General features: G+C 38.3%; 1 protein-coding gene, 2 long non-coding RNA genes and 1 pseudogene across 5 annotated transcripts; 1 reads left to right on the top strand and 3 right to left on the bottom strand.

Moving 5' to 3' along the window:
- Nucleotides 1–4,245: 4,245 nt before the first annotated feature.
- On the bottom strand, nt 4,246–6,912 carry LOC108171837 (uncharacterized). 3 transcript variants are annotated; one of them, XR_011583453.1, is made up of 6 exons: nt 6,583–6,912; nt 6,180–6,313; nt 5,954–6,081; nt 5,747–5,867; nt 5,120–5,180; nt 4,620–4,843 (listed from the first exon to the last, which is right to left on the bottom strand). It is a non-coding gene; the product is annotated as an uncharacterized lncRNA (long non-coding RNA). The 3 variants fall into 3 exon arrangements; XR_011583451.1 differs by lacking the exons at nt 4,620–4,843; nt 5,747–5,867 and adding an exon at nt 4,246–4,474; XR_011583452.1 differs by lacking the exon at nt 5,747–5,867 and having other exon boundaries at nt 4,750–4,843.
- Nucleotides 6,913–10,459: 3,547 nt separating this feature from the next.
- Nucleotides 10,460–17,864, bottom strand: LOC139198028 (uncharacterized; annotated as a pseudogene).
- A 15,814-nt stretch (nt 17,865–33,678) lies between these two features.
- On the top strand, nt 33,679–37,236 carry LOC139198029 (putative disease resistance RPP13-like protein 1). The gene has a single exon (XM_070826267.1). The coding sequence runs from the start codon at nt 33,679–33,681 to the stop codon at nt 37,234–37,236; it is 3,558 nt and encodes a 1,185-aa protein (XP_070682368.1).
- A 698-nt stretch (nt 37,237–37,934) lies between these two features.
- Nucleotides 37,935–38,986, bottom strand: LOC139198184 (uncharacterized). Its single transcript, XR_011583454.1, has 2 exons — nt 38,373–38,986; nt 37,935–38,274 (listed from the first exon to the last, which is right to left on the bottom strand). It is a non-coding gene; the product is annotated as an uncharacterized lncRNA (long non-coding RNA).
- Nucleotides 38,987–72,089: the final 33,103 nt, after the last annotated feature.

Raw genomic sequence — 72,089 nt, forward strand, 5'->3', positions numbered from 1 at the left:
ATTTTTATTTTATTACTTGTTTATTTGACTATTCTTTCAATTTTTGTAGAACAAACTAAGTAATAATATTACAAGATCAAAAATAAAGAAAAAAATTTATTATTTAGTTTTATGAACACTAATACTGTCACTATTTCTTAAACAGAACATTGACTACTTCTTAAATTTGAAAATTGAACACTATTTCTTAAACTGAACATTGACTACTTTTTAAACTGAATAGTATTTCTTAAATTAAACACTAACTGTTTCTTAAACGTAACACTAATACTATCACTACTTCTTAAACTAAACACTGACTATTTCGTAAACTGGACACTAACTATTTCTTAAACTAAACACTAGTACCATTACTATTTCGTAAACTAAACACTGATTATTTCTTAAACTTAACACTAGTACTATCACTATTTTGTAAACTAAATAGACTATTTATTAAACCAAATAATAGTACTATCACTATTTCGTAAACTAAGCACATATTATTTCTTAAACCAAACACTAGTATTATCACTATTTTGTAAACTAGTACTGTCACTATTTCGTAAACTAAACACTGACTATTTCTTAAACCAAAAACTAACTATTTTGTAAACTAAATACTAACTATTTCTTAAAATCGAACACTAGCACTATCACTGTTTTTTAAATTGAACACCAACTATTTTATAAACTGAACACAGAAGGTTCAAAATTTGAAGCTCTCTTCTCATTATCATATGAATCACTGGCAATAATATTTATATTCTTACAGAGTTAGGATAATGATATTCACATTCCTATTTGTTCTTTAACATTTCTTCGAACAATTTATTTTACTTTCCTTTAATTTATTCAATGCAAAATTAACAACAAAAACATAAATGAAAGATCAAAAAAGCTAATGTGCTTTCATTGAGGATCATAATCTAATATTTTTTATTTTTAGGTTTTAGTTGGTTAGGGTTAAAATTAATAAAGAATTCCATGATTTGAACATAGGGTGATGATGAGATGCTACCCCACGTGTAAGGCTAAGTGGTAGTCATGTATTGATGTTAGCAATATATTTTTTTATCTTAAATTTTTCTCTCTCTAAAATTTTTTGGGGTTTGTTGATGTCAGTTTGAATAAACTTGATTGACATTTTCTTCTCTCTACCCTCACAATCTCTCTCTGAACCTTTTTCCTTCCCGATGAAATATTTAAAAAGTAATTTGTATGTTGCTTTTGCACTGTTGGTTTTCTATTGAACTGCTTGCTTTCGCACTGCTCGTCGCGCTTTGGGTTGAACAAGTTTTTGTATTTTTTGTTTTTTATCTCTTGTCCTTATCATTAAATAAAAGTTATTAGGTGACTTTTGGTTAAAACTCAAATTTTTGAAGTCATTTTTATTAGTTTTCCTTTAAATAAACAGGAGAAGGTGCTGCCATCAGGGTAAAATCGGAAACTCATTGTTTGAGCCAGTTTTGATTGGGCTAATTTAATGTTGGTTTGTCCTAATCATTAAATAAAGTTAGTATGTGGTTTTTGGTTAAGATTCAAAGTTGTGAAGCCCTTTTAATTAGTTTTCCTTATATTCAAAGCTATTTTATCCAATTTTTCGTCAACTGAAGTCATTTGACATACTTTAGAGTGTAATATCATCATTTTCTCGTCTATAAGTGCTTAACATTTCATATAGGTTACGAATTTAATATCTAATTTACCCTCAAAAGTTAACTTACACTATTTCTTTATGAAAAACTACCAATTTCTTCTCGAAAGTTAACTTCATACACTATTTCTTTATGAAAAACTACCAATCTACCCTCTAATGTGTATAACATGCAAGTAACGTGACTTATATTGATGGAAAATTGAATATAGTGGCTTCGAATATAACATTAGGGATGTAATTGGCAATTTTTTATAATTTAGGGACTAATTTTTCTGAAAAAAATAGTTTAGGGACCTAATTTTCACTAAGGTGATAATTCAGAGACTAAATTAGCAATTTTACCTTCATGTTTTAAATAGGAATGCATCTTAATAATCAAGCAGCATAAATAAAATAAAATAAATCTTATAGTTCGACTACAAAACAAAAATAGCACATGAAATTAAAATTACATAGTAGCAATATCCCATACAAGTCGTCTTGTTATTTTTTTTTTATGCAAATCAATTTGGAAATCTTATTATTTTCATTATCATCCTGTAATGTTGCATGATGATTTGAACTGTTTATCTTTAGGTCGTCATTTAAAAACCATCTCTACAAAAATCTAAATGCATTCAAAAGTTTTTGCTCATGTAACGATTATTCAATAATTCTTTTAAACATTGAAATTATGACAATATTATTCTAAAATGGTTTGACGATATCTAGTTTGGTTTTTGTTGCAAAGTTGCTCTTTAAAGAGTGACCTAGATAATATACGGTTTTGATCATTGAATAACATTGCTTGATCATAAAAAAGAAATGAGAAAGTAGAAAGAAAAAAAATTTTACATTAAACTAACCAAAATAAATTAGTTCAAATTTGTCTTTGACGAGAATTGAATCTAAGATTTCTCATATGAAAGCAGTAATACTAGAATGTGAAGTTTTTTGGTAAAATAAATAAAGGAAATAAAATAGCTGGCATTACATCATACTCACCTATCACGATGTATATGTTCCATACATGTGATGTGGGGTCTTGGCCTTTCATTTTAAGCTAGGCTAGGTTCGGGCATTGCTAGCAAGTGGTACATTACATTTTCATGGAAGCATAATCACACGAAGAGGAAAAAGGAAATAAAAAGCTCCAATCATCCAATGGCTTATGAGTTACAGCACAATCACGATTCACTTGTCGCTCTGTTCTAGCAAATCAATTCTTTATACAAGTCACCTTGTTATTTAATTTAATTTTTAATCAAAACAGTCACTTTTATTTTTTTAAATTTACAACAAATTCATATGATTATTGAAAATTATTTTGTAAAGTACTACGGAGTTGTAATTATTTAAACTTTCATCTCACTCTATCAAATTAGCCAAAGTACTAAAGATAAATAAATTTACTTACACTCACCTAGGTTGTGCCTAGGCCCCAGTCTGTCACTCGATAAGTGCCTAGCATATTTTAGAACCATAAGAAAGTGTGTTTTTATTCAATTTCATAAATAGTATATCATTTTGCAATAGTTTCAGCAATAGTGTGCATTATTTTTTGTTCAAATATAGAATTAGTGTGAGTTATTTTGTATTAGTTCCAGAAATAGTGTTTATTTTGTTATTTTTCATAAATAGTGTAAGTTATGTTATTTTTCATAAATAGTGTGAGTTATTTTACTTTCAAAAATAGTACAAGTTATTATGCTGTAGTTCAAGAAATAGTGTGGATTATTTTAGTTCACTTTCCAAAATAGTGTAGGTTATAATGTTGTTTAAGAAATAGTGAGGGTTAGTTTGGTTCACTTTTAGAAACAGCGTGAGTTATTTTTGTTGTAGTTCAAGAAATAGTGGTTCACTGTTAGAAATAGTTCAAAAATAATGTTTATTTTGCTCCCTTGCATAAATAGTATGAGTTATTTTGGTTCGGTTTCGTAAATAGTGAGTTTTTCGTTGTAGTTCCAGAAATAGTATGAATTATTATGGCTCACTTTCATAAATAGTGTTAATTATTTTGGTGTAATTCCAAAAATAATATGTATTATTTTGGTTTACTTTCAGAAATAATATTAGTTATTTTGCTGTAATTTTAAAAATAATGTTTATTTTGTTACCTTCCAAATACAGTGTGGATTATTTTGGTTCATTTCATAAATAGCGTGGGTTTTTACTTGCGGTAGTTCCAGAAATAGTTGTTGTAGTTCATAAAATAGTGTCTTAACCATTTTCATTGTTGCAGATGGGAAACGAAAAATGTTAGCGTGAAGAGTTCCATAAACATGCGTGTTGAACTTCAGCTCGAACAAACTATCAGAAGGTTTACTAGCTTGCTGAAAATACAAGGAATAAGAGGGGGGGGGGGGGGAGTCAACCGGTACTACTACATAAATCCTATACAAATCCTATACACATAGACCATTTCCAGTCTAATCTAGCATAACCAAATTTAATAATAAGATCGTTTTCCAAAAAAAAAAAAAATTAATAATAAGATCCAATCACATTTCCCCAGAATAAAAGAGTTTGATTAGTAGACTTTAATAAATAAAAGAGTACTCTAATCGAATACCATTCAAGGTTATTGGTTATAAGGCATAAGTCACAATATACTTTCAACAGAAGACTTGAAAAACAAGTTTCATTAGACAACTTAAAGCTTCCATACAAGAATCCGATTATATGAATGAAATCTGGTAAATCATTCAATTCATATGTGACAAATTGAACTTCATTGTCAATTCAGCTCTGTGTGAATGACTACCTACTCGTGAAAGCATAGTGTACATAGCCCTCCTAACTGATTAAAGGAAATATCGACCACAATATTTTGCACAAGCACTTTACAAGCTTGACCTACCACAAGAAGACCAAATAGTATTTACATATGAAAATCACCTGTTTTGTTATCTACTATAACTAGAATCAAAATAATGGCTAATGAAATAGACACGCACGTAGCAATTTCATTCAAGGGAAATGCAAGTTACACAACATAAACTCAACACAAAAATTTTACTAGACATAGATGGCAACATCAACATTAAGCTGTAACTTATACCTATCTTCAATCTAATAAAGTGAAGAGGTAAAAGCTAAAAACCTCTGCCCAAATCAACTGGACATCTTTCACCATAAACTCAGCAGCCATATTTTGATATTCCCTTTCAAGGACAGCACAGACGTCACCACCCAATATCTCCATCCGGCAGATAGGTCTTTACTCTTTAGAGGTAAGGTAATTAATTGAATACTGTCATTTATCATTTTTGCTAACTTGAAAGGTCAATAGAAACAGATAAATCGCAGCAAGGAAAGTTTCAGCTCCAGAAAACAAATTAACCTAAACTAACAATTTATATGCAGAATTCAAGCTCACCAAAATAAATTTCCATGCCCAATTCACAAACTATACACACAAATATATCAGAAATTGGTTGTTTTGTAGCTCAATATGCACATCAATTTGTATAAAACAAAGTCGAAGACAAAGATTTATACCTCTGTTTTCTGATATTTGTGCTCGGACCCATGTCGATATAAGATGAAACAAAGAAAAGAGCTGCACAGAGAGAAACAACATACAAAGTAACAACTTCAAACTGAACGATCGAGACGGTGAATTTCAGATCGGAGTTGTAGTCCTAGTCAGAAGATCCATTATCATTGGTCCCTTAATTCTTCAAAACGTGCAGCTATGGTCCTTTTCGTTAACTCCGTCAAAATGAGTTATGTTGGAAGGATCATTGCTACAATTGATATAAAGATGAAAGACCATTGCTCTAATTGAGTTAAAGTTGAGGGACCATTTCTTTAGTTGGGTTAAATTGAGAAATCATTGCTACAATTTTTCTCATTTGGTTTTCCATAATTGCCCCTGATTCAGCCTCATGGCACATGACTCATTTTGACGGAAGTTCTAACGGAGTTGAAGAAAATGACCATAGCCGCACGTTTTGAGAAGTTAAGGGATTAATGGTCTTAGATTTTTAGTTGAGGGACCATTACTCCAATTGAGTTAAAGTTGATAGACCATTGCTACAATTTCCTCTTATTTAGGCATAAATCAATTGACAGCATCTTACATTAGACATCTTAATTGGTCAGACTCATTGTGTAAGGACTTACATGCGCCCCTTCAGATGCCACATTGCCGTTCCAAACCAATAACACAATGTCATGTATAAGTGACATTGTTACTTTGAGTTTGATCTATGTAATTGGTGAATTTTTTTGGGTCCAAACTATGCTACCAAAAGAGAATGACAGAGAATTAGGAATAGAAGCTCCTACAGTCATTTGTGTAATGGGGTAAAAATTTCAAGGTTCACTTACGAAAGCTCGAATCACCATATTTTGATCCTCAGCTGGTCGCACTTTTTCAAGGGGTTTGCTTCTGAAAAACCTAAGCAGGTTCATAAAGGCCTAACATATGCCCATCAAATACATCGCATGGCAGCAACCTGTAACACGAAACTCTTACTAAAATCTCTGCACCCAGTGTAGCAATGATATATGAACAAATGATCACAACGGTTTTGTTTAGAAATTTAGTCATCACCTTGCCATGGACTTCATATTTGATAGGGCCATCAAGTTTCAGCTCCTTATGCCACCAACTTGGTCACTATTTGATTAATGTCTGGCACTGTGAAGGACAAAAGTGAAGAGTTTCCATTCTACAATGCATGTTCCCTGTCAAAATTAGTCATTAGCAGATGCCAATTTCATTCAAAACATAAAGCTTAAATCCAATTACTGCTCAAATAACACCACATTACCAAAAAATACCAAGAATTATAACATCGAAAAAACCCAAGAAATTCTAAGCTTTACTCTTTCAATCGACACAAACTTCACTTGGGTCTCTTTCAATTATACTGTTTTTACGAAAAACACGAGCAAACAGTACAATTTGTGGGAAAGGATGTGTAAAAAACTGGTTTATACAAATCATCAAACACCTGGTGTGCACCGAGCACAGAGTCTCAGAGAATGGAGAGGGAGAGTTCACTTGGGGTATTGCATAAGGGAAAGCTTGAATGGGCTGGACTGTAGATCCGTCTATCGAAGAGTGCAGACATTGACGGTGAAGTCCAACCCTTCGGCGTAGAACCAGGCGGCTTTTGGCACGTCCTTGTGCAGCTGCAGTAGCCTAAACAACGCCTCTGGCATTTTCCCCTCGCTTTCTAAGTTACGTACGTGCTGCTGACTGAAGGATACTGACTCATCGGTTGTCGTTTCAAGTGTGAGTCGTGACTGATATAAGACGACACGTCGTTTTGAAAGTTTCAAAGTTAAATTGGAGATTAGCATATGATGACTGCGTGCCCAGATAGTGGTCGCCTACCTCTTGTGTAAAAGTCTCACCTCTAAACTATGGTGATAATCCTTGTTATACAAAAGAATTTTCTTATTCTAACGTTAATGTTCGAATTTTATTTGAGGTCACTCAATCGACTTGTTACATATTATGATGAAAGTTGTGCCTTTGCTTCACTCCACTCCTAATTTCATCATTTTTTTTCTTTTTCAATTTTGACATAATCCTAGACATGAGTGCTTCTTTTAGGGTATTAAGAGATTCTACAAGCTTAGGGATATATTTGAACTCGCAAGGGAAATTTGGAAAGATAGTCTAAATTTGGATCATGTATAGAATTTTAACCAATTGTTATAATTTTCTGAAGTTTTAATCAAAACATGACATGAAAATACCACAATGCCCCTTATATATATATCATTCTATTGTTAATTACACTCTGGCTTGCTTTCTTTCAAAGTCCAACAAGAATTCACATGTAGAGCTGCTTTAGATCTCTGTGTGGATGGTCAATAATTGAAGGGAATCCGAGGGAAGTGGTAAGTCATTTCCAATCAATGACAGTAATTGTACGGTATTGTCCCTATCCCAGCAAATATAGCTTTTCTAGTCAAGCGGGTCATGATTTAAGTCCAATAGGTAAACTTCTGATGATACAATTACATCACTGGGATTGCTTTCTCGATCATTATCCGAAAATCACATGCTCCACCACTTGTGTGGACTTCGTCAATTTTGTTGAGTTTCATTATTCTCACAAAGAAGATTCGAACAGAATCTTCATTCTTTGCAAATGTACTTTTTAAGCGAGCTACTTAACGCGTTATTAAATTTAAGAGTAATATTAAGGAGACTAAATTTATAAATTAAATGTAAATTAAATGACATGTAAGTTGATGATTGGAATATTACTTAAACATTAATAAACATCCTCATTTTTATTAATGACACATTATTTAGTTTATAATTTTAGTTTATAAATTTAATCACCCTAACATTATTCTAAATTTAAACTCAAAGTTTTTCTTCGATTAAAAAAATCCATTGCTAATAGAAGTGCAGATTACGGTTGGAGGAGTAAAAGTACGTGGGAACACAAGGAAGTTATTGATTAGGTAAAAGTTGCCGAACCCCATACGCGTTGCATTTTCCAACTTTAAGTTTTTGGCATCAAAGCAATAGTCAGTGAAACATCCCATGTGAAAAAAGTTGAGGGATATCTCAGAACTAGTACTCTAGTAGCAAAGCAAAACTAGCTCATCCCCACAATCCAAACTATTTCTTCCTTTTAATTTCTTTTCTGATTTGCAGACTTCTTTCTTAAGGGTTTTGCTATCCCTCACATCTTTTTACTTTTCACAAACTACTCTTAATTTTTATTATTGAATCAAATGAATTAAATATAATAAAATTACATAAATTAACAAAGAGGTGTATGAAAAATAAAATAATATGTGTCGATAGTGCCACTCTTTTGAAAAACAATAATCATATATGAACTAGGTTTACTAGGGATTCGGATTCTCCCCCATCCTCTTTCCATCTCATTCCATTCCATTCTCTCACATTCTCTATTTTATCTTTCTCTTTTTATAAAAAATTAATATAAGATGTCAAGGCTTAACCGTGACCGTTTAAATAAGAGGGGAGGGAAGGGGAGAAAAAAAAGAGGGGAGAGAATCCTATAGAGCCCCAAAAAGAAGCCTAACGGTTGAATTATGTTTCCCTCAAAGACTTAATTGCTTAGCTAAATCATAAAGACCAAACCACACTACAGTCATGGATCACAACAGATTTTTCAGTGTAACCGTCACACGAGACGGAACACCACATGTCCCTATATAAATGGTGGGATATATGTGTTAAAAAATTAATAATTTAAAAATTAAAAATTTCCACCACTTACATAAAAACATGCCGTGTACCATCAATGTTCCCGTCACAACAAAAAATTCTCATGGATCACATTTTCCCTCCCTCGTGGCTCGATTTCAAGGGTGTGGTTGATCCTAGAGAACACAACAGAGTCACCGACGACAGTGAGGAGGTAGGCTGGATCGATGTGGGATATTTTGTTTTTGCAAGGAGTGGTACATCCTTGAGAAAGAAGGGTAAAGTTGAAATTGTTGGGGAAATTTTTGATGGTGGGGTGATTTAACAAATTATGGGGTGTGAACATAATTTTAATATAATATTATGAGAAATTTTATTTGAACTCATATAATATTACTTTACACTCAACTTAAATCTTAAATGTAAATTATTTTTTTACCTTATTGCATAATTACCATCAGTACAAGATAAACTCATAATAAAATAAAAATTTATCAATAAATACAAAATCCATTAAACAAACCCTTAGCATCACACAATCTTTAACTAATGTTCTATTATGGCTAAAGCTGACACACCCCGATCCAGAGGATCCAGGTGTGCTGGCCGTCACGTGAGCGTGACGTAACCATAAGTGCGACACGGAAGCGAAACAACAGCATACATAAGCAGGAATTCAAACCAAACTCTAGCATATCAACCTACGAACGTAACCGGACGAGTTATAAAGTAAACACACAAGTTCAGAGCATAGGTTAACTGCAGTCAAGTAGGACTAAAATAAAAATACATCACCCTCAGGTGAGTCCTACATGTCGAAAGTCTATCAGAACGCCGGAATAAGACCTCGAGAGCCACCAACCGCTAAACTAGAACCTGGAGGGGCGCAAAACAAAATGAGTGGGTCAGTAAAACAAAATAGTTTTCCCAAAACAGTTCATTAAAAACAATTCTATCCCCTCGCCGTAAAAACCTGTATACTTTCCCAGAAAATAGCATATATACATATATATATACGCCACATCATAACTCAGCACATATCCATCATCATAATATCTCAGAAATGATATGCCATGCCCAAAATATAATCAGAATGCATCAATAATAGTCAAGTGAAGTAATAAATCAACCGGAGACCCTACAATGGTCTTGTACGGCTGATTCTAAAGCTCAACATCCAATCCAACTGGAGTCACCTCGGTGACCTGTACGGTTCAACTCTGCACGTCACTCGGAACTACATATAGTAGTTTGTACGATGACAGGTGTATAAATACGCTCTAGTGCTTCTCTCATCAATCATCGGCGCGCATAACTAAGGTCACCCACTAGTTGGAATCACATCTAGTGATCTGTACAACTAGCATGTCGGAACCCTCACATGGTCTGTACGACATCCACCTACTTGGATCCAAGACGAGCGTGCGGTGTGGTGAATAACAATATAAGCACTATCACCTAGGTGCAGGTTATGAGCTTTCAATGCAATTCATAATAAATAACTCAACTGGAAATAAATAAACTCACCTGAGCGTCCATCGCGTTATTTCACGTACATATATATCAATTATCACATTAAATATTTCAATAATTTCATGCATGGCAATTAAATTCATAACTTTCATAAAAACGTATTTTCTGGGAAAATAACTGTATATAGGTAATACGAAATCAAAACTGCCCACTCACTGATAAGTCGAGGGGTCGTAACCCCCGTGGCGTCCCTGGATGCGGTCGTCCTCGGAATACATCTCACCTATATGCGAAACAACTATAAAAACGTTAATTGTAAACACATCACCAATAATTCGAAATAACTTCTCATACGATGCTCAATTTGGGTATATGAATATGCCACCTCGACCTACTCGACGTCACGGACGTCGTACAATTTTTAGAAAAAATTTTGGAGGTCCCACGCGCCCCCCACGCGCATCACCCCCTACCTCGGCTCGCGGAACTGGTTTTTCCAGCGGCCGGTTTCCGGCAAGTTTTCAAACCCTTCGTTCTCCTTCGTTTTTCACCCATTTTCTTCGTATTTTATATCAAATTGAAGCCCCAATCATGAAGAATCACAATAGACTAGTTTAAGGCTCTAAAAACAACCATATCTCACCGGAAAAATTCAAGCAAAACCGGCCAAAGTCGAACTCGACGATCCCGACGTCCAAAACTTCCAAACGAACGTCCCCGAGCTTCCTTAGGACCTCCTAAAGCTCACTGTGAGCTTGGATTGTCCTAAAAATCAACCAACATAAAGTTCATGAATAGTGCCATTTTTGATCCTCGGGTTTTAAACGTGAAAACGAAGGAGATCTTACCTGAAAATGGTGTCTTTGAGTTCGTAGGACACTCACGAACACGATGGTACTAATTTCCACGTCGATCCACGAAGTTTGGGGTGGTTTTGGGTGTCGTCCGTACGTTTTGGGTGAGAGAGAGTGAGAGAGGGTTGAGAGGAAGGAGCAAGAGAGAGGCTACGAGATGAGGAGAGAGAGAGAGGGTAAGTTTGTGATGTCCCAAGCAATCCCTACCATCCATTACATCCCAATCAAACAAATATTCCAAACTTTAAAAATTCTATCCAACTTAATCAATTTCCACAAACTTAGGAACTAATAATGTCACAAGCATACGTACCTTAGTACCCGTCAAGGGTAAAATCGTCATTTCACGTTCTCGATATATAAATCCTGGGACGGGCTGTGACAATCTCCCCTCCTTATAGAATTTCGTCCCCGAAATTCCCATAACCAATTAACGCACTTAATACCCATAGAATAACCTTGGGTACATCTCTCTCTCATTCGATCTTCTGTCTCCCAGGTAGCTTCCTCCACAGAATGGTTCCTCCACAATATAGTGACTGGTTCCTCATCATAAGTCAAATCCGGATTAATCTCTAACGGTTGAGGAGGGATCACATGAGAAGGATCAGAAGTATAATGCCGAAGCATAGAGACATGGAACACATTATGGACCTTAGATAGCTCCGGAGGCAACTCTAGCCGGTAGGCAACTTCACCAATTCTTTCAGTGATTACATAAGGTCCAATGTATCTCGGACTTAGCTTTCCTCTTTTTCCAAATCGTACCACACCTCTCCAAGGTGACAATTTCAAAAACATCCAATCACCCACATCATACACTCGATCAGTAGTATGCCGATCCGCTAAACTCTTCTGTCGATCTTGGGCTGCCTTCAGGTTTGCTTTAATTACTTGAACATTTTGAGTTGTCTCATCTACAATCTCTGGGCCTTTTAACACCCTTTCACCAACCTCAGACCAACATAATGGCGTTCGACACGCCCTACCATAAAGTGCCTCAAATGGTGACATACCAATGCTCGAGTGAAAACTGTTATTGTAAGCAAACTCCATCAAGTCCAGACGATCATGCCAGGAATCACCAAATTGTAATACTGAAGATCTCAACATATCCTCCAACGTCTGAATGGTCCTCTCTGATTGCCCATCAGTTTGAGGATGATAAGTTGTGCTATACAGTAATTGTGTACCAAGAGCTTCCTGAAAAGCCACCCAGAATTTAGAAGTAAATCTTGGGTCTCGATCAGAAATAATATTTACTGGAACTCCATGATACTTTACAATCTTTGTAATGAACAACTTAGCCAATTTATTCAGAGGGTACTTCTCCCTAACTGGAATGAAATGCGCTGATTTGGTAAGTCGATCCACAATCACCCAAATACCATCAAATCCATTTCGTGTACGAGGAAGTTTATACACGAAATCCATGGTTATATTTTCCCATTTCCACTGGGGAACGGGAAGTGGCTGCATTCGCCCAAATGGATTCTTTCTTTCTGCCTTCACTTGCTGGCAAATAATACATCTACTCACATAATCTGCAATTTCTCTTTTCATACCCGGCCAATAATAAAATGGTCGAATGGTATGATACATTTTAGTTCCTCCCGGGTGCATCGCATAAGCTGAACAATGCGCTTCATCTAAAATTTCCTTCTTTAATTCCTCATTATTCGGAACATACATTCTGTTTTCTTGCATGAGCATACCATCTGATTCCCGAATTCTAAGGTCTTTCTTTTTCCCTTCACTTCTTAATTGAACCAACTCCTGAATTTCCTCATCCACCATCTGAGCTTCGAGTATACGATCCACCAAAACTGGCCTGACTTGAAAACTAGCAAGAAAAGCTCCACTCTGATTTTCCCACTCCAATCTTACTCCAGTTGCCCTCAGTTCAGCAAGAAGAGGAACACGACTAGCATATAAGGCATTAAGCCTACCTTGGGGTTTCCTACTCAGTGCATCCGCTACCACATTAGCACGACCTGGATGATACTCAATAGTACAATCATAATCACTTAGCAATTCCATCCACCTTCGCTGACGAAGATTAAGATCATGCTGAGTAAATAAATACTGAAGACTCTTGTGATCAGTGAAGATCTTACACTTCTCACCATACAAATAATGCCTCCAAATCTTCAAGGCAAAAACAATTGCTGCCAATTCAAGATCGTGAGTAGGATAGTTCCTTTCATGATTTTTCAACTGCTGAGAAGCATAGGCAATCACCTTATTATGCTGCATCAAAACACATCCCAAACCATTTAAGAAAGCATCACTGTAAATTTCAAAATTTCCGCTATCATCAGGAAGTACCAACACTGGAGCATGAGTGAGGCAATATTTCAATTGCTGGAAACTCCGCTCACAATTTTCATCCCACTCAAATTTAACATCCTTCCTGGTCAACTTCGTTAACGGCAAAGCAATCATAGAAAAATCCTGAACGAACCGTCGATAATAACCTGCTAAACCAAGAAAACTACGTACCTCAGTGACGGTTTGAGGTTGCTCCCAATTCTCCACCGCTGCTATCTTTTGAGGATCAACTTGAATTCCTTGAGCCGATACAACATGCCCCAAAAATGCCACTTCAGTCAACCAAAACTGACATTTACTGAACTTAGCATACAACTGATGCTCCCTCAATTTCCTTAACACCAAGTTAAGGTGTCAGATATGATCTGCTTGAGATTTAGAGTATACCAGAATATCATCAATAAAAACAATAACAAATTTATCAAGATATTGCTGGAATACCTCATTCATCAACCTCATAAAAGCTGCAGGTGCATTAGTCAACCCAAACGGCATAACCAAAAATTCATAATGTCCGTATCGAGTTCGGAAAGCCGTCTTGGTTACATCATCTTCTTTAATCTTCAATTGATAATACCCGGATCTCAAATCAATCTTAGAAAATACACACACATCTTTCAGCTGATCAAACAAATCATCAATGCGAGGCAATGGATAACGGTTTTTAATCGTTACTCGGTTCAATTGCCTATAATCAATACACAATCGCAGAGTTCCATCTTTCTTCCTCACAAATAATACTGGGGCACCCCAAGGTGACGAACTAGGTTGAATGAAACCTTTATCAAGTAATTCTTGCAACTGGATTTTCAATTCTCTCAACTCAGCAGGAGCCATTCTATAAGGAGTCAAAGATATAGGGTCAGTACCTGGAAGCAAATCAATAGCGAATTCCACCTCTCTGTCTGGCGGCAACCCCGGCAAATCATCAGGGAATACATCCGGATAATGTCTGACCACACCAACTTCTTCTATACTAGTAGGAACAACATCATTTAGCACCACATGTGCTAAATATCCCTGACAACCCTTCGATAATAATTTCCTCGCCCATATGGCAGAAATAACACCATGTCTCACCCCACTTCTCTCGCCCACAAAAGTCACCTTGGGTAGTCCAGTACGATAAAAAGTAACTGATTTACCATAACAATCAATATGGGCACGATTATAATGCAACCAATCAGCCCCTAGAATCACATCAAAATCCACAATATCTAACGGAATAAGATCAGCTGACATAACCACGCCCTCTATCATCACTGGACACCCAAGATACACATTATCAACATAACATTTATCTCCTCTAGGCATGGCAAACTCTAAATCAAATCCCAGAGGTGAAGGGTAAGGTTGGGTCATTTGAGCAAACGTATGAGAAATCACAGAGTGCGTAGCACCACAATCAATCAAAACCTTAGCAAAATGACCAAGAACATTTAACGTACCCATTATCAAGTCTGGATGGTTCTGAGCCTCCTGCAGTGAAATATGATTAACTCGCCCCTGAGCTTGCTGTCGTCCACCTCGGCCTCTACTGCCCTGATTACCTCGTCCCTGAGGATTACGCCCCTGGCCTAGCTGACTAGGCTGCCTGGATGATCCTACACCACTAGTAGCAACTTCCCCCTGACGGGGCTGGCCTCCCTGATGCCACTGCGATCCACCAGCTGGCATAGATGAATAAGAAGAATAACCTCCAAAATCCTGAGAATACCCTGGCTGAGGATAAGGCTCCTGGGGATACTGATAATGTCCGGGAGCATATGGAGCAGCATCCCCCTGGTAGTGGTAGGCACCACCACGACTCGACTGGCCATAACCACCTGGTCTAAAACTCTGCTGAATCGGTGCTGGAGGTGGCATATTAGTCTGCTGAGGTCTCTGCTGACCCTGGGGACACTGAGAAGCCCGATGTCCCATTTGCCCACACGTAAAGCAAGCACCACTACCTCTCCTACACTCACCATGGTGACGGAAGTTACAACGGCGGCACCACGGAGCGCCAGAACCACCAGAATCCCTCTGCCTCTGAAATCTAGGCCCACCAGAAAATCTACCACCACCTCTTCTAGGGCCAGTAACACTGAATCCACCACTAGAAGAACTCGAACTTGCTCCACTCTTCTTAAAATTCTGAGTCTTGCGAGGTCCCGGAATAGTAATACCTTTACCTTTATCATTCTTTTTCTGACCGTCATTCTTATCCTCGTCATCATCACTCTCACTAGAAAGTTTATCAGAGTCCTCCATCCTGACCAAAATCTCGAAAAACTCATGGTAGTCGGCGCAGGGAAGTGCACTGGCAAAGGTACGCCACTTCTTCTTAGATCCCAACTTGAAACGTCGAAGCATCTCTCCCTGATTACCAACTGTATCAGGGTCATAGCGAGATAAATCAGTAAACTTTCTGTAGTACTCATGAGCTGACATATTCTTCTGTTTCAACCGAGTAAATTCCTGTTTCTTACGATCAATATACTCTGAAGGGACAAATCTTTTCTTGAAATTATCTTTAAACACAGCCCAATCAGATGCCATAGCTGGGGTCATAAACTGAGTCTGATTCCTCCACCAACTAGCCGGCTTTAGACCCAAAAACCAGGTAGTGGTCTCCACCCACCTATCAGCCGGAAAATTCCCCTGACTTTGCATTACCTGAAATGTCTTTTCAATGTGATCTAGCCATTTCTCTGCCCCTTTGTGACCTTCATCACCCATAAAACGATCTAACTTCAAATTGTACATGGTCTCCAAATGTGTCCTCTGAGGTGGGGGAGGAGGACGAATCACATTCTGGAAAGCCTGAGCCATTGCTTCCCCCAATTGAGTAATATCCGGAAAACTAGGTTCAGGAGTACGACGGAACTCCCTACGCTCTCTACGAGGCAGCATGATTCTGACAGAAAACATTAAAAGATCATTAAAGCATTAACAATTATACATGACTGCAACCTAAGCTCTGATACCAAACTGACAAACCCTGATCCAGAGGATCTGGTCGTCACGTGAGCGTGACATAACCATAAGTGCGACACGGAAGCGAAACAACAACATACATAAGCAGGAATTCAAACCAAACTCTAGCATATCAACCTACGAACGTAACCGGACGAGTTATAAAGTAAACACACAAGTTCAGAGCATAGGTTAACTGCAGTCAAGTAGGACTAAAATAAAAATACATCACCCTCAGGTGAGTCCTACATGTCGAAAGTCTGTCAGAATGCCGGAATAAGACCTCGAGAGCCACCAAACGCTAAACTAGAACCTGGAGGGGCGCAAAACAAAATGAGTGGGTTAGTAAAACAAAATAGTTTTCCCAAAACAGTTCATTAAAAACAATTCTATCCCCTCGCCGTAAAAACCTGTATACTTTCCCAGAAAATAGCATATATACATATATATATACGCCACATCATAACTCAGCACATATCTATCATCATAATATCTCAGAAATGATATGCCATGCCCAAAATATAATCAGAATGCATCAATAATAGTCAGGTGAAGTAATAAATCAACCGGAGACCCTATAATGGTCCTGTACGGCTGATTCTAAAGCTCAACATCCAATCCAACCGGAGTCACCTCGGTGACCTGTACGGTTCAACTCTGCACGTCACTCGGAACTACATATAGTAGTCTGTACGATGACAGGTGTATAAATACGCTCTAGTGCTTCTCTCATTAATCATCGGCGCGCATAACTAAGGTCACCCACTAGTTGGAATCACATCTAGTGATCTGTACAACTAGCATGTCGGAACCTTACATGGTCTGTACGACATCCACCTACTTGGATCCAAGACGAGCGTGCGGTGTGGTGAATAACAATATAAGCACTATCACCTAGGTGCAGGTTATGAGCTTTCAAAGCAATTCATAATAAATAACTCATGTGGAAATAAATAAACTCACCTGAGCGTCCACCGCGTTATTTCACGTACATATATATCAATTATCACATTAAATATTTCAATAATTTCATGCATGGCAATTAAATTCATAACTTTCATAAAAACGTATTTTCTGGAAAAATAACTGTATATAGGTAATACGAAATCAAAACTGCCCACTCACTGATAAGTCGAGGGGTCGTAACCCCCGTGGCGTCCCTGGATGCGGTCGTCCTCGGAATACATCTCACCTATATGCGAAACAACTATAAAAACGTTAATTTTAAACACATCACCAATAATTCGAAATAACTTCTCGTACGATGCTCAATTTGGGTATATGAATATACCACCTCGACCTACTCGAAGTCACGGACGTCGTACAATTTTTAGAAAAAATTTTGGAGGTCCCACGCGCCCCCACGCGCCCCCCACGCGCATCACCCCCTACCTCGGCTCGCCGGACTGGTTTTTCCGACGGCCGGTTTCCAGCGAGTTTTCAAACCTTTCGTTCTCCTTTGTTTTTCACCCATTTTCTTCGTATTTTATATCAAATTGAAGCCCCATTCATGAAGAATCACAATAGACTAGTTTAAGGCTCTAAAAACAACCAAATCTCACCGGAAAAATTCAAGCAAAACCGGCCAAAGTCGAACTCTACGATCCCGACGTCCAAAACTTCCAAACGAACGTCCCCGAGCTTCCTTAGGACCTCCTAAAGCTCACTGTGAGCTTGGATTGTCCTAAAAATCAACCAACATAAAGTTCATGAATAGTGCCATTTTCGGTCGTCGGGTTTTAAACGTGAAAACGAAGGAGATCTTACCTGAAAATGGTGTCTTTGAGTTCGTATGACACTCACAAACACGATAGTACTAATTTCCACGTCGATCCACGAAGTTTGGGGTGGTTTTGGGTGTCGTCCGTACGTTTTGGGTGAGAGAGGGTCGAGAGGAAGGAGAGAGAGAGAGGCTACGGGATGAGGAGAGAGAGAGAGGGTAAGTTTGTGATGTCCCAAGCAATCCCTACCATCCATTACATCCCAATCAAACAAATATTCCAAACTTTAAAAATTCTATCCAACTTAATCAATTTCCACAAACTTAGGAACTAATAATGTCACAAGCATACGTACCTTAGTACCCGTCAAGGGTAAAATCGTCATTTCACGTTCTCGATATATAAATCCCGGGACGGGCTGTGACAAAAGCCCTAAGACGATCTCATAGAGAAAAACAAGTTTTACGACCGATAGATGGTGATTTTAAAATTTTGGACCTTCCACGTAAGGTATGAATCGATTTATGCAAAAATAAATTAATTTTTTTTAAGGTTTTGGAGTGTATTTGTGGATGAAAATTTCTTCCTTCTTATTCTTGGACAAAATTTCACCTACAAAACAAATAACACCTTTGGTCAAGGCCAAGAGCCTCACGCGCCCATGATGAATAGGGGGGCTTTGGCCAAAGAACCTCCGATGCCAAAGTTAGAATTTTGAGGGAAAAATGTTTGGAGAATTTAGAGAATTTAGCAAGAGCATTGGAATTGAGTTTTGGAGAGAATGATGAGATTTTTATAGGGTTGTGGTCAGCCCCTTTGGGATAGAAAGGATCGGCCACTTGGTTTATTTTGTGGGCTAGGTTCTTGATTTGTGTTTAATTAGGAATAATTGAATAATAAATCAATTAATTAGCTAATTAATAGAATAATTTCCTAATTAATTAGCTAATTAATATAATAAAAGGGGAATGATTTGGGAGTTACTTTGTGGAGTGGATTTGATGAGGATGGATGAAATAGGTTTTGAATTATTACCTATTTTGGGCACTTTTGACTTGGTTGAGGGTTGATTGCCCGTTGCTCGCGCGTAGGAATACTGATGTGAGAAATAAGTTAACACACAAAATTAAACCCTCTTTTTATCAATTGTAGCAAAGTATGTAAGTAGGGATCGTTCTAAACCGGGGATTAGGAGGGATTACTAAACACTTGAAAACTGACTTAGAAATGTAAAAACAAAGTTTAAAACACTAGATTAGACTCAAAGAATGCAAAACTCACGTTTAAAATACTAAAATAAACCAATAACTCAAAACAGCAACTAAAAGACTCAAAACTGCCTTAAAAACACTTTATGGGCAGTTTTGAACACAAAGCACCAATTTGGACGAATTTGGGTTTTAACTTGTACCAAAACACTTAAAAACATAAACCAACACACTTTCTAACTAATCTAGGACTTCAAAATAAATGGGGAATTGATTTGGACGAAAATGAACTAAATGGACAGATTGCAAGGAAAACAGATTGTAATAGAAACAGATTGTAACACAAAGTTATGAATAATCAATGGATGATGGAATGGCTAAGGGGTTCTTCTCCACACATGAAATATATGCAACCTAAATCAATTTTCAGTTATCAATTTAATAAGTTATGAATCTCGACACTCCAAGTTAATTAGGTCCGCTTAAATTAACCTTCAGATTTCCCTAGAATCATTGAATTGGATGAATATGCATCGCAAACAAATTATTCCCAACAAGTTCTTTATATGAACAGCATGATAAAGACACAAGTTAGAATCATTACGTTCTTTGGAAATCATAAGCATCGACAAGGCATTCGTAACTATGAAAAGCATGATACTCTTGCCAGGAATCTACTTAACACGATCGTGGCTAGCGACCTTCACTACTTACGAATATAAATTCATAACGATTAGGTGAAACAAACTTATATCCTAGCATCAAATTCAAGCATGCAAATTAAGCGTGCACTCTCAACCAACATACAAGAATAAGTTCTAAATCAAACGGTTAAGCAAATTGTATTCACGACTTATACAACGATAACTGAAAGTAATCAACTTATTTCACATATATAATCATGGTTTTGAATCCACCCTTAGCCAAAACGAAATTAGCCAATCATACTTAAAGCAAAACAAAGATTACATGAATTAGATATTAAAATCCAAAGAAAGAAAACACCTAGAATGCTCCAACTTGGCAGCAAGTGCATCCAAGATTCCTCCTTTCCCTTGCTTGTGGCAGATTGGTTTGTGGACAGGTTTTGGGTAGTTCTATGGTGTAGAATGGATGGGGAATGGTATGGAAAGGTTTATGGTGAGTGTGGAGGAGTGTTTGGTGGTGGAAGGGTGGTGGAGAACTTCGGCAAAGAGGGTGGAAGAAGATGGAGTGGCTGTGATATTTTCTGGGCACTAGAATGGTGTTTTTGGGGTGTTTTGCTGCCTAGAGTGAGTATGGACAAATTTCTGTGATGAATGGTGAATATGAGAGTGTGAACCCTTTGCCAAGGGGTGTAAACATGTATATATAGGCCCCAAAAACCCTAGAGAATCAGATTGGGCAGTGGGGAAAATGCACAGCAAGGAGGGTGAATTTGTGGTGTGCAATGGTCCAAGGATGAAAATGGAGCAATGATGCAAAGTATGGAGGGTAAAATGGAGTGGTATTTCAGCTAGGGAGCATGAATGATTGTGTTCATTGCATGGAAATGAAAAGGGGAGGTGAAATGTTTCAGAAATTAGTCAAAGGTGCAGCAACATGTGTTGCACACAGCATTGGATCCCAAATGTGGATGATGGAGCATCAATTGGTGCATGGAATGGTTGTGAAAGTTGTGTGAAATCTGATGGGTGAAGGGAACAAGAGGTATGCAGCAATTGAGTGTGATAATGGAGTGAATTGAGGCATGAAATCAGAAATATTTTAGGGGACAAGGATGATTAAGCATGCATGGGAATCCAAAGGGAATGCTATGTGGTTACACGGCAAGGAGTGAGTGTTCTTTTGTGGCTGAATTCTTGATCCTTTGTACATTAATTCTTCACATTCTTAGCCTCTTTAATTCTTCAATTTCGTCCAAACCTTGGTTCCAAATATGTGACATGCATTCCAAGCTCCATTTTGCTCCAAAATGCTCCAAAATGCATCTTCTTGCCTACTTTGTCCTTAAAATCTGAAAACACACGAAAATGACTTTAAACACTAAAATAACTAAAGAGACACGACATAAATGCACAAGAACAAGCCAACTAAGTCGCATAAATATGCTCCTATCAAATACTGGTATGCCTCAAGGGTAATTTTATCCTTTTAACCCAAAAATCCACGTGTCGCCTTATGATTATTTTTTGCTCCACAAATGCCCTCAGACTTGCTGGGCTGCTCGCAGGAAAGGGCAGCAGGTGTAGAGATCTCAAACTTTAATGTAGATTCCCTTTTGGAGTTGGAATTAGATTCTTCTAGGAAAGGGAAATAAATCGCCTCCAAAGCCTATTTAAGCATACCTTAAGTAGTGGATTAAATCAACTTTGGAGGGCAATTATTTATCCCTTCATGAAAGAGAGAAATCTAGAGGATATTTGTTCCCTCTCCCCTAGCACTCTTCTTTGCTTGATTGTGCAAAGAATCGTCTTCTGTTGATTTATTTGTCTTCTTCGTGCCGCACCGATGTAAGAAAAACCTAATTCTCCTTGTCTTCTTCTTGGGATATGCTGCCACGGGGTACCCGTAGGGGTGGTGCGGCACGTCGGCTGGCAGGGGCCAGGAGTCGGCTTGGCATGGCCAAGAATGTGGTGTGGTAGGGGCTATTGCTTGTGCTGTTCGGCTTGATTGAAGCCAAAGATTGGCTCGACATGGGCCGAGGAAGTGGCGTGGCATGGGTAACGGTTTGGGCTGCTTGCCAAAAATGAGGAAACTGCTTTCTCAACTACCGTAGATGGAGCAGTCAAGGATGAAGATGCCAAGATCGGAGCTGCTGAAGATGAAGTGTCGGATGAGCGAACTATTAAGTGCAAAAGTGGCTGCTGCCCCCTGACCATTTGCTGCCTAGTTTATCTTTAAGCATTCGATCTTTTAAGCTATGTGGCCTTCTTGTACTGGAGAGCTTACCCAGATGGGTGTCGGGGAATTAGTTTACCTTTTCGCATTGGAAAGCAATTAGTTTATCCTTTTACACTGGAGAGCAAACCCATATGGGTGTCTGGGAATTGGTTTACCCTATCGCACTGGAGAGCAATTAGTTTGTCATCTTGCACTGGAGAGCAGACCCATATGGGTGTCGGGGAATTGGTTTACCATCTCTCACTGAAGAACAATTAGTTTATCCTTTCACACTCGAGAGCAGACCCATATGGGTGTCGGGGAATTAGTTTACCATCTCGCACTGGAGAGCAATTAGTTTATCCTTTTGCACTAGAGAGCAGACCCATATGGGTGTCGGGGAATTGGTTTACCCTCTCTCACTGGAAAATAATTAGTTTATCCTCTCACACTGGAGAGTAAACCCATACGGGTGTCGGGGAATTGGTTTACCCTCTCACATTGGAGAGCAATTAGTTTATCCTCTCGCACTGGAGAGTAGACCCATATGGGTGTCGGGAAATTGGTTTACCCTCTCGCACTGGAGAGCAATTAGTTTATCCTCTCGCACTGGAGAGCAAACCCATATGGGTGTCGGGGAATTAGTTTACCTTCTCGTACTGGAGAGCATGGAAGTCGTTGTCGTGAGTGCAGTTGAGGAAAGCTGGACTGCTGGACAACCGAAATAATCCTTAACCTGCAAGGTCATGTTTGGCTATCTGCTTGAGACTTCGAATTGCTTGTGGAACCCTCATAAGGGTGAAACGCAATGAGCTGCTCCCATAATTATTGTGCCATCATTAGGTGTTTCATCGTGTGCCCTTTTGAGGCTTGGTTGGCGCAAGCCATGATGCAATATTGGCATAATTATGAGCCATAACGATAGATCAATTGCTGTCGGGAGCCGTGAAGCAGGCAAGCACGGCTGTGTCCTTCTGGTACTCATCTGCCCACGGTGTGCCATTAGGCTGAGCTGCTGCGTTTGTTAAAGCAAAAGTAGTCTTTATATCCGGCAATCTATGTGGGGTAGTCCCGTCTGCTCGATCTTGTCATTGAAAGATGACTCGCTTATGTTGATCATCTCATTGGATTGGGGAAATTGCGCAATCGCTCAGTCATGAGTCTTTCTACTTTTTCCTGAATTTGCTTTTGTTGGGGGTGGCTGAGCTTTCGGCTACCCCCGGTCATGACCTACTGGTCTAGGCTGCTTTTCCATGTGTTCGGCTCGTGGCTGCGATGGGTGTGGTATGTTCCTAGCAAACGAGCGGGTAGCTCGCAGGCTGTTGGTTGAACTTGAGATGGATTGAGTGACTGCTTCTCTCCGTCCACTATGCTGCCTACTCGGATGTGAGGTGGATGATGCTCCTTGTGGGCTTTACCACGAATGAACACTTCGCTTGGAAGGTTGCTCATGTTGATTATCGGAGTGTGGCCCCAACCGTGAGTGTATGTTTGTCCGTGGGCCTAACTGAGAGTGCACGTTCCTCCACGCACTAAGACTAGTCAAGTGGCTGCTTACCGGGATGCTGGTGGAAAGGTTCGTTTGCCCTTATCCTTCTTCGAGACACCTCATCCGGGGCACGTTGGATATCGGTGCGTTGCAAGAGTTGATTCACCAAGGTTATCTGTTGTGTAAGGGCGCTTGTCAGCTCTATGACTTGTCGAGACAAGTATTATTCACCATTTGGATTGGAAAAGCTTAGAAATAATATGCTTCCTTAAGCAGTGGAAGTGTGGTAGGCTTCGGGCACGAGATTTGAATTGGGAAATGTCAAATCCGCGGAGAAACATGGTGAAAATGCCAGAGTTCGATGGTTGGTCTAGATGGTTGAGATAGTCTTGGGCTGATTTGGGCTGCTTATCATACCGCGAGAGCAGGTTGGGCTGCGGTAACAAGCTGGGCTACGAGATAGGGCTGCTCAGTGAGAGTAGACTGGGCCACGGGAGTGGGCTGCTCGGGGGAGTAGGTTGGGCCACGGAAGTGGGCTGCTCAGCGTATGATGCACGCAGGTGCGAGGCTTGGGCTTGGCTTGGCAACGTGTTGGGCTCGCGTTGGGTGTGGAGTGACATGACTTGGGTTGTGGCCTTAGTGCCGTGAGCTGCCTTGGATGGCACAGCTTGGGCCGTGGTGGTGACACTATGGACCTCGCCGTAGGTGGCTACCGTGGTAGCCACCGCGGTGGTTCCCGTGGTGGAAACTCGTGGTGGTGGTGCCGCTCCACCTATTGTCACATTTATCCTCGTGGATCGCCGTGGTCCCCTCTCTTGAATGTTGAAATTTTCATTTGTTGAATTTTCTAAATTTCTAGCCATTGTACTTCTCTTTTACGTTTTATCAAAGAATTTTTGCAAATAAAAAATTCTAATAATAAGAACGTACGAAAAATCTACAAATGGACAAGAAAGTAGAAAGCCTTGGGTGCGAGAGACTTTTACGAGTGTGGGACTTAACTCTCAATGAAAGCACCAATTTGTGGATGCAAATTTCTTCCTCCGTGTTCTTGGACAAAATTGCACCTGCAAAACAAATAACACCTTAGGTCAAGACCAAGAGCCTCACGCGCCCATGATGAATAGGGGGGCATTGGCCGAAGAACCTCCGATGCCAAAGTTAGAATTTTGAGGGAAAAGTATTTGGAGAATTTAGCAAGAGCATTGGAATTGAGTTTTGGAGAGAATGATAAGGTTTTTATAGGGTGTGGCCGGCCCTTTTGGGATAGAAAGGATCGGCCACTTGGTTCATTTTGTGGGTTAGGTTCTTGATTTGTGTTTAATTAGGAATAATTGAATAATAAATCAATTAATTAGCTAATTAATAGAATAATTTCCTAATGAATTAGCTAATTAATATAATAAAAGAGGAATGATTTGGGAGTTACCTTGTGGAGAGGATTTGATGAGGATGGATGAAATAGGTTTTGAATTATTACCTATTTTGGGCACTTTTGACTTGATTGAGGGTTGATTGCCCACTGCTCACGCGTAGGAATCTTGGTGTGCCTCAAGGGTAATTTTGTCCTTTTAACCCAAAAATCCACGTGTTGCCTTATGATTATTTTTGGCTCCACAATATTGTCTGCATAAAAAGACTTTGTTAGCCCAAGTCTGTCAGTGCAAAACAAGAGAGAAAAACAGATTTAGACCCTAGCTTTTAATGTGAAAAAATGAGGAGTTGTAAAGGAAAAATGGCCTTTGATTGGTGGAATCATGTTGAAATTAAGGTTGCAGCCATGAGATTTTCCATGGATTGTGCATGCTTAATTCTGCAATAATCAAACCATTACAATCACACAATTTTTAACCAACATTCTATTCTGGCTAAAACCTTAAGACATTATCCTAGAGAAAAACAAGCTCTTTTGACCAATGGATAATGCTTTTAAAGTTTTGGATCCTCCAACTAAGGTATGAATTGATTTATACAATTTTATTTTATTTTTTAAAATTTCAAGGTTTTTAAGGTTTAGGTGTGTATTGCCTATAAAAAAAAGGACATTGTTAGTCCAAGTCTGTGTGTGCGAAATACAAGAAAGAAAGAAAATGAAGGATTTATGCCCTAGCTTTTAATGTGAGGAAGAGGGGGAGTTGTAAAGGAAAAGGATCTTTGATTGGTGGAATTTATGTTGAAACTAAGGTTTAGCCATGCGACTTTCCATGGACTCTACAGGCTCCAATCCATGGTTGTAGTTGTGCGTTTTTGTTTTGTAATGCTTGCGAAACTGTTTGGTCATCAACTACCAAATAAATTCGAACGACAAAGGGGAGAATGTATGCTTGGAGTTTGATTTTCATTTTTTAAATGGTTGTAAAGACAAATTTATATATTGAATTGAGTTTGTGATGGTAGTTTAGGTAGTAAGTTTGGGTTTAAAGAGTTATTGCTAGTTGAATTAAAAATAATGTGGGTGAAGAGAGTAAGGTGTAGAGTGAAGTTATATGGATCCAAATAAAACTTTTCTAATATCATGCGTAAGTCTTCTTTCACATGGCAAAGCGTTACTTGGTTATGATGCGATGTAAATAAATCTTTGAGGAAGATGAAACTTAGACGGAAGTCACGAAATTCGTTCCCACCATCTATACCTGATCTTAGCCAAAAGGCTAAGTATCGGTGCATTGCACCACACCTGATTAGCGTCCATATGGGCCTTTGTTTTGGGTCCCTTTTTTTTCCAGCCCGTTTGCTGCCGCTGGGCTTGCAGCCCCTTAGCCTGATCAGCCCGTACTTTTTTTTCTAGCCTATATTTTGGGCCTGGGCCGCACGACCGTAATTACTTAGCCCACCCGTGGGCTTTGGTCCACTGTTTTGGGCCCCAAGTTTTAATTACCTATTTTTTTAGGCACTTTTGGGTTTTATAATTTTTCACCCACGCTTTAATTTTGGCCCAAAATCTAAATAATTTAGTTATAATTCTAGACCCGAAGATCTATTTGCATATTTCTTGTTGCATATTATATATATATATATATATATATATATATATATATATATATGTTTGTGTTTATCTGTAGGAACATATGAACTTGAAGCTCATAATTCTTTCGAAACCCAAAATTTCTAGAAACATGCCTTATTTGAAAACCTGAAGTTTTCCTTAAAACATCACCCATGAAAACCTGAAGTTTTTTTCATGTAACTTTAAACCATTGTCTATTGATTTTCTCCATTACACTAACAACATTCTTGTCCATTTATTTTGTGATAGGGACATGTCAAATTTGAACAAACTTGACTTCACCGCTTTACAAATCTCCAGAAGAAACTACCTCAAGTGGGTCCAAGATGTGAAGCTCCACCTCATCGCAAAGAATTTGCGTCCCGCCATTGAAGATGAGACAGACAACCCGGTTGGCAAAGCTGAGAAAGCCACTGCCATGATCTTCATCCGAAGACACATTCATGATGCACTACAAACTGAGTAGCTTGCTGAGGAAGATCCACGAGCATTTTGGGTCGCTTTGGCTGATCGCTTTGATCACCAAAAGGACATCTTCTTAGCTAAAGCAAGACATGACTGGTAGCATCTACATTTCCAAGACTTTAAATCTATGAATGAATATAATTATGAAGTTTGTCAAATCCGATCACTTCTCAAGTTCTATAACGAGAACTAGACTGAAGAGGTTCTCCTGGAGAAGACATATTTGATCTCTGTTTTACTTCTCGCTAAAAAGAAGAATCAGTTGTTGATGAAGAATCATCAAGCTCGACCTACTAGGGCAACTGCTATTCTTGAAACACATTATAGCACAAACAATTTCCCAAAACGCCAACATAGGGGTGGTAAGGGCGGCCATAAGCCATCATTTCAAGGTCAACAGAGCCAAAGCCTATATAAGGGAGGAAATCGAGCCCATAAGCATTCTAACTTCACTCCCAAGGCCCTGAACTTCATGAATCAGGGCAAAGCACCTGACATTATGGATGCGGACATGTGCTAACGTTGTGGTTCAAATGACCATTGGTCCCGTGTTTGTCGTGCTCCCTCGACGGTTTGTAGCTAAATATCATTCTCATCGTAAGAAGTTTGAATCAAACTTTATGTAAGTGGATAAACTAGAAAGTACCAAAATGGAGGTTTCTGATTTTCAAGAGGCTATTACCCATATGGAAGATTAGAATCTTATACATAAACTATTTTTAGTTGAGTTTAGAACCTTGGAAGGCCGAATTTCACCTAGTGGCCGAACGCTCCTTGTTTTTTGTTTAAGTTTGAATAATTTTCCTTTATGTTTGGATTATTTGTTGGTGATTGTTTTTTTTGGATATTAAGTTTTTTTAATTACCATCCTTGAATACTTAAATTATTTTGAATGGATATTTGTCTTTTAGAACTTTTATGCATGTGACCTATTGAAATTAATTTTTATTCCTAGGTATGACTAATGGGAAAGTTAGTTGTCTAGCAGATAGTGCACCCACACACACTGTTTTGTGTATCGTACCTAAGAATGCACTTCTGACAACATTCTTAGGCCCATCCAACCTAATCGAAGGATACGGTAAGACACGTATAATGTTGTCCAGATGAGGCACTTTATTTTTCACGTTCTGAAAGAACGTTGTTGAGTTTCAAGGACATTCGAGACAATAATTACCACACTGAAACCTATGTAGAAAATGGAGTTGAATTTATATACATCACTTCCTATGAATATTACCAGATGCGTATTCTAGAGAAGATGAAGCGTATCTCGAGTGGTCTATATACTACAACCATACGCCCTATAGAAAGCCACTATGTGGTCAGTCCTACATCTGAGACTGCACATAAAATTACACTTTGGCATGATCGTTTGAGACACCCTGGACGAACAACGATGCGTTGTATCTTCAAATATTCACCCGGAAATCCACTAACCCGAAGTTTAGGTTGATTCAAGGAATCGCATGTCAAACCTGCTCAATGGGAAAACTTATCATTAAGCATTCTTCTAACAAGATTCGTTCGAATCCTCTTACTTTTCTATAATTATTCAGGGGGACATTTGTGGAGCGATTCATCCTCCATGCGGACCATTTAGACATTTTATGGTATTGGTTGACGCCCCCACACATTGGTCACATGTGTGCTTGTTGTCCACAAGAAATGCTGCATTCTCTAAACTGTTGGCTCAGGTTATCAAGCTCAAGGCTCACCACCCTGATTATCCGATCAAATTTATTCGATTGGATAATGTTGGAGAATTCACATCTAAAACTTTTGATGGCTGTTGCATGTCAGTTGGGGTTGAAGTTGAACATCCAGTACCCCATGTTCACACTCACAACGGCCTAGCAGAGGCGTTCATTAAGTGCTTACAAATGATTGCTAGATCATTTGTCATATGTACCAAGTCCCGATCGCTGTTTGGGGCCATGTAATATTTCACGCAGCCATGTTGGTCTGCCTGAAGCATATTGCGACCCAACCATATAACACCCTTCAGTTGGTTACCGGATACGAACCCGACATATCGCATATGTTTGTTTTTGGTTTTTTGGTTGTGCGATCTATGTGCCAATCTCGCCGCCATTACTAACAAAAATGGGGCCTCCACGAAGGATGTATATCTATGTCGAATATGATTATCCTTCAATTATTTGTTACTTAGAACCTTTTACAGGCGATATTTTTATTGCTCGTTTCATGGATTGTCACTTCTATGAGACAATCTTCTCGTTGTTAATAGGAGATAAAAACGTCACCGTTCCTGAAGAACAACGCGAATTATCGTGGACAGCTCCCACTTTGTCTCATTTAGCCTCTATACCTCTCAGTCTGAAACTGAAGTGCAGCGTATATTAGGTCTTCATAGAGTAGCTTAGAGCATGCCAGATGCTTTAACAGATTTGGCGCGAGTGACAAGATCACATATTCCCGATGTAAATGTGCTTGCAAAAATGAATGTACCAAATGTACGATGGACTTCCCTTCTGGAGGCCTAGGACACCACTTTGGCCGATCCACGTACATTAACGGTTAGCCAATCCGCTGCCCCTACACAAAAGCATGGCAGACCTCTTGGTTCAAAAGATTCACAACCACAGAAGAGGAAACCCACAGCACAGACTGTTGAGCTTACCGTGAATCTGACTGTTGCCTACTCATTTTATCCAACTCATGAGGAAATTCTAGATTACGGAAGTATCCTTGAAGAGAAGAATCCACCTCCTGAGAATCGAGAGATTTCGGTTTATTGTGCTAGCTTGGATGATGTTTGGTGTAGAAATGAGATGATTATCGATGATGCACTAACATTTGCAGTAGCTACTAAAATCATGTTGAACGATGACATTGAACCTTGTTCCGTTGATGAATGTCGACGTAGAACTGATTAGTCAAATTGGAAACAAGCAATCTAAGTTGAACTCAATTTGCTTGCGAAACATAAGGTATTTGGACCTGTAGCTCTTACTCCTCCACATGTGAAGCCCGTTAGCTACAAGTGGGTTTTTCTTTTGAAAGTGTAATGAGAAGTACAAAATTGTGCATTACAAAGCTCGTCTTGTTGCGCAAGGCTTCTCACAATGCCCCGGGATTGACTATGACGAAACTTATTCACCCGTTATGGATGTTATTACTTTTCGATACCTTATCAGTTTTGTAGTTTCTGAAAAATTGAGTATGCAGCTGATGGATGTAGTAACTGCGCATCTCTATAGAGATCTTGATACAGAAATTTATATGAAAGTTCCCGAAGGACTTACATTGACTGGATCAAATATTTTCAAACCCCGGAACGTGCTCTCAATTTGACTGAGGCGTTCACTATACAGTTTGAAACAATCCGGAAGAATGTGGTATAACCGTCTGAGTGAGTATTTGACTAGTCACGGATATGTGAGCAACGAACTATGCCCTTGCGTGTTTATTAACAAGTCACATTCTAGTTTTGCAATTGTTGCAGTTTATATCAACGACATGAACCTCATAGGAACTCCTGAAGAGCTCAAGAGAACTGTCGCGCACCTGAAGTCGGAATTTGAGATGAAGACTAGGAAATACTCGATATTATCTCAATCTCGAGATAGAGCATTGTTCGAATGGAATCTTAGTACATCAATGGAACTACACCCAAAAGGTGTTGCGCAACTTTAACGAGGATAAAGTGAAGCCTTTGAGTACTCCTATGGTTATATGATCTCTAGGTGCAAAACGAGATCCCTTCCGTCCGAAGGAGGATGATGAAGAGATTTTGGAACCCGAAGTTCCTAATCTAAGTGCGATAGGCATTTTATTGTACTTAGCTCAATGCACTAGACCCGACCTCTCCTTCGTTGTTAATCTTTTAGCAAGATACAGTAATGCATCGACACGCAGACACTGGATTGGTGTTAAAGACATCTTCCGCTATCTTAAGGGTACTACAGATATGGGCCTATTCTATCCCTACGAATCCTCGAGTGATGCCGCACCCCCTATCTCGAGTCGATTCTCTCATTGTTAGTTATGCTGACACAGGTTACTTATCTGACCTGCACAAAGCGCCCTTTCAAACGAGTTACATCTTTACTGTTGGAAGCACTGCAATATCTTGGAGGTCAACTAAACAAACCTTAGTTGCCACTTCGTCTAACCATGCTGAAATAATCACCTTACATAAAGCTACTCGGGAATGCTTCTGGCTGAGAGCAGTTGTGGGCTATATTAAAAGCTCTTGCAACCTTTACATAGTCATTGACGTCTCGATGATGATCTATGAAGATAACGCAGCATGCATGGAATAACTCAAGAAGGGTTACACCAAATAAGACAACACCAAGCACATTGCGCCGAAATTCTTTTTCTCACATTAACAACAAGAGCATCAGAAGACTGAAGTCACGCAAATCCGTTTACAAAATAATTTGGTCGACCTTTTCACCAAATCACTACCAAAGGCGACGTTTCAGAAGCTTGTTCAAGGAATAAGTATGCGTAAACTTTCTGAGTTGTAACATTGTTAGTTCTCTTTGGAATTATGTCGAACTCAGGGGAAGTATCTTGAAGTATACTTGCTTGATCTTAATGTACTATTTTTCTCTACGATTAGGAGCATTTTTCCCTTTGGGTTTTTGCTACCTAACGAGGTTTTGACGAGGCACTTACCTTGGGTTGAGCATGTCATGTAGACATTTCATTTGACTTTGCATTTTGTCTCATACTTTTCCTTAGACTATGAGTTTTGTCCCTACTTAGGTTTTACCATAGTCAGTGGGTTTTTTGTGAGACTTAGTTCCATGTGCAAGTTCCTACTTTGTTTGAGACAAGTGTTGTTCCCATAATCCATGCCGACGAGTCGACTTCCTCAACTCTACATGATGTCGAATCTACTTGAGTATTTGCACACTCAAGGGGGAATATTATAAACATTGAATTTAAATGTGATTGTGTAAATCCTATATTAGATTTGATACTAGCTATTTTTTCTTATTAGGACTTGTATTCCTTGGAGGAGAAAGATTCTTCCCTCCCTTATTATTATAAATAAAGGCACTGTGTAGGGGGAATAAAACATCCTCTACACAACCCTACAAACACATCTCTCTCCCTACTCTCCTCTTTGTCGTGCCCCCTCTCTCTCTTGTTAGATTAAAATAAGCCACAACATCAACGTCATTTTTCAATCAAGAATAATAGTTCTATTGTCCCTTTCCCAGCAAATAAAGCTTTTCTGGTCCGAGATCGGACAATGACACAGTAATCAAGCAGGGCATGAACATTTAATAATGGGGTATGTTATCCACACACTCTTATCAATTTTCGACCGTTGAATCAAATAAATTGAAGAATATCAAATGACATAAATTATTACGAGGTGTGAATCTGAACCTTTATGCGTTGGTAGGCTTTCGAGAGTACAAACTTAAAAAAGATTTGTGAATAGCACACCTCTTTAAAAATTCTTCTAGACGAAGTTTCATATTAGATTACATTTCAAGTATAACGAAATGAACCCATTGCAACTCGATCAATCTAATACTAATGTTGGTATGATATGATGCATTCGATTTCGGCAATTTGTACATTTGAGTTTCACCGTGAAAATGATCTATATTTTGCTGTCTTGATCATCTATCCGAATTAAACCACATGCTCCACCGCTTGTGCAGACTGCATCAATTCATTTGAACTTTTTTCTTGCAAACATACTTCCAAGGTGGGTACTTAACAGGTCACTAAACTTAAACTCGAAGTTTTTCTTTGATTAAAAAGAAACCCAATGCTATTGGAATTTCGAAGTGCAGATTTCGGTTGCTGGAGTAAAAGTATGTGGGAACACGAGGAATATATTGATTAGGTAAAGGTTTAGTCCAAAAAAAAAATATTATGTAAAAATTTAAAAGGAAAACTAATGAAAATGGTTTGAAAACTTTGAGTTTTAATAATAAGGACAAAATAAAGGATAAAGTGAATAGTACTATGATTGACTTTTTAGTGGAAAAATGTGGTTTTTCGTTAAAGTAAACAGTATCAGGTGTTTTCGTTAAAGTTTCCAAATTTAAAATGTCCAAAGTGGCGGACCCCATAAAACGTATTGCATTTTCAATTTTAATATTTTAGCATCAAAGTAAAACTCGTTGAAACATTCCAAGTGAAAAAAGTTGATGGAGATCTAAACATACACGAAAAAATTATTAGTGTATAGAATACAGTTGAAGATGGGTGGAAAACACTGGAAAGTAACGGAGCCCATAAAACGCGTAGTCTGGAATACATTTTTCGTCTATTGAAAATTTGCAACGTCTTTGCCATGATTTTGTCTGGAAAAAACACTTTTCTTTTGTTGAGATACAAAATTAATTTAAACTTTTTAATGTTAAGCATGTCCCTAAGAAAATGACAAAAGAAAAAAACACTCTAAACTGGTCTTTTTTTTGGGTCAGCACACTCGGAACTAGTCTTAGTAGCAAAATCAAAGTAAAAACTCATCCCCGAAATCCACTCTTTCTTCATCTTTCAGTTTCCTATCCAACCAAGACACAGTTGTGAGCATGGCTGAGTTGGTGGGCGGAGCTTTTCTCTCTTCTTTTCTCTCTGTTTTGTTCGACCGGATGGCTTCCCGTCCCGTCGTCGACTTCATATCTGGAAAGAAAAACAACAACGAGCTGCTCATGAGGGAGTTGAAGATCAAGCTGCTCACTGCTAACAAGCTGGTCGATGATGCCGAGGAGAAGCAGATGACAAGCCCGACCGTGAGGAAGTGGCTCGACGATCTCAAAGATGCTATCTACTGCGTAGGAGAGTTGCTGGACGAGATCAACACTGAAGCTCTTCGACGTCGGCTGGAAGGTGACGATAACCATTCTCCTGCAGCTAGCAGCAGCGCAAGCCGGATCATGAGATCAGTATTCAAGTCTTCTTCTCCGTCCGATGAATTTCACAACTCTCTCGAATCGAAGATATCAAACATTCTGCGCGTGTTAGACCTCATTCTCAATGAAAAAGATGTTCTTGGTCTGAAAGAAGGTTCTCCAGATAGACCCCAAGAAAGAACTCGTCAAACTACTTCTCGATTCGATGAGTCTGGCGTCTTCGGAAGGGAAAAGGACAGAGAAACGATCCTTGAAGCGTTACGTTCGGATCATCCGACTGGCCCTAGGATAGGAGTCCTTCCCATTGTGGGCATGGGAGGGATCGGAAAGTCCACCCTTGCTCAACTGGTGTACAAAGATGTAAAGGTTGACTTTGGCGTCCAAGCATGGGTTTGGGTCGGACAAGAATTTGATATTCTTCAAATAGCACAAACAATATATGGGAAGATCACGGATCAAACTTGCGGGATCACAGATCTGGATCTGCTTTCTGAAAAATTGGAGGCGATTTTGACAGGAAAGAAGTTCCTCTTCGTTCTTGATGATGTCTGGAGTGAGGATTATCTTCGTTGGAATGACTTGATGGCTCACTTCAATCGCTGCGGAGTACATGGAAGTAGGATCATTGTTACAACACGCCTCCGACGTGTTGCATCTATCACCGGCACTCTTTCAGCACATTATCTGATGGAGATATCCGAGGACGATTCTTGGTTATTATTTGCAAAGCATGCCTTCACGGATGCCAGTGTTATTACTGCACATCCGTATCTTGAAGTCATTGGAAGGCAAATTGTGAAGAAGTGTCAAGGCCTTCCTTTAGCTATAAAATCATTGGGGGGCCTCTTACACTCTGTTTTGAATCCAAAGCAATGGGAAAACATATTGAAGAGTGACTTATGGGAGTTGTCAAACGATAAGGTTTTGCCGGCTCTATGGTTAAGTTACCATTATCTGCCTCCGCATCTCAAGCGTTGTTTTGCTTACTGTGCAATATATCCTAAAGGTTATGAATTTCAATCTTCAAAGTTATTCTTGTTGTGGATGGCTGAAGACCTCTTACAACCCCATGAGAAGGAGGTATTGGAAGATGTTGGAAGTCACTACTGCGATATTCTATTATCAAGGTCTTTCTTTCAACATTCAGTAAACGAGTATGGTCAGTCATGTTTCACCATGCATGACCTTATCAATGATTTAGCAAAGTTTGTATCTGGAGAGTTTTGTTTGAGATTGGGGGACGACCATCGGACAGTCAATAGAAATATATGCAGAACTCGCCATGTTTCTTTCATGGGGTTTGGCAATCAAAGCATTCAGAACTTTGAGGAGCTATATGAGGCTAAGCATTTGCACACCTTTCTACAACTACGTTCAGCAAGTCCCTCAGTAGGTTTTAATGCCAGCCATAAGTTGATGCTGAGAAACAAACTTGTAGATCTATTGCCAGTTCTACGATGTGTAAGAGTGCTCAACTTATCAACAAGCAGTATTGTTGAGTTGCCTAGCTCAGTTGGCAACTTAAAACAATTAAGGTATTTGGACGTGTCTTACACTTCACTAAGAGAATTACCTGAGACGGTGTGCACCTTGTACAATTTACAGACCATATTGTTGTCCTGTTGTTTTCAACTTACTCAACTACCAACTGAACTGGGGAGACTAATCAACTTGCGCCATCTCAGTATCAGAAACACAAATATCAAAAAGATGCCTGCAGGGATGTGTAATTTGAAAAATCTCCAAACATTAAGCGATTTTGTGGTGGAAAAACAAACAGGTCAAAGCACTGGAGAGTTAAAAGAGCTTCAGCATTTGCGCAAAAGACTTGCGATCTCAGGAGTTGGTAACATTCACCATGAGGGAAATGGTTTGGAAGCAGATATCATGAGCAACAAGGAGTATCTGGACAAACTTGTTTTGAGATGGGGAAGAGGTGATGCATACTTTCTGAGATGGGGAAGAGGTGATGATGATGATACCAGTGATCATGGTCCAGAAAATGACAGAGAAGTGCTCAACAACCTCCGGCCGCATACAAACCTCAAACAACTTGAGATTAAATCTTATGGGGGTTTAAGATTTCCAGGTTGGTTAGGAGATCCATATTTCTCTAAACTATTTTGTATTCGACTTACAGATTGCAAACATTGCTGCTTATTGCCAGCACTTGGGCAATTACCTTCCCTCAAGAAGCTTTGTGTTGAAGGGCTGAAGAACGTGGTGGAGATTGGTAGTGAGTTTTACGGTAATGACACTTGTGGGATTACTCCATTTAGATCTCTAGAACAATTGGCCTTCAGAAATATGTTGGAGTGCGAAAAGTGGTCATATTATGATGGAAGCATAGGCAACACCTCAATAATGTTTCCTAATCTTCGTCGGCTTGAACTGAAACTTTGTCCCAAGCTGACCGAGATGTTACCGTTGGAGAAGCTGCCAAGGCTTGAAAGGGTAGGGTTGTGGGCGCTGAAATCGTTCAGTGGTTCACTTTCACATGTGGAATCGATATGCCCTACATTCCTCTCCCTCACTGACTTGCACATTGGAGGATGCCCAAATTTTGTATGTTTTCCAGCTGGAGGGATGGATGCGCCCAAATTGGAGTATCTGCATATCAATGGATGCGAGAAATTGAGGTCATTGCCACAACAAATGCATACCCTTCTACCGTCTCTTCAGAATTTGATGGTAATTGGGTGTCCAGAAGTGGAATCATTTCCTCAAGGAGGGTTGGCGTCAAATATACAAGACCTTTCTTTTCAGTGTTGTACAAAACTCGCTGCAAATCGCTCACTGTGGGGTTTAACAAGACTCAACTCTCTTAGACATTTGAAAATCAGATTCAGTGAAGAAGGTGGAGAAGAAATGGGGTGTTCGTTTCCGGAAGAGGGTTTACTGCCCGCCACTCTCACTCGTCTCTCCATCTACAATCTTCCGAATCTTAGAACCATCCAAGGCAAGGTTTTGAGACAACTCACCTCTCTTGAAGTTTTCACGATACACCAATGCCCTGAGCTCCAGGGCTTTCCAGAAGAAGCGCCCAAATCTCTGAAAAGCTTGACTATTTGGGAGTGCCGTAATCTCGGGAGCTTGCCAGGAGAATGGCTTCCCAAATCTCTTTCTGGACTGAAAATCCAGCGGTGTCCGCTGCTAGAAGAACGATTCCGAAGAGAGACAGGGGAAGATTGGCCCAAGATTGCTCACATCGCCAACATAGATATAGAATGTTCTTGAAGTTGGTACGTGCCAAATTCTCTCTGTCAGGTGTGTATGTATGTGTGTCTATATGTATTTACATGTCATCTGAACGGCCAAAAACACTTTAGTTGGGTACTTTTCTGATGGGGTTTTTTCTTTTTCTTTTTCTTTTTTCTTTTTATTTTTTATTTTTTATTTTTTATTTTTTAGTATGTTTGGTTAGTGTTCCTACTCCAGGCTCCAGCAGCACATGCTCATTATCATTGTATGTATCAAGCTGTCTCGATCCATCCGATTTGTGCCGTCAGTTTAATCAAAAGCTATTTATTTATACTTGAATCAATTGATAGCATCTTACATTTGACATCTTAATTGGTCAGACTCATTGTGTAAGGACTTACATGCACCCTTTCAAATGCCACCTTAACGTTTCACACCAATAACACAATGTCATGTGTAAGTGACATTGTTACTTTGAGTTCGATCTATGTAATTAGTGAATTTTTTAGGGCCAAGCCAAACTATGCTACCAAAAGAGAATGACGGAGAATTAGGAATAGAAGCTCCTGCAGTCATTTGTGTAAGGACTTACATGCACCACGTCGGACGCCACGGTGGCATTTCAGACCGGATTACACAATGTTAGGTGTAAGTGTCTCCAAATGGAATTACGTTATTAGTCTAGGACAGCATGGTAGTGGCAAACCCTATGCAAGTAAGTCCTTATAAGAAGGTAAACTCCGAACACAAAATGAATACATTGCCCACTATAGTATCACTATTTGGTTACACCGTTTGCTTTCTTTCCAAGTCCAACAATAATTCACAAACTATGCCCACAGCTAAAATAGATCTCTGGATGATCAAACGAAACCAATCATTGAAGGAAATTCGAGAGAATTGGTAATTTTCTCCAATCTAATGGGGGTAAAAATTTCATGATCACTTATGAAAGCTCGAAGCACCGTATTTTGATCCTGAGCTAGTCGCACTTTTTCGAGGGGTTTGCTTCTGAAACTCCTAAGCAGGTTCATAAAGGCCTAATATATGCCCAATACATCGCATGGCAGCAACCTGTACCACGAAACTCTTACTAAAATCTCTGCACCCAGTGTAGCAATGATATACGAACAAATGATCACAATGGTTTTGTTTAGAAATTTAGTCATCACCTTGCCATGGACTTCATATTTGAGAGGGCCATCAAGTTTCAGCTCCTTATGCCATCAACTTGGTCACTGTTTGATTAATGGCTGGCATTGTGAAGGACAAAAGTGAAGAATTTACATTCGGCATCGCATGATCCGTGTCAAACTTTAACCATCAGCAGATGCCAATTTCATTGAAAACGCAAAGCTTAAATCCATTTACTGCTCAACTAAAACCACCTTACCAAACACTAGCAAAAATCATAAATCCGAAAAAAACCCAAGAAATTCGAAGTTTTACGCTTACAATCCACACAAACTTCACTTGGGCTTACAGAAAACACGAGCATACAGTATAATTTGTGGCAAAGTATGTGTAAAAATCTGGTTTAGACAAATCATCAAACACCTGGTGGCATCGACCCAGTCTCAGCGAATGAAGAGAGAGTCAACTTGGGGGATTGTATGAGGGAAAGCTTGAGTGGAGGAGCTCCGCCCGTTAAAGAGTGCAGACATTGACAGTAAAGTCCAACCCGTCGGCGTAAGAACCGAGTGGCTTTTGGCACGTCCTTGTGCAGATGCGGTAGCCACCTAAGCGACGCCGTGCCATTTTTTTTTCAACGCTTTGTAGGCCATGTGTTGCTGACTGTAGGAAACTGACTCATTGGTAGTTGCTTTAGCTGTGAGTCAGACGACACGTCGTTTTTAGTGTCTGAAAGTTAAAATTAGGGATTAGCATATGATGAATGGGTCCGGATGATAATTTTTGATATATTAGTGTCTGAAAGTTAAATTGGGGATTAGCATATGATGAATGGGTCCGGATGAGAATTTTTGATATACAAATAATTTTCTTATACGGACGTCGATGTTTGAAATTCATCCGACATCCATGACCGATCAATTGGCTTGTTACATTTTAGGATGAAAGTTATACTTTAGTGCTCGTTTGGATGTACTACTTTGTAAAATGCTTTTATTCACTAACGCTTTTTGCTCGTAGTACTTTTACAAAGAAACAGTTTGTTGTTTGGCAGGCAACCAAGTGTTTTGTATTGTATAGAAGCGCTTTTGAAATTAAAGAGAGTGTTTGACTGTCAAATGAAAAAGCGTTTTCACTAATATGAAATTAATGACTGCTTATACAAACCATCACTAGCAGTCCAAATAAGTAATCTAAGGTGATAATTTGGAGCTATGAATTCAGAGGAGTATGGAGTGGGAGTAGGGACGAAGCCAGAAATTTAACTAAGAGGGGGCACCTTACAAAATTTGAGCTCATTTTTTAGACAAATAAAGCTAGTTCTTTTACAAATGCTGAAAAAATTAATTACAAAATGCCTAATTTTATTACTCTATTGTTTAATTTTGTCTTTAATTGTTGACAATATAATGCTCATTTGTACAAATTAACCAAATACATGCAACTCAACAAGATTTCGACATTAGTGCGTGAGAAAAATATACAAGATGGAGGGACATTTAAAAACTAAAAGAGGATTTTCACTATTATAATATGATTAATTGAATAATCTGCAAACCAAAAAAAATGGGAATGATTAATTGAATAATTTGTAATGAAAAAAAGAGATGAGATGGGGCATGTGCCCCCACTGGGCCTTACCTCCCACCGTCCATGAGTGGGAGGAGGGAGTGGCAGCCGAGGTGACAGACATTCTAACCATTCTACATACAACAATAAGGACTTGACTCACGGAACTGACTCTCTCCTTCCGTGAGAGACCTTCTCTCATTCTGTGAGAGTTTTTTCCCCCTTTTGGTGAGGATCTTACTCTTGCCCATCTTCTATGGCGTCGACTCTGGCTTCAGCTGGAGTCAATCGCCACTTTTTCCTTCCTCCTGTTTTCTCCTTTTTTTCCCCTTCTCTGCCTTGTCCTCTTTCTTCTCTTCTTCTTCTTCTTCTTCTTCTCTTTTTGTTTCACTCGCTGCTTCTTCCTTTTTTCCCCTGCTCTCCTTTCCGATCTGACCATTTCTTCCTACCCCCAGCGGCGTTCCTATTTGCTCATCTCTGCTCTGATATGCAACCGCTTCCAAATCGCGAATTGTTGCGGTATTTCCAGATGGTGTGTAGAGTTCCGGTGTTCCTACCGGCTCTGGTGTTCACCACCACCACCTTCTCACTGTCTCTGCCTTTATCGGCAGTGTTGTTCGTGGGTTGCCACGAACTTCATCCTCATCGTTGGCTTCTTCCGCTCTGCTGTTGGCTTTCCTTTCTTGGTGGCTGTGCTAGGGAAGGAAATCGAGGTGAGATGCTGCACTTGATTTGGCGCTGCTTGGCTATGGACGGGAAATTGGTCGCATCAAGACCGGCGGCGTATGTTGTAGAATTGTCTAGACTGTCACCTCTTTTGTGCGTTTTGGGCTTCAACTACTAGTTGGCCCTTTGTAGTTTGTCTTTTTTGGCACGTGTTTTGTTTGTTTCTGTGTACTGTTTGGGCCTTGACTTTGTATATGTGTATCTTTTAGTTTGTTTAATAGTAGAAGCCTTTTTCAAAAAAAAAAAAACTTGTTTGCTCAGGCCTATTTCTCAAAGATCTTGCATGAAACTTGTCTTGTATTATGAAAAAAAAAATCAAATAATTAACATACTTGCCAAAATAGTTGTGTGATGTTGGAAAATATTAGTATTTTAGTTTATTTGAATGTTTGGTTTTTTGGGCTTAGCCTGTTAGAATTAGGTTTTGTTAGAGATTAGGGTTAGGTTATTATAAATAGGGAAAATAAGTTATTCACACTGTAGTATCTTAGGGTTTTGTAGCCGTTTCGGCATTCTCAGTTAGTTTAATAATATTCTTATTATTTTGTTAATCTTGTTCTTTGCGCATTCTGATATTCAACTTGGTATCAGAGCAGGTTAAATCCTTCGGGAATTAATCTGTTTTGGGGGTTGATATCGATCTGTTTGTTCCGTATCAAACTATCAGTTTTGTTTTAGTTGGGGTTTTGTTGTTTGAAAACAAAAATCGAATCTGCCATAACCGCGCTGCATCTGCACCTGTTCGACTCGACCCACCTTGCCTGCATGACTCACTCTGCTGCACCATGTACCAGACCCAGATCGAACCCGCTTGTACCTGCACCCAGATCCCTTACCGTCGTCACGCAACCGCCTCACATCTCTATCTGAACCACAATCCCACCACCACCATATGCATGCAACCTAACCGCACCAGTGAAATTGCCCGTGCTCCAGCCACTGCACTCATCGCAGCCAAGTTCGATGAATTGAACCTGCACCGTCTGCAACCACCCCGCCACCCTGCACCCAGTCTGAAACACCTGATGACCTGCACCCGTACTTGAAGTCGCTGCCTGCGCGTCGCGTTGGATCGGATCTGATGAACCTCCCGCCGCTACACCCACCAGAATCCGCTTCGTTGCTGACTGTCCTCAAACCCACACCACCGTTGCTGCTCGATCTGAGTTTGTCCTCGCCTTGTACTCTGCTGCAGAACATCATCGCCAGAAGAAAAAAAATTGGAAATTGGTTGAGATTTTGGCCCACACACAGGAAAAGAGAAAAAAAAAGAAAAAAAAAAGGTATGGAGCCCACAATCTGTTGGGCTATTAAGATTTGTTTGAAGGCCTTTAGTTGGGCCTTGTTGATTGAAGTCTGGATTGTTCGTTCGCTTGATTGCTCGCTGTCTATCTACTTGTCCGCGTTGCGGAGCCTACCTGTCTGTCTGTCTGTCCGCCTAATGGAGCCAGTCCGCATCTGCTTGTTTGCAAACCCATGTCGTATACCGCCATGAGTTTGACTGGGGGTCTTGGAAAATATTAGGATTTTGGTTTATTTGAATGTTTGGTTTTCTGGGCTTAGTCTGTTAGAATTAGGTTTTGTTAGATATTAGGGTTAGGTTATTATAAATATGGTGCTTTGTTATTCATTAAAAAATAAGTTATTCACAACGTAGTCTCTTAGGGTTTTGTAGCCGTTTCGGCATTCTCAATTAGTTTAATAATATTCTTATTATTTTGTTAGTTTTGTTCGTTGCGCACTTTGATATTCAACTGTGAACAGCTTATATAATATACTAATGGAAATCAAACAAAGAATTATATTCCTACCGACCGACAAGATCAGTCGGTATCACTCAAAAGCCAGAAAAAGATTACTGTCATTAGTGCAATGTAACCTCCAACTCCAAGGACAATGCCATTAGTAAAGATCTCCTCAGTTTTCATTTGTGTCGCACTTATTTTGTATATTGTCACAAAAATGCTTCTTTTCAACTCATTTGGTACCTACCTCTTCTTCAAAATCTTATGGTAAATCACCTCACAAACTCATGCTTCATCTTTTGAATATGGAATTGTTAGCACTCGAAAAATTTCATTTTACACTCCTCATAAGTATATTTTTCATTCTAATTATACGAAGTTTGGAGTGCATAATAAGATTTTTGGAGTGCCAATAACAATTTTCTTTGAATATTGTAATGTCATACATCAATATACGAATTCGTTGCAATGTCAGACCTCTATCTCAATTTCTATTAATTTCTCCTGTATTTGCCTATGTGAACATTGCAGGCCCCACATATTTGTGCCATGTGGATAGTAATAATTTTTTTTATAAATAAAATCCCATTTATATATATATAAAAAGTGTGGATAATAATAATAAAAAAAAAATTAAAAGCTCATTTCTTCTCCATTCCAGACTTCCAGTCACATGTTTGCAAAGTTCGTATTAACCTCCTTAGACGACCTCTTCTTCTTCTTCAACCCTTCGCTTGGTTTCTTCCCAAGGAGCGGTGTCAGCACCATTTTCTTCCCTTTACTCACACCTTGTTGAGAATGAATCCCATATTGATGGGAGAAGAGACCGTATATGAGCTTATAAGTAAGTTGTGTTGGAAATTTGAGTCGAAATTTCTTTGTCCCATATTGGCCATTCCCAAAAGATTTTATCACTTTATAAGGCTTTGTCCTTTATAGAAAGTGATTGGAGTAATAGGCCTGTAGACTAAAATTGGGCTCACCCTTTGGGTTGGGCTTTGTGGTGTACTAATTAATTGGTAATTAATATATAATTAATTATAATTAATTATCAAAAGATGGGCCTTGGGCCTCTTGGGCTCTAATAATTAAATTAATTAATTATTTTCGAAATTAATTAATTATTTTTAATTTTGAATTTAAATTAATTATTAATTATTTTTACCAACAGACTCATCTTTTCAGATGAAGTCTGAAGTGTGAGAACATAGAAACAAAAACACCATTTTCAGCAGATGTCTCCCAACAGATGCATTCCTTTCTCATACATGTTGCGAACAAGTATAATCACATTATAAATATATATCCATTTGCATGGCATTTAGAACACAGAAAAAAATCATAAATCTTCTCCTGCAATCATAAACATCCTTTCTGAGAGAACCACATTAATATTCGCCAGAAGTCAATTTTCCGGTGCTGGAATTTCTGACTTAGATTGTTGAATCCTGGTGAAGCAGACGTCCGTAGAACTACAAGCACTGAGTAGGGGCGAAATTTCTGTTTCAAGGACATTGCGGTACGCAAGCCTCGATCTTTTGTTACTCTGCTTAATTAATATTTCATCTTGTTGAGTCTCTGGAATATATTTATTCGTATTTATTATTAGCATATTTATTTTATTGCGGATTGTTGACATATATCCAACAAGTTGAACTATTCCTCATATTGCCAATTAGTTGTATGGTGGAACATCAACTTTCTTCGTGGTATCAGAGCATATTGTCCCCAGTATGAAGCCCAACGACCACATGTGTTCCACGTCACCTGATTTGTGTTGTCCATGTGTTCAGCTTGAAAATTTGACACATATTAGGGGGTGTGTTAAGAATAAATTCCACATTGATGAGACAAGGAACCTTGCATGGGATTATAAGAGGTTGGGCTACTACCTCAATTGCCAATTGGTTTTACAGTAGAACCTCAACTTTCTTCATGGTATTAGAGCAAGTTGTCCCACGTGTGAAGTCAAACGGCCACACGCGCTCAACATCACCCTGATGTGATGTCCACGTGTTAGGCTTGAAGATGCGCCACATGTGAGGGGGCGTGTTGATAATGAATCTCACATTGATGGGAGGCGAGATTTTACGTGGGTTTATAAGTAAGTTGGACTACTCTCCAATTCGTTTTATTGTAGAACATTAATTTTGGATGGGCGTATTTACATATCATCTGAATGGCCAAAAACACTTTAGTTGGGTACTTTTCTGATGGGTTTATTTTTATTTTTTAGTATGTTTGGTTAGTGCTCCTACTCCAAGCTCCAGCAGCACATGCTCATTATCATTGTATATATCAAGTTGTCTGGATCCATCCAATTTGTACCGTCAGTTTAATCATAAGCTATTTATTTAGACTTGAATCAGTTGATAGCATCTTACATTTGACATCTTAATTGATTAGACTCATTGTGTAAGGACTTGGCGTTCCACACCAATAACACAATGTCATGTGTAAGTGATACACCAATAACACAATGTCATGTGTAAGTGACATTGTTACTTTGAGTTCAATCTATGTAATTAGTTAATTTTTTTAGGGCCAAGCCAAACTATGCTACCAAAAGAGAATGATGGAGAATTAGGAATAGAAGCTTCTGCAGTCATTTGTGTAAGGACTTACGTGCACCACGTCGGATGCCACGGTGGCATTTCAGATCGGAAAACACAATGTCAGGTGTAAGTGTCTCCAAATGGCATTACGTTATTAGTCCAGGATAGCATGGTAGTGGCAAACCCAATGCAAGTCAGTCCTTATAAGAAGGTAGACTTCGAACTCAAAATGAATCCATTGCCCACTATAGTATATCACTCTTTGGTTACACAGTTTGCTTTCTTTCCAAGTCCAACAATAATTCACATACTATGCCCACAGCTGAAATAGATCTCTGGATGATAAAACAAAACCAATCATTGAAGGAAATTCGAGAGGATTGGTAAAATTCTCCAATCTAATGTGGTAAAAATTTCATGATTCACTTACAAAAGCTCGTAGGACCATATTTTGATCCTCAGCTATTGGCACTTTTTCAAGGGGTTTGCTTCTGAAACTCCTAAGCAGGTTCATAAAGGCCTAACATATGCCCATCAAATACATCGCATGGCAGCAACCTGTAACACGAAACTCTTACTAAAATCTCTGCACCCAGTGTAGCAATGAACTTGCAGCAGCCAAGTCTTGTTCCTAAACGACGGCGTGCCATTTTTTTTTCAACGCTTTGTAGGCTATGTGATGCTGACCGGATGAAACTGATTCATTGGTTGTTGTTTTATTGTGAGTCCGACGACACGTTGTTTTTAGTGTCTGAAGGTTAACTTGGGGATTAGCTTATGATGAATGGGTCCGGATTTACATGCTCAGCTCATAGTGGTCTCACCTCTAAACTGTGTTGATAATTGTTGATATACAAATAATTTTCTTATCCGGACGTTGATGTTTGAAAGTACAACACCGCCATTCATTTGCTCAGGCCTATTTCTCAAAGATCTCGCATGAAACTTGCCCTGCATTATGAAAAAAAAAAAATCAAATAATTAACATACTTGCCAAAATAGTTGTGTCATGAACAGCTTGTATACTAATGGAAATTAAATAAAGAACTGTATTCCTATCGAGAAGATCAGTATCCCTCATAAGCCAGAAGAAGACTACTGTCATTAGAGCAATGTAACCTCCAACTCCAAGGACAATGCCATTAGTAAAGATCTCCCCGGTTTTCAGTTGTCTGGCTGTGCAAAATGATAAGGACTTAAAACTGAGCTTTGGTATAACCCTATGATTATATGGAAAAGTTTTCGGTTTGTCCTTCATGAGTTCTTACTACAGTCATTGCTCCTTCGTACATATCTTATATTGTTTAGATATATGTTACTCTTCTTCTTTTCTTCTCTAGAATCCTCCAAAAAAATTCGTATGGGACCATATTATATGCTTTTGATAAATCTATAAAGTCCATGTTCAATTTATTTTCATATCTCTATAATCGTTCTAGCGATCTTCATAAGAGATAGATTGCCTCCATGGTTGAGTGCCCTGGTATGAACTCGAATTGATTGTTTGGGACCCATGTCTCTTGCTTCAGTCTATGCTCAATTACTCTCTCCCAAAGCTTCATTGTATGACTCATTAACTTAATACCTCTATAGTTCATGCAAATTTGTGTGTCGCACTTAATTTGTATATTGTCACCAAGATGCTTCTTTTCCACTCATTTGGTACCTTCTTCTTTTTCAAAATCTTATGGTAAATCACCTCACAAACTCATGCTTCATCTTCTGAATATGGAATTGTTAGCGCTCGAAAAATCTCATTTTACACTTCTAATAAGTATATTTTCCGTTCTAATTATACGAAGTTTGAAGTGTATAATGAGATTTTTGAATTGCTAATAACAATTCTTGTCACGCCCCGATCCCGACATACGTCCAGGATCGACACATGACGTCACCAAATACTCGTATCTCAACCTACCCCGCCTCCAAGATATGTACATAGCATAAGTCAAGATCCAAATCTCATAGAAATTTTTGTATATTTTATGGCTGCATCTAACCTCCTCGTTAGACTGCCTACGCACCCTCAATAGGGATCAAGCCATTTGTAGTTCATTGCTTCACTACAATTGAATATCCATCACATAAAACGTTTTGTCCCAACAATATACCACAATGCATATTATGCAATATATCAAAGAACAACGACGAAACACAACATATTTTCTAGCCATATTTATCAACAAGTCTAATCATAACAAATACAATGATATCCAACATAACAATCCCACATGACGATTAACATTTCCACTTCATCCATCACATAAATCATCATGTTTCACATATCACCGCAAATCATAGTATGCAACATCTCAAAGAATGGTCAACGAAGCACAATGTTATTATCTAGCCACATTGGTCAACAAGTCTAATCATAATGGCAACAATCACAACCAACATCATTCACAATCACATTAATCAATATCACATATCATAGACCGAAATGCAGGGCTAAAGCGATACAGTTTGGTCGAAGACTACATTTCTGGAAAGGGGATTTTGGACCATCCAACAGAATCAAAGCACCAAAGGGGACTCCGGACCATCACTTAACGGAATCCAAATCAAGATACGATTTCAGACCATCACTCAACGGCATCGCGGAGTATAAGGGATTCTGGACCATCAATCAACGGAATCCAAATCAGGATACGATTCCGGACCATCACTCAACGGAATCCAAGCAGAACTCAGTTCCAGACCACTCAACAGAACCGAACGGAAGTCCAAGAAGCATAACTATGGCTCGAAGGAACAAGACATGATTCAAGTTAGTCAATTCACGAAGACTAAACGAAACGAAACAATATCGAGCAACAAATCCCCATCACAATGGGTTATCGGTCTATTACTAAACCTCACATCACCCGAGCAATTCAATAAGCAATTCAATCACATGTCACAACCATTTCCAATACACAAGTCAAATCACATTTCACTACATCATACCAATCATTATGTTTCCAACATTATATTTCAATCCATAGCTTGTAACATATCAAGGAATCACAAAGCACAATATTAATATTTAATTACGTTAATCAATCAGTGAGATAACATATCATTTCACGAATTTAATTAAAGAACTCTACATAATTCCCTACTTGGGTTATGAATAATAACATAATAATTCTAATTTGTATTCACAAGATCCATTGTGGGTAATTCCCATTCACTTGAATCTAGGGTTCTAGACTAATCTTATGGGAATTAGCGAAACTAAGGATTCCGGACCACTCAACGGAATCCAACAACATCGGGTTCCAGACCACTCAACGGAACCAAAATATCAAGCAGTTTCTCACAATCTACTCAGACCTGTTATAGGTAAAATCAATGCCTACATCATGGAAATGGTGCATTGGCTAAACGGAACTCGGATAAGCTGCAGAGCTCGGGTGAGTGACAATAATTCAAGTATGAGATATTCAATAAAAACAGACCATTGATCACAATCTATAAACATCAAGTATAGAATCATGATTTATGGAATCATAATCAAGTCATTGAAAACTCCGTAGGAGTCACCCAACATTCAATGGCTTTTCCCATTCAACCAACCAAGATTCCCAAAAACCATCGTTCATAAGTGCATTAAAAACTAGGGCTAGAGGGACGCGGTTCGGCCGAAGCCTACATAAGTAACCAAATAGGAAATGCCCCCCAAATGCGAATTAACCAAGCAGACTCAAGATAATCAGGTAGGTAGTGATCACCCAATGCGGATATACCAAGCATGATCACTCCTAGAATGCGTATGGTCCCCCAATGCGGATATACCAAGCAGGACCATCAATGTACAACTACTACATGGTGTAGTAAGATCAACACACAACCCACATACCCTTATCTCATCCGTTATGATTTACATCGTAATCACTTGCACTATCAACTTCTCATGACCACTATCTTATCATACAAGCATAAAAGTTCTACATAAACTTCTCATAAGATTTTGGGTTCACATCGTCATAAAAACAATCATATACATCATACTAATCATACATATCTAACCACATTTCATAAACGTTTCCAAGCTACAGTCGATTCACAATTAATAAACATAGATCGATGCTAAAAAAAATAAAGATAACAATTCAATAGAAAGTACATTTAATAAACAAGCATAACTCAATATGGTGCCGCTAATACATATATCGATGCACGTCAACTGGAAACGACACTTCATCGTGATGAGCCAACTAAGCTCCATCAAGCCTCAACAACAAACTAGAGATAAGCGACACCCTAGAGTAGAGCATGTTGACTAGAACATCAATCGTCGATAAGGTAGGTCCATTAAGGTCAACAACCTAAGGTTATTCAATCTGGAAGATCCGCATATCTGATTTTCGATCTGTAAGTTCTCAAAGGTCCAACAACTGACAACTAGGGTGTTCACAAAATTGTACAACGAACCAACGATCGGATTGTCATCAATCACACAAATAAGTGGCGGTCCAATTTGATCACCACACCAAACAATTGAATTTCAGGAAACCGAGCTAGACATAGGTTCATAGGGTCACTAAAAGGTATTTGGTACTTAGACAACACTCGTGGACGGTCCCACGCACCGCCACACGCGGGTTAGTCAAGATGGAGGGTTTAGAAACCCCAAATTTTCAACATTAACTAAATAAGCTTAAATTTACGTGGTAGCTAGAGCTCAGCAAGGGAAACACTTTTCACAACTAGGCCGATGACAAATTCTAACCAGAAATCGCCCAAAATCACTGGTGAAAACTGGATTTCTAAGGTTCTACACACTTAACTCTAAAATGAATACGAAAACACAAACTAAGCATACCAACTTGAAAATTATGAAGAGAAGATGAAGTTTCATACCTCACTTGAAGGAAATGGTTGCCGGAATCGCCGGAAAAATGACAAAACCGCCGGAAAACCCACAGGACTTTGCTGCCTTGAACTGGAAAAATGGATACGAAAATGGAAAATATAACACTAAATAGTTGTGGGGCTCGTCAAGAGCTTTCCATGGACACCAAGATCACCCAAAACGGAGATCGAATGAAGGAGATACAAGCAGGTCAAGTTTGTGGTTTTATGGGTCGAAAACGCCCCAAAACGGGTCAAAAAAATCAAACCCCTCCTTCCTTTTTTTTTCCAGAAAACTCCCTTCTTTCTAATTGGTCCCTCCCTCTTTTATTAAACACCCTTAACCTTTAACCCACATGTGAGAATTACATAATTCCCACAATCTATAGTTCACAACTTCAAACGTCTGTAACTATACCGTTATAACTCGGACTCGTAAACGGCTTTTACCTATGCACTCGTGGCTTCGAGATCTATTCGAAAACTTTACTTGTGATCTCAAAAGGTCAACGAATTTTTGATAATTACCTTCCAAACTTCAAACTTCGTAACTAATTTAATTAAAATCTAAATCCAAATAAATTAATATAATTTCTCAAATATAATATAAAATTTCAAAAATACAAATATGTAGATTATAATAGTGAAATCCAGGAACAGGATTTCACAATTCTCTTTGAATATTGTAATGCCATACATCAATATACGAATTTGTTGCAATGTCAGACCTCTATCTCAATTTCTGTTAATTTCTCCGGTATTTGCCTACGTGAACATTACGGGCCCCACATATTTGTGCCACATGGATAGTAATAATTTTTCTTTAAAAAAATCCCATTTTTATACAAAAAAAAGTGTGGATAATAATAAAAATAAATTTAAAAGCTCCTTTCGCCTCCATCCACCTTCTTCTCCATTCCAGACTTCTAGTCACATCTTTGCAAAGATCGTATTAACCTCCTCAGATGACCTCCTCTTCTTCTTCAACCCTTCGCTTGATTTCTTCCCAAGCAACAGCGTCATCACCATTTTCTTCCCTTTACTAGCACCCTGTTGTCTGTTGAGAATGAATCTCACATTGATGGGAGGAGAGACCTTACATGAGCTTATAAGCAAGTTGGGCTATTCTCCATATTGCCAATTAGTTTTATGGTGGAACATCAACTTTCTTCGTGGTATCAGAGTAGGTTGTTCCTAGTGTGAAGCCTAACGACCAAGGTTCTAAAAAACGCTAGGTGCTATTCGGGCGGCGGGCTGGCGCCTAGCGCCTAGGCGGCTAGGCGGAGTCTAGGCAGGTGCCTAGGCGGCCTAGGCGGATTTCAGTAATTTATTATACATCATATAAATTAATTCAATTTACTACATACTATGTGAATAAACATTGAATAATATGTTATTTTTTAAGAAAGAAAAATATATGTGTAAGAAAATATGTAAAATTTTAGACCTTTTGTATCATTTTCTAAGCCTATAAATTTTTTTGGGCCGTTTTCATTAATAAAATGCAAGATTTGGGCCTTGTATTCGGTGTTTCACCTTTGAATATGTTGATGCACAAAACCGAAAGGTCTTGGAACAACGTAAATTCGACCGTGAATCTACAAGAAAGTAAAGAACACAAGATGTATAGTGGTTCACCCCAATGTTTGGGCTACTTCCACACTGATGTTGATATTGTTTCACTCTGAATGATGAATATACAAGAAGACTAGAGGCAGTGTGCTCTCTAGCCTATTTTCTGTGTTTGCCCTCTTTGAGATGTTTTGTCTCTTCCCATGACCTAAACCTTGACCTTCCCTAATGAGGAGAGTGAGGAGTCCTTTTATAGAATAAGGGCTCCTCACTTAGTACATATTTGCACCTTCATTTATTACATAATTACATTTGAGTCCCCCGAGTATTTATACGAGGTCTAAATACGAAGGCCCTAAATATGGTACAAACAGAATATAATGGGCGCAATGGACCATAACCAACAACCCAAAGCCATCTAATCATTTATTATCCTATATTTCCTATTAGAATAAAAGAATACACCAAATGCTTGTACAGCCTCCCGATTCCCAATCACCGATTCACCTTTTTCATAATCAAACCCTACGTTGCTCACTGCAAAAACCATAGCCGTTGTCAGCCATATCACCACATCTGCAATTGTAGATCCATACTCTCTTTCTCTCTCGTCTTGTAAACCATCATCACACCGAGAGGGAGACGGCAAGACTCGAGGAGAAAAGACAGCGAGGCACAGAGCACCCAGATTGGCCAGCGTCCGCCTACTTCTGGGTAGACCAGTCATATTTTCCCAGGCCGCCCAGACCGTCCAGCTTCCATCTAGCCCGCCCAACGTCCGCCTTACGCCGCCTAATAGCTTTCCCGATTTAGTAAACGATTTTGGGTTAATCGGGGCAGAGCATCGCCGTCTAGCGCCTAGGCGGCCACCTAGAGAGTTTTTAGAACACTACTAACGACCACATGTGCTCCACATCTCCGATTTGTGTTGTTTATGTGTTAGGCTTGAAGATCGAAGCTTGCGTACCACAATGTCCTTAAAACAGAATTTCGTTTCGACTCTGTGCTTGTAGTTCGATGAACGTTTGCTTCACCAGGATTCAACGATCTAAGTCGAGATTGCAGCACCAGAAAACTAGACTTCTAGCAAATATCTTTGTGGTACTCTCAGTATGTTTTGTATGTATGGATTGATGATTTTCAATGTCTTGAATGATATGCAGATGCATGTATTTATAGTGGTCATATGCCTGTTCGCAACATACATGTTTTTGGGAGGCGGCTGTTCAACACTAAGGGTGTGTTGCGCCATCTTTCTCTTAGACTGTTTTATACTCTCTCAGACTTCATCTGAATATATGAGTATGTTGAAAAATAAAAATATTAATGAAATTCGAAATTAATTTAATAAAGCCCATCTTTTGATAATTAATTATATATTAATTATCAATTAATTAGCACATCCCAAAGCCCTGAGCCCAATTTTATTCTCCATGGTCCATCGCTCCAATCACTTTCTATAAAGGACAAAAAGTGAGAGAACTTTTTTATGATAACCAATGTAGGACAATAAAATATCTACTCAAAATTTCCAACATATTAAACAGTTCATGCAATCCCATTTATTGTTATTTTTTTTGTATTTATGTTTTTTGATCCGACTGCAGCATATGCATAAATAGTGTGGAATTTGCCTCAAACTATTCGGGAAATATACGAGGGGAACTCTTCGTAATGCTACACCGGTCGGAACATCTGAATTTGTACAAAGCCATAGCCAAAAGTGGTGCAGGGATAGCTCTAGTTGTTTAACAGTAGAGTACAATAGGAATATAGATTCAGTTTCGGCACTTTGTATATTCGAGTTTCACATGCTGATTACCACTAGAAATTTGTATCTTGCTGTCTTGATCTTTCTGAATTGTACCATCAATTGTAATCAAGGCCATTCGGACTTTGACAGCTTCTTACATTCTAATTCACCTTCGTTCTCCTCATAATAACCTCGCCATCTCACCACCCTTGTGATTCTCATGAACTACTGAATAGGGCCGGTCCTGAAGTCCCAGGCAAAAATTTAAATGATATACCATTTATAGAAACGATAGGAATTTACAAAAAAAAAAAAAAAAAAAAAATCAAGTGAAGCATCCTAGAGTTTGAGCTCCTCATTTCATTTTTCTTTCTTTTCAGATTTTCGGACTCATTTCTTAAAAGACATCATTTAATTTCTATACTAGACCCAAAAGCAATATATACTAGTAAAGAGAAGAACAAAATCTCCCGTTAATTCCAACTTTACCCTTCCTTTTGTTTAATCCACCTCCCAAAAACAAAATCTCCCACAGTGACCCACATCTTCTATTTCTAATTGGAATGATTGGCTTTTTAACATATCTCATGTTGATAAAGATGATCATTATCTTAATAAAGTGCTTATGATTTGTTGGCAAATGTGGAATGATTGAAATAATTTTGTGTTTAATCACGTCAGGCCTAATCACACTCGGTGCATCAGGATGGCAAACACCTTAGCTAACAACTTTCATAAGGCTAATTCAAAAGCAAAAAATTGCAAGCGTCCTAATGAAAGAAATACGATCGGTTCGAATGCCCCATCTCAAGGTTTCCTCAAAATTAACTTTGATGGGTCTGTTGTGAGTAGGGGTGGTTTGGTATGGGATACCAAACCAAAACCTTAGTCTCGATTCCCAAACCGAAATTTTCGGTATTCCCAATTTCAAGACCGATCCCAAACCAAAATTTTGGGAATCCCAATTTTCAGGAATCCCGAAATATTTTTGGGCTTTTGGTGATTCTGTATTCCCAATTTCCATAGCTGTTATATTTTCACTGAAATAATCAGGTACATACTTCAAACATTATTGTGCTTCTTGTTTTCCTTCGTTTTGTGATTGTTCTTCCATTACTAGTTTCAACTTCATACTCCCGATGAGTTACCTAGCATGAAGTTGAGGAGGTGGAAGGAATAATGCATGAATTGATCAAACGATATCGATCGGTAGGCAACATTAAACTCTTAAACAACCACCAGTGCAACCGCGGATAAGTTTTATATGATATCTTCTTTTTTAGTATTGAGATGCATTTATAAATTTATAACCTATAGAACATAGTTGCTTTACCATTTAAGAATACACGAGAAGGCAAACCTATTACAGAAGTTATATACCTTTGTGTGATTCTGTGGAATACTCATTACACTTCTTGTGTTTATATTCTCTACTTTCTTCAACAACTTTGACACTGGTGTTTGTGTTACTTCCAGTAAAGGTGACTCCTATCAATGAAATAGAATGACACATAACACATATCATAATCCTTCATATCTTTATGTTGCAGGGATGAAAAATAAAGTAACATGATTTTTTCATTATTGTGCCAACATGATTTATATATATTATTATCTGTGTGTGTGTGTATATATATATATAAAATAATTAAAAATATATATTTTGGTTCGGTATGAGAATACCGAAATATTGGGAAGACAATCCCGATTCCCATACCGAAATTTCGGTATTTTTTTGGGATATCATACCGAAAATTTTGGGAAAATTGGTTTGAGATCGGTATTTTTTCGGTTTGGTTCGGAATTTTTGGGAATTTTTTCCACCCCTAGTTGTGAGTAACTCGGCTGCTACTGGTTTCGTTATTCGAAATCATCGCGGACAACCTTTCATTGCTGGGTCTAGAAAATTGGGTCAGAGCACAATCACTTCGGCGAAGGCTTTAGTCGCTCGGGATGCCTTAATGCTTGCTAAGGCTCGTGGTTTCAGAAGGATTTTGATTGAAGGAGATTTCAAGATTGTCATTGAATTATTACTGGGAAGTTGCGGAGCCAAGATTTTAACTTAGGAGGGATGCCTTAATGCTTGCTAAGGCTCGTGGTCTCACAAATGTTAGAAAAAAAAAAATTAAACTGATAGTATTTGCAAAACTATTAACCAAAACATCATAATATATAAATGAAGTAATCAAAATTCAAAATAACATAGCATCGATGATATTACATATTCCCAATAATCATAATAATTGTCCTCGACGAGTTTTCATATTTTGAAACCATTGCATGATAGACTCGTCTTCTATACTATTGCAAGAGGAATTGACAGTAAAATGCATACTTTGGATTGTAGGCTAACTAACTAAACTTCAATTTCTTTTTCTTTGTTGGAATAATGGAATTAATCTTCTAATCTACAAAACAAATATTATTTGTTGAATTAATTTACATATAGAGATTACAATCTATATAACATTGACAAATTACAAAGAATTAAAGATGAGAACATGTGGAGATTTGGAGTTCATGCTCCACTGCAATTGCTGCTCCAGTGAGAAAGGGCCAAAGGGCTAGAGGGCCACTTCCAGCTAGCCAGCCAGCCCCGGGCTGGCCATAATTTTTTTAAATGTGTCGGATTTCCTGTCGGTTATAACCGACAAGAATACATTCTATTACTTAATATAAATGTATTACTGTCGATTATACTAAATAATATAAATGTATTCCTGTCGGTTATAACCGATAAGATTTCTTAAGAAAAAATTCAAATGCAACGGCCATTTGAATTTTTTTTTTTTACAGTTTTATTATTATTTTTTATTTACAAAATTTTTCATATAACTTATATTTTTCCCTATAACTTTTATTTTACAAAATTTGTTTCATATTTTTTTAAAATTCCATTTTTTCCTATAACTTCTATTTCACAAAATTTGTTTCATTTTATTTTAAATTCTTTTTTTTTCCTATAACTTCTATTTCACAAAATTTGTTTCATATTTTTTTTAAATTATATTTTTTTCCTATAACTTCCTAAGCCATTATACAACATTAAATTAAATTAAGTAACATGAAACAACATTAAACAATATGAAACAACATTAAATAACATTAACCAACATACAAATTATACAACATAAAAAAACATTTAATAACATGAAACTTAAACAACATTTTTAAAAACATTTAACAACATAAATGTGACAGCCCGTCCCGAAGATATGTATTATTTTATTATCGAGGACGTGAATTTACTATTTTACGCCCGGTTATGAGCGTTGTGGTGTGTTATGTATGTAAGTGTTGTTCCAAACTTGTATTTCCTTAACTTTTGGAACAAAAATTAAATTGGAAATTTGGTTTGTGGTTTTGGTTGGTGACCACGTGGACCACTCACACACACACAACCTCTTCCTCTCTCTTCCTCCCCGTGTTCTCTCTCTATCTCTCAGACTCTCTCTCCCTCTCTTCTCTCCCGTACGGACTCAAACCCAAAATCCTTTGAAAAGTGACAGATCGAGGATTTTAAGACCACCATTGTGTTCGTGAAGGCCATACGAGTCTCGGGGGTACACATTTCAGGTGAGAACTCCATCGTTTTCACGTCGAAACCATAACCCCGATTTGAAGTACTATTCATGCTCACATAAAATGTTGATTTTTATGGAATTTCAAGACCATAGGAAGCTTAAGGAGGTTCTAAGGAGGCTCGGAGTGCTTCGATGGAAGGATTTAGACGTCGGGATAGCTAGTTTCGAAGCTGGCCGGTTTCCTCGAATTTCTCCGGCGAGATTCCGTGATTTTTGGAGCTTTAAACAGGTATAATGTTGTTCTACTCATCTCCAACTTTCTATAGGTATAAATTTCTTAGAAAATGGTGAAGAATCGAGTGAGAAAACAAGAAATTGAGAATTCCCAGTTTTCCGGCGACGGTGACGGTCGCTAGAGTTAGAAGGAAGAAGAAGACCGAATATTCCGTTAAGTTTAACGGAATATTCTAACGGCATTAAGTCACGCCGTTAAGTTTTATAAAGGAACAAATGGAATATTCCCTAGAATATTCCTGACGGCGTTAACTGACGCCATCAGTGTGCAGGTCACGTGGCTGCACGTGGGGGTGCGTAGGGCCGTGCCCTTGCCGGCGCGTGGCGGCGCGTGAGAGGTCGGAAAAATAATCTAAAAATATGGGGATGTTCGTGGAGTTGTGTAGGTCACTGTGGTATATTCATATACCAATTTTGAGTTATGTATGAGAAGTTATTAGCTAATTTTGCGTATGTGCTTTAAAATAACGTTTATTCGGTTATTACTCCTATAGGTGAGGCCTATTCTCAAGACGAGCGTAATCAATCGAGGCTCGGGGGCTACGACCCATCGACATATCTGTGAGTGGGCAATTATTTTCAGTATATATATATATATATATATATATATATATATATATATATATATATATATATATATATATATATACACTTGACGTTTTTCCCAGAAAACGTATTTAAAGGAATTGCAATTTAAATGCCATGCCATAAATGCCATGCATATACAATTATGTTTCGTATATGAATTGATGTGTGATACCATATATATATGTGGTGCTGTGGAGGCACGAGTAAGTTCAGGTAAGTTATGTTTGGTTATGTGAGCCATTGATGATGTGATATGTGGTTGAATAATGTTGAGCTCATAAAACTGCATCTAGGGTGATTGTGATTTAGCCAGAGATGTGATACAGGCCTGTTTATTATGTCACCCCCGCACTATATGCTCATATTGGATCCAATTTAAGTGCACAGCCACCTTATTTATGGTTCCAACTCGTAGGTGACTAGCGATTTATCGCCCGGCTATTATGAGATAGTATAATTGAGCATAATTATATTACACCCAATCTTGTCGTACATACCATTTTTAGTGGTTCCGACTTATGTACAGTTTATTGCCGTATAGGTCATTGTAGTGACTTCGGCTAGATTGACTTTTGAGCTATGAATTCAGCCGTACAGACTACCACAGGGGTTCCGGCTAGCATGTTATATTTCTATGAAATTATTCTTACCTGAATGGCTTACTTTGTTATATCTTGGCATGACATACATATGATTATGAATATCTAAAGCATGATTTGAAATGATATATTTATATACATATTTATGTATTATATTTTCTGGGAAATCAACCATATACCTGTTTTACGGCGAGGGGTTAGTATATTCAAAGGAAAATAAGGTTTTCGTACAAATGTGTTTTACTGACCCACTTAACTTTGTTTTTCGCCCCTCCAGGTCTTAGATAGTAGAGTTTGGTGGCCACGAGGACTCCAACGGTGTTCTGATAGATCAGAAAAAAGTAGGATTCATCTTCGGGTGTTGTATTTTAGTAATCATCCTACTCGACTGCAACTAGACGCTCTTATTGCTCTGAAAGTGTATTTATACACTTAAACTTTCACTAGCATAATTTCTTAATTGGGATTGTTAGTTAATAGGTTTTAAATTGTTAGTATTTCTCTTACTCTTTATCGCTTCCGCTTTGCGCTCATGGCTACGTCACTTTCACGTGACGGCCAACACGTCTCGACTTCGGTCGGGTGTGTCAATAAAACTTAAACGCCACTCCATGCTTCTTTTGGCCCAAAGATGTGTAACAAGATCCTGTCGTAGGTACTTATTTGTGGCACGAGAACGTATCATTCTATAGCGCCTCATGTACTCATTTATAGAAATACTACCAGTTCTTGGATTGAAAGGTAAACTAGGCTCATCATATATTTTTGCATGAGCCCTTCTTGACCTATTTGGATCTTCTTGGTCGTCATCGGATTCTCCATTAATATACCCATCTCGCTCATCCTCCACTATCATATTGTGTAATATGATGCAAGACATCATGATGGAGTCCAAATTTTCTCGACTCCACCCTCTTGCCGGTTCGTTGATGATCTTCCACTGTGTTTGTAGAATACCGAAAGCTCTCTCAACATTTTTCCGGTATGCCTCTTGGTGTAAGGTAAACAATTTTTTTGCATCATTCCTAGGGTTTGGAATTGCTTGGATAAGTGTCGCCCACTTTGGGTAGATGCCATCTGCCAAGTAATACCCCATATTGTATTGACAGCCGTTGATGTAGTAGTCAAGTTGAGGTGTTTTACCTTTCGTCAAGTTATTGAAGAGGGGTGAACGCCCAAGAACTGTAATGTCATTTTGGGATCCAGGGACTCCAAAGAAAGCATGCCAGATCCATGTGTCATATGAGGCAACTGCCTCTAACACAACAGTTGGCTTTCTCGACCTTCTGTTAAAGCCTCATTGCCATCCAGTGGGACAGTTCTTCTAATCCTAATGCATGCAGTCTAATGACCCTATCATGCCCGAAAACCCACGGTCTTCAGCTTTGCGAATGAGCCGATTCAGATCTTCTTGATTTGGCTCACGGAGGTACTCGTCTTTGTAAACTTGAACAATTATGTCACAAAATTGTTCACGAGTATCAAGGCATGTAGACTCAGACATACCATGGGTTTTGTTTGTACCATACTTGACCAATCCCGAAACTACTGAGCACCGGTCAACGTTATACCGTCAAGGACCCAGAAGAGTTTCCCTCAAACTAGAAGGCCAATCACAGTGCAACACGTGTCGACATCAGAAGCCAATCACAGCGCGACATATGTCAACATCAGAAGCCAATCACAACACGACATGTGTCAATGTTAGAACAAAGCTAGAAACTCTTTTACAAAAGGAGATCATTCTCCCACAATATTTCCTAATGTCATTTGTACTAAATCATTCACTTGTACTCACTAAAGGAGAGCTTGAACCTATGTACTTGTGTAAACCTTTCACAATTAATGAGAACTCCTCTACTCCGTGGACGTAGCCAATCTGGGTGAACCACGTACATCTTGTGTTTGCTTCCCCATCTCTATCCATTTACATACTTATCCATACTAGTGACCGGAGCAATCTAGCGAAGGTCACAAACTTAACACTTTCTATTATACCAAAGTCCTCACTGATTTTGTGCATCAACAGGTTTCATCCATCAAATCAGCTGGTGAGCCATAGGTCATCATTCGGAGTGCAACAATAACTTTCTGATGAGGTGAGAAACCAGGGCGGCCTGCTCTGTCTCGCTTCTGTCCAAAGTACGGATTGACCTGCTGGACATCACGAAGTAAACGCTCAAAGACATGACGCCTCATTCGGAAACGACATCTGAAATCTTCTTCTGTGTACACCGAGTTGGGGTTGAAGTAGTTGTTCATTAGATTGGCATGCGTCATCGCTCTGTTTCATGGTTTGTAAGAATGACCAGCAATAGAGCCACCCCATTGAGGTTGTTCCTCAGTTGGCTGACAGACCATGGCCGCAGCTATGGCTGCTGCTCTGTTTTGTTTGTTGCGCCTTACTTGAACTTCTTCATCAGACTCCTCATCTTCTCGTCTCATTTGCGCCCATTTTGCTTCTCTTTTGGAATTGGATGAGGACCCCCAGTTGGAATCTAAAGAAGATCCAAAGTTGGAATTCATTGCAAACTTGAATTGAAAGAGATTGAGTTGAAATAGATTGAATTCAAAGTTGTGTGAATTATATCCCAATATCCACCCTATTTATAGCAAAAAAAAAAATTTCAAATCCAACGGCTAGCTGACGTCACTTAGCCGTTGGATTTGAATTTAAGTTGTAGTTTTTAAATAATAAATTATGTTTGGCCTTATGGCCCTCTGGCCCTCGGTTGGAGACGGTTTTTTGTGACATGGCTAAAACGAGCCCTCTGGCCCTCGGTTGGAGACGGAGGCAAATATGGTCATGTATTGTTCATTAAAATATTAATATCTTGGAGGATCTTGAAGGGTCAGAGGGCTAAAACGAGCCATCTGGCCAGCCATCGGTTGGAGATGGCCTTAGGTCCCTCCGCCTATGAGGCCATCTCCAACCGATGGCTCGCCAGATGACTCATTTTAGCCTTCTGGCCCTCCAAGGTCCTCCAAGATATTAATATTTTAATGAACAATACATGACTATATTTGCCTCTGTCTCCAACCGAGGGCCAGATGACTCGTTTTAGCCCTGTCACAAAAAACCGTCTCCAACCGAGGGCCAGAGGGTCATAGGGCCAAACATAATTTATTATTTAAGAAGCATAGAGTAGGCGTTTAAGTTTTATGTTTGTTTTTTTAAATGTTGTTTAAGTTTCATGTTATTAAATGTTTTTTTTATGTTGTATAATTTTTATTATGGTTAATGTTATTTAATGTTATTTCATATTTTTAATGTTGCTTCATGTTACTTAATTTAATTTAATATTGTATAATGGCTTAGGAAGTTATAGAAAAAAAATAGAATTGAAAAAAAAATATGAAACAAATTTTGTGAAATAGAAGTTATAGGAAAAAAAATGGAATTTAAAAAAAAATATGAAACAAATTTTGAAAAATAGAAGCTATATGAAAAAAAATATGAACCAAATTTTGTAAAATGGAAGTTATAGAAAAAAAAAAATTTTAAAATTTGAAACAGATTTTGTAAAATAGAAATTATAAGAAAAAAAATAGAAAAAAAGGGTTTAAATTAATAAAAAAAAAAATGAATACAACGGCTAGTTGCTGGCTAGACGTTGTATTCAAAATTTTCATACCATTAGTGTCGGTTATAACCAACACAAATAGTAATTTGAAAACTAGCCGTTATATATAAATCACTATTAGTGTCGGTTATAACAGACACTATTGAAATAATGTAGATTATTCTTGTCGGTTATAACCGACAGGAAATCCGACATTTTAAAAAAAAATTCTGGCCAGCCCGGGGCTAGCTGGCTGGTTGGAAGGGGCCAGCCATTTGGCCCTTTGGCCCTTTCCGATTCCATGGGGCCCTCTCAGATTCCAGAGCCCTCTGGCCTAGCCCTCGGTTGGAGACGGTTTTCAGGCTATTTTCGGCCCTCTGGACCCTTCGGTTGGAAATGACCTGAGTGCATCATCTATTGGCGTAGTCGTGCTATTGTGGAAGACATCAAATGACTTGCTTCTTTTTTTTGAGTTTATTAGCTAGAAGCACATTTTTAGAGAAGTAAATTTCGTGGCAGATACCATCACTTTCATTGAGCATAGTTGTAACAATTTATGTGTTTGGGATGGCTGTGTTCCTTCAAAAGTCGTCAATGCATTATTGTATGACTCTAGAGGCCTTGGGTGTTTTAGTGGCTTTTCCCTTTCCTAATTAAATTTTCATTTCTCCAAAAAAAAAAAAAAAAAGATACGGTAGAATTGCATAAGTATTTTCTAGATTTACACAATTACATTTCTAACCTAATTAAGATTGCAACACAAACAACATTTTTTTTTGTTTTGTTTTTGTTAAAAATGCGATTATTGAGTTGACATCGTAATTGGCATTCTATGGTCTCATTATAAGGAAAACTAATGAAAAAGGCTTGAAAACTTTGAGTTTTAATGAAAAGAACAAAATATAGGGTAAAGTGAATAGTACCAGCTTTGACTTTTTAGTGTAAAAATATGGTTTTTCGTTAAAATAAACAGTACCGCAGACTTTTCGTTAAAACTTCTCTCATTATATGCTTCAAAAACCAAGCCAAACTATGCTGCCGAAAAGAACCGAGGAATGACAAAGAAGAAAAAGGAGTTCAAGTACTTGCACAGCTCTGAACCAAGGAATGACATCGTAATTGGTATTCGTGGTCAGAATTGACGTTTCCGACTAATATAATATAGGGAGCTTTCATGAAAAGGTTTTAGCTAAGTTTATTTTAACAAAAAATCATGCTCTAACTTTATTTAATGAAAAAAAACTTAAATTTTAATGAAAATGACCCATTTTATTATTAATTAAAAAAAAAACTGAAGCAGGGGATACGCGTGTCCATCACAGACAATGTTTATGAAACTTAACAATAATACGCTGTTTATGAAATTGAACGGTACTATCCTATTTATGAAACTGACTGGTACTACACTATTTATGAAACTGAACAGTACTATACTAGTTATGAAACTGAACGGTACTACACTATTTATTAGTCCAGATTCATAAATATTACCTAGTTCTTGGTTCACTTTTATAAATAGTGCCTAGTTATTGGATCTAGTCATAAATAGTGTATAGAAGTTGGTACAGTTTCATAAATAGTGTCTCATTCTTAGTCCAATTTCATAAATAGTACATAGTTCTTGGTCCACTTTCATATATAATGCATAGTTCTTGGTCATGTTTTATAAAGTGTCTAGTTTTTGGTCCAGTTTCATAAATAGTGTCTCAATCCTAAACTATGATGTTATTTGAAACTTCACCCAACTATTCAAACATCAACACTCATCTTTTATCTGGCCGCAATCTTCGACCACAACAGGTTCAGAAGTAGTCCCTCTTCGAACCCACCTCCATTTTCTCAAGAACACTGTATCCATTAACATTTTTTTCGAACACAACGTGCTTTCCATCAAGCCATGGGGTCATTTCAGTACAAATGAAGAACTGTGAACCATTAGTATTACGTCCAGAATTTGCCATGGACAATATTCCAAGGTTCTCATCTGCAAATTTTGCCCCATAAATCGACTCTCCTCCAGTCCCATTGTCTCCTGAGAAATCTCTACCCTAATACATGAAATTAGGAGTAATGCGATGAAATGTGGAGCTCTTAAAGTGCAGTGGCTTCCCTGATAATGCAATCCACATGTCTTCAATACAAAGAGCACGAAAGTTTTAAGCATTTTTCGGGTTGTTTTATCAGCAAATAACTCAATTACAACTCAACCCTCATCCTCCTCACATGCATGAGGCAATTGTGCAGGCAATTGAAATTTAAAATGAATACAGTCAATAAAAATTGACACAAATCAATAAGATCATATATATTAATAATTAGGGATTGTTCAAGAGTGAGTGAGTGATTAAAATCAGAGAGGATTTGGTTAGGAATTGATCAAATTCATATATATGCACGCGGTTCCTTTTGTAGTTTTTTTTTTCCTTTTTTATATTGTACTTATCATTAAATAAAGTTATTAGATGACTTTTGAATAATATCTAAAGTTTTGAAGCATTTTTCATTAGTTTTCCTTATAATATATTATTCAGTCTACAATATGTTGAAAACATCCCAACAATTTGTTCCAATAATTTCAACTTAACTCTTCCTTTTGTTTTATTGACCTCCCAAAAACTAAAAATCCCACAGTGACCCATACCATATTGCCATCGGTAGATAGTTTTGAAATGGTGTGTTATCCACACTTTTCTTTTTATGGTCTACACATTTATTTATGGGGCTTTTAGATCCAGTCCAAAAACAGAGAGTGTTTTTAGGAGTGACTCCAGTTATTTAATTATATGTTTTTATTTCTTTTATACTCCTTTTATATTTTATAAAAATATTAAAAATCAATTAAAATCTTTTAATATTATGCATTTTTCAACTCCAAAATATCTAATTAATATCTTATAAACAAAAAAAATTAATATACTAACATAAATCTATCTACAAAACATTCTACCCCTAACTCAAGTAGCAAATATATAATGTATATTCTACCTATAAGTGAGATATGAAACCTAACTAAAAGGTAGAAAAAAACATAATATACCTACAAGCAAGACACATTAATCTGTGACAGTTTGACTATGAAAAAGAATTTGTCATATAGGTAGATAAATACAATTAACCTGTAATATAGGTTGATTATAAAAATTAAAAAAAAAAATCTATAAATGGGTTAAAGCAGGAGGAAGAACAAGAAATAACAAATAAATAAATAAAAAATAATAATCAAAGAGATAATTAGGAAGAAATTTGATTTTTACAATAAGTTTTTTCTTTTAAGAGATAATTATTGATAATCAAATAATTAAATTTAAAGAATTGGACTTATTTTAATAAACTAGACTATTCCTACTATTGGCTAAAAAAATTGGAGTTATATCAAGTTTCCCCTTTATTTTAATATTTTATTGTCGAATCGAATAAATTAAAGAGTATTAAAAGACAAAAATTAATAAGAATGTGTGAAAAATAAATAAAAATGTATGAATAGTACCACCCTTTTGAAAAACAATAAGCAAACGACTCCCTTACAACGAAAACCACAGAGAACACCACTCATAAGAATGGCTCTACGGTTTCTCTGTGCGAAGCGCCGTTGGCGCCTTCGTGCAACGAGATGCTTCGATTCTCGTAAGGAATTTGGAAGGGGGTGTGTTGATTGGGTTAGGGTTATTGGAATTCTATTTATTGTGAGGGTTAGGTTGAGTTTTGGTAGGATAATTAAGGTTTGGATAACTAGAGTTTGGGTAATTAAGGCTTTAGATAGTTTGGGGAGAGTTGATGATTGGAGTTTCTGGAAGTGGCTGGTGGTTTTTGGGATGGTGATTGAGCCGCAACATCCTCTTTACGAAGCGTGTGTGAGGAGTTGTCTTGAGATTTCTGGTTTACGTGTGTTTTTGAGACTTTCGATCTCAATTGGATTGGTTTGTGATTATGTGCAGCTTGCTGATTGGGTGGACTTGGATTTGATTAATTGTTTTTTCACTCGTGAGTTGTGTTTTTGCTGGGAAGTTTTGGAGAAATTTTTCGGAGTTCCCGGAACTCCAACTCACTAATAACAGCTGGTGTTCCCCACCAATGCGAATTAGACACCTGGATCTTCTTTTTGTGTTTTTAATTTTTAAACTGAGATGCTGAATCGTCCCACAAAAAATAAAAAACAATTTAACGGAGTTATGGGAGCATTCTAGTTTTCCAGAGCCGCAATTGCCGGTGAGGCAAGAGACTTTGCCAGCGGAGTCGTGGAAGCAGAGGGTTCGACCCCGGAGCGACCACCCCAGGATGCGGGTGCGGAGATTATTTTCATTTCGACCATGCATTGCGAGGGCGAAGCCGATGGTTGAAAGAGGTGAGGCGCAGACGTTGGAGAGAATGCCCAGCCACACTGTTTACCCCACTTGTTGTCCACCATTGTTAGACGTTATTCATCCTGCAAGCTTCGCTTGCTTGGGTTGGTTCCCATGGAGAGAGAGAGAGAGAGAGAGAGAGAGAGAGAAAGAGAGAGAGAATCGTGATCACCGTTCACATCATCTACGTTGGCTCAATCCTATCTTCTCTTTTCCTCTTTTTTAGATGGAAATTTGAAAGCAATTTGCAGAAGCCTTTGAGAACAATGTTGCCGGCGGCGCCATTGGGGTTTCGAAGTAAACCTTCGTTAGTTTATGTTTGACGGTTGCACTTTAGCTTTTACAAAGTAATTTTAATTAAAAAATAAAGAAAAGAATATCCAGGTGTCTAATTCGCATTGGCGGGGAACACCAGTTGGTATAAGTGAATCGGAGTTCTGGGACCACCGAAAAATTTCTCGAAGTTTTGGCCCTAATTCTAGGGTTTGGAACGGGGTTTTTAGGGTTTCGGCATGTTATACTAATTATTACATTACGTGGTTTCTGATCTGGTTATTGTCTGCTAATTTCTTGAGTTATTGTGCCTAGAGACGTTTGATCTTCCGCTTGGTATTGATTATCTGCCCTATGTCGTCTTTGATTGCACATGCTAATTTTTTATTCCTTTTTCTTATGGGGGCAAGGGCTAGGGCCATTTATTCTTTGAGTTTTCTAATTATTACTTTTGAATTACCTTGTCTGGGTAGATTGTTAATGATGATTTTCATTGTGCTTGTGTGTTTTGATGGTTGGATTCCCCCAAAGCTTGGCTATTTAAACAGGTTCAAGTGGTGGCTTTGCTCATCATCTGCTTCCCTGCCTTCAAGTTTTCAATCCTTCCTTGCCATCAACATGTCTAACCCATAATTTGCTGCCTCTTCCTCTAGCCTGGCTCGTAGGCCTAGAATTTGTTCTGTACTTATGTTCCTAGATAGGAAAATCCTTTTTATGATTCCTCAACCTGGCCAGGAACCAGTGGTGGTTGAGAGTGTTAGGAGTACTTTTACTATGGAGAAAAGAGTGATCAGGATGAACACTAACCTGTGTTCTTTGATCAATGTTAAGCATATGCAGTCCAGGGTACTTATGGGGAAGATGTTTAGGCAGCCCCTGGAAGCTAGGCTAATCAAGTGGAAGTTGTTGAACAATTAAAATATATAACATATAAAAAATAATAATATATATATATATATATATATATATATATATATATATATTGTTGTTAAATTGACGGTGTGTGCAGTGGAATAAATAAAATAAGACACAAAATTTACGAGGTTCCTCTACAGTCAGTGTGACTGGAGTACATCCTCGGGGCAGCTGTGGTGCTTTCATTGAGAGTCTGGAATAATAGTAGTACAAAGATAACTCTCTATTATTTCCTCTCCTCTTCCTCTTCTCTCTCTCTTCCTCTTCCGTGAACTTCCTTACTTCTCTGTATATTTTGATAGCAGTCGGAGCGCTCTATTTATAGAGCAGCTCCATACAAACAAGTTCTTACAATTGAAACTTACATCACATGCTTTGACAAACAATCCTTTTGTTTCCAAAGTCTATTTCAATTTGCAAGGGCATTGACAATGTGTGTGTGGGCATTCATAACAATGCCAATGTTTTCAATACTTCCCCTTGGATGCCCACATATCAACATGAGTTGCTTCGTTAAAATCTTGATCTGTTTTGGATGCTCCACCTGATAAGTATCTCCCCCTGATTTCAAATCATTAGGCTGATTGTTGATCATTCTGCTTCAGTCTCTTAGCGAGTAGAGTTGCCAAAATAGGTGCTTTACATGTTGTTAACTTTCCACAGGCTTATTCTTAAACTGGGCTGGAGAGCCTTCTGCTAGACCTGCTCCAAAGGTCTGAATTTACTTCTTTTATCTGGAGCGAAATTTGATTCAAGGGTGGTGGACACTTGATCTTGAATTGGACTTGTGATTTCTTCAAAGACCTTCGAAGCTTGATCTTGAATGAAATTGGACCATGATGAGCTTCACATAGCAAATGATCTTCGACTTTGTCGGGGATGAATCAGCACGTGTTTGTTGCGATTGTCTCCACATGATTCAATGTATCATTTTCACTTGCCTTACTTGCTCCCCTTACTTAAGTAGTATTTTCTCTGCTTTTCCCCCATGCATGTGTGGCATTTTTTCCTGCAGTATTTGCCCTCTGATGCAGGAGTGGAATGCAACACTTGCATTTGGATGGTTCATCACTTCTTGGTGACTGGAGACCCAGCTCCAACAGTTGAAGATGGCTACTCGAGAGCAATACTAGGTAAGCAATCAGGAAATGTTCCAGGCAGTCGGTTCCTTATCGAGAGTTTGAGTGGAGGTTCCGACATATTGCTTTCTTTATCCTTGTCTTTGCAGGTAAGAACAAGGACAAAGGAAAGGACAGAGAGATTGCATGATATGAGATACTCTTGCTCTCGTCCCTGAAGATATGAGATAATCTTGCTCTGGTGTGACTTGTTTGAAGAGGTATTCTCAGAGAGGAAGAAAACTGAGTATTTTGAGATGCTGTGTTGAAGATGCATTCTCGGAGATGAGGAAGAGTTGGACATTCTTACAGGTCTGCCTTGTTATGAAGAACGGAGGTCGACATATATAGAGATTTCCCAATAGCAAGTGGTGGTGCTGTGCATTTACTCTTGTCAGCAACTGTGGTGTAAATAGAACAGTAAGATTTACGCGTTTTCAACTTTGTCAGAGATCTTTGACAAAGTTGCACGCGATATCCGAAAAAGCTGAGATTACGTCTGAAAAATGCCAACGAACTTTATTCAGGAAAATCTGGCTTTTGAAATTCGGAGAGCGATGCCTCTTCGATCTCTGAACAAGTGGCTATGTTGCCTCTTATTTTATAGAGATATCAATTGTGTTCAAGAGTATGCTCAGAAAGTTGCTGCTTGTAGAAATTTCCCCCCATCTTGCACTTCTGAAATTTTATTTGACCTTTTTTTTCTTCTTCATCATTTCTGAATATGACTTGCCCATCTAACATTTGCTTAGATTTGAGTCTTAGGAGTGATACAGACGAGCAACGTTAGGATAATATATGGCGCCCGTCCTTCTTATCTTCTAATGGTCCTCTTACGGTTGGGGACTCTGTGATGAAGAATAACATAACCGCTACTGTGGTAGCTAAGAATCTTCTCACTCCAAAGGATAACAAGATCCTTTCAAAACGGTCTGATGAGTCGGCCGTTCAAGACTCATTGGCTCTCAGTGTTCAGTGTGTTGGCTCTGTTTCTAATATGGGCCAACGCCTACTTGCTCAAACTCGCTAAGTTGAATCATTGATGGCTGAGGTGGCAAGTCTTAAACAAGAAATCAGAGGGCTCAAGCACGAGAATAGAGTGTTACACGTGCTTGCAAATAATTACTCGACGAGCATGAAAAGAAAGCTCGACCAACAGCAGGAATCCGAAAGTCGGATTCAAAGTGATCACCAGAGGTTCGTTGCTAGATTCCGAAAGCAACTAATGCCTTCCCCTTCTGATGTTTTGCCAAGTACTGGGATGCCACATGATCAATCTCCAGTGCCTCCCCCTTTTGGGGTACTTCCGAGTACTGAGGCTTCACATGAGCAACCTTTGTAAAGGCTCCATCCTGTTTGTTTGTTTTAACTCATGTGTATGTACATGTCTGTAATTTCTTGGAGATATTAATAGATAAGCTTTATTTCATTCAATGTATTGTGCCAAATACAATAAAGCATATACTTCACTAAGATGTGGTACTTCTGGACCAAAGATTAATTTATCTTTACCCTCACGAAGATAAATGATTATTCTTAGTGTCTACATCATTTGAGTATTCAACTCATAATCTTCAATCCATATGTTTCTTTTAATATCATAAACATCATGGATAAGATTCATGTTGGTAGATTGTTCGATCTGCAGCTCGAGACATTATTTCCTTCAACACTTTATAATTTTTCTAGACTCTTCAGGAGTCCCAATTTAATATCATCAACTCTTCAAGAGTTCTAATTTAATGTCATTGACTCTTGCAAGAGATTTTAGTATGTTGCAACAATATTATAATGATAGTACTCACTAAGGCAATTTATACCATCCATTGGTATTGAGTACATATTTTATGCTTTACCCTTCCGGGGCTTACTTCAAGCAATATGAATCCTTCAGGGATTTTCTACACTTCATGACACATTTTCCTTTGGAATTTATACAGAGCAATTTGCTCCCATGTATAATTGAGGGATTTACTTATGGAGATATGATGTGGACGACTCACAACCCTTCGTATATAATTCTCCATTCATATGAACTCGTTTACAAGAGTATAATTTCAGGTTTCAATTAGTAACCTTGTGTCATATCATGTGAGTGTATTTCACTGTATTACAAATGCCCAATGTAACCTCCTTGGTTCAACATCTTTTGGCTAATTGTATTATATTCAAATATATAGGTCCATTTTTCCACGTTCTTACAAAATTGTAATGGAATTGCCTTTCTCCATTTTTTTGGCCAATAATTTTCCTTTTGTCGACGAACAAAAGAACGTGACTCAATAATAACACAGCTGATTGATGAATTTAGTAGCTACTTGTAAAAACCAAAATTACCATTGGTTATCATCAATCCGTGATCCCATATTCTCATGTGCATGCGCATGCATAAAAGTTTTCATTTCTTTGGATATCCATTGCCTCTTCAAGGGCATGACACTATCTCTTCCAGGATAGTCACAATTTAGAGAATGTGGATCATAACCTCATCTTGAGCGTTATAGAGCTTGGATTTTAATCTCCACTTCCGGGGAGTTAAGTCATTAGAACCTATATGTCTATTATGCTCCATGCATGAGACATCAACATTCCCATGTATACGGATCGTCCTTTCTAGGACGTGTATCCATGCGGCGACTGCCATGCTTCTGGCATGCAACAGTTATGCTTCGGGAATGTAATAGTTCATTAGTGCCATATTCTTCCTCATTCGGAAGACTGAATCCTTTTTTAGTTTGAAGGTCTACCACGCTTCAGGCGTGCAACAGATAAATCATTTGCTGCCTCATTATTTTTGTCCAAACAGGGACATCAATTCTTGTAGGCACATTTGCAGCAAGTATATGTGATTTCATCACTTTCGTTGCATCATTAAATGCATCTGGCATTTGATTGACACATCATTGCATCATTCAATTATTCTTACTTCATTTGATTGCTTCGTGAATCAAAATAAGACAAATTCTCTTCGTTCTTCTGGAACGGTCTTTTCTTATGGTCTTTTCTCATCATTCTTCCGGAATGATATTTCCTCATTGTTCTTCTGGAACGATGTTTTCTCCCCCTAACGGCGGAAAAATTGTCTTATCAAAATGACAGTCTGCAAACCACGCGGTAAACATATCACCAGTCCAAGGTTCTAAATATTGAATGATAGATGGTGTTCAACATCAATGCCCAATCCGTGATGATGCCTCATTTCACTACGTTGTGGTAGTGCAATAGGCACATAGATAACACAACAAAAAACTCGTAAATATATAATGTTTGGCTAGTGCCCAAACACGAGTCGTACTGGGAAATATTGATGGTTGACAACTGGTCTCAACCGAACTTAATAATGCATCATGTAAAATTTACATGTCCCCATGTAGAAAACTGGCAATTTCGTTTTCATGAGCAGAGCACAGGTAATCAATTTCATCTGCTTAATAAATGCTTATGCTAAACCATTTTGAGTATAGACATAAGGAACTTCTGGTCCTTAATAGTCTGTAGACTGAGACTCTTATGGCTTTTATTACAATTAAGTTGAGGCATTGTTGCACTTCAAACTTACGATACTCATCAAGGAATTTCATGTCCTGATCTTCAAGATCAAGAGACTTTATGCCTGATCCTTTTGTATGATGGAACTTCAGGTCCAATCATTTTTATATGATGAGGATCAAGAAACTACAGGTTCTGATCTGATCAAGGAACTTCAGGTCCTATATATACTCATTGTAACAAAAGATAAGTACAATAAATAAATTAAAGCAATAGACAGTAATTCCAGCCATAGT

The sequence above is a fragment of the Malus domestica genome, chromosome 08, assembly GCF_042453785.1.
Source record: "Malus domestica chromosome 08, GDT2T_hap1".
In the NCBI taxonomy this organism is placed as follows: Eukaryota; Viridiplantae; Streptophyta; class Magnoliopsida; order Rosales; family Rosaceae; genus Malus; species Malus domestica.

Bases quoted from the DNA above. Each gene is read 5' to 3' on its own strand.
- LOC139198029 (XM_070826267.1), top strand. From the start codon at position 33,679: ATGGCTGAGTTGGTGGGCGGAGCTTTTCTCTCTTCTTTTCTCTCTGTT.